Source organism: Macadamia integrifolia, unplaced genomic scaffold, assembly GCF_013358625.1.
Source record: "Macadamia integrifolia cultivar HAES 741 unplaced genomic scaffold, SCU_Mint_v3 scaffold_143A, whole genome shotgun sequence".
Classification (NCBI taxonomy): domain Eukaryota; kingdom Viridiplantae; phylum Streptophyta; class Magnoliopsida; order Proteales; family Proteaceae; genus Macadamia; species Macadamia integrifolia.
Window position 1 is genome coordinate 10,847 of NW_024870623.1, and position 72,089 is coordinate 82,935.

Genomic DNA, 72,089 nt, shown 5'->3' on the forward strand with positions numbered 1-72,089 from the left:
CTGTCGTACCACGATCTGTGAATCACTATGCACCACCAACTCCTGTACCATCAAAGCCCGTGCCAGATTAATTTTGACTATTAACGCTTTGTACTCCGCTTCATTGTTGGAGGCATCGAAGTCGAACTGTAGGGCGTACTCGATCTTGAAACCTCCGGGGCTAACCAATATGATCCCTGTGCCGCTTCCTGCGCTGTTGGAAGCACCATCCACGTACAATGCCCAAGCCTTTTCCTCTCGGTCCTCGAAGATTCCTGGGGATCATCAGGGAGCATCGTCTCGGCTATGAAGTCTGCGAGGGCCTGTGGTTTTATTGCGGTTCTCGATTTGTACTGGATGTCAAATTCTCCATAAGAAGGTCATGGGCACCCACTCTCTTTGGTACTCTAAAAGAGGTAACTTCCCTTATAGTACTGAACAAGCTCCCACACTGCTAATCAGATTTCCTAAAACCATAAATATATACATACATGGTATTAAAATCAAATTGAACTCATTCATCTCAAATAAGGTCACCTCTAACTCCCTTTATATGTTCTACAGGTCCTCTTTAGGTCCAATTGATCTTAGTTTACTTCCGGAAACAATCTGGTCTCTGGAAGCCTAACCAGCTGGAGAGGTTGGAACCAATCGACCGGCCTGTGGTCTTCCACCGATTGTCCTATTTTGTAGAAATTTGATTATGCCAGTGTCCAACAGAAATTTAACTTTGTAATTGGTCTTCACTTCCATGTTTTGAAGTCCGAATCCCTTCATAGCAATGTGTTGGGTCTTCATTTAGTCCATTCATCATTTCCATTTTCAAATTCTTAAATTATACATGTGGTTTAGTAGAAATTCCAGATTTCTCCGAATTTGAACCAATTTCTCATATGAACTTATGAATTAAAGGTGGGATATCAGTATTTAACTTCCAATTTGATGATCAATCCTCAATTTCACATGTTCTTCTTGCATGTGTCTCTAAACTTACAAAACAGTGAAATTAAGATGGGATTTCACCTCATTTTCAAATAAATTCTCTGTTTTGAGAGCTAAGTAAGGATCCTAGTTTTCCAGTCCCATTCGGCCTTAATTAACAAATATATCATTACAAATTTAAACTTTCTTTCCACTTTCATCAAATAAACAAAATATCATGTACTTGAAGTCCTTATTCCTTGCTGGATGTTTCAGATTTTAACTTAACCCTCAATTTTAGTCAAATTGGCTAACTCAAACCACCTATTTCAGCAACATTCTTGTCATTATAGGTTCACACCAAGTTAGATCTCTTACCTGGGTGCAAAAATCTCCAATTACTGCCTTAACAAACTTAATTCTCTCTTGATTTCTTCTTCCTCTTTTTTCTCCTTCTCTTCTCTTCTTCTCCTTTCTCTTTTCTCTCTCTTGCTGTAGATGAGAGAATATGAGAGTGATAACTACAAGGTCAGTGGAGCACTATTTATAGTCCTATCTCCCTTACTGGATATATATATATATATATATATTATTTTATTTATTTTATCATACAAGACTCAAAGAAAGTAGGCCCTTATGTTAAATTATGAATGTGGGACCCATGACAACCAAAATGTCTACTCTATCCAGCCAACTGATCAGCCTGTCATGTCCAGGGCTCTCTGGCTGGTTGAGCTAGATTTAGTCCCCTTTGGGTTTGCTTCACTCCCTATCATTTCTATCCCCTATTAGAGGTCAATAACTACCTATTGGCCCACTTTTCTTGTTGACTCTTCCAACACTGTTGGCATAATGCACAGATACATGTTGGGTTATTCATTCTTTTTTGGCATTCCAGTGCTGCCAACCAAGTTAGTGTTGACCTTTCCTGCATTAACCTTGCACAATATTGTCCTATTTGGTCCATGGGCCTTAAGGCTTTAAAACGCGTTGTGTCATGTTAAGGAGGTTAGAGGTTATTAACTAGTCCAGGAATCTCTTCTTAGGCGATGTGAAACTAAAGTTTATACACCCTCACGATCTCCCAAAACCTCCTAGTACTTGCTGTATTCTTGGTGGGGACACCTCATCGAACTCCCGGGGCTAGTCTAGTACTTACCATATTTTTGGGTCGTCACACTTCCTCCCTTTCGGCACAACGTCTCCGATGTGGCCCCACATGCTGTCGGGATCTGCTCTAATATCATTTGTAATGTCTAGGGCCCCATTAACCTTACACAATATTGTCCTCTTTGACTCATGGGCCTTAAGTTTTAAAATGCGTTGTGCCATGTTAAAGATGTTATAGGTTATTAATTAGTCCATGAATCTCTCTCTAGGCGATGTGGAACTAAAGTTTGCACACCCTCATCGATCTCCCAAAACCCTCTGGTACTTGTCGTATTCTTGGTGGAGACACCACACCGATCTCCCAAGCGGGTCTGGTACTTACCATATTCTTGGGTCGTCACATAGAGGGTGCACCTAGCCGTCTAGTTTTATTCAGGTATAGAGCGAGTACCAATTAAACTCTATTAGCATCTACTAGGTATTCAAATCTTCTGCGGCTGGTAGTGAGTGGCAGTGAGGATCCAACGATTGGAAGGGCCCTTGACATGCATCCCAACCGTCCGATGCTCATAGTCTCCCTACAGAGGATTTTTGTGCCATCTACTAAGGCCATCCTTAGTTGTGATGGATGTTTAGATTCATCTACATTTTATAGCGGGTTGGGCTTCTGCTTTTTTTGTCCATTCCTAGTTTCACTTTGTTTCCTTTAGCTGCAGTGTTTTAGGGTTGTGGTTGTGTTAATAGCAAAAACTACACTTCAGTCCAGGAGCTCTACAACCAGAGAACTTTCCTTCACCCAAATTAAAATTAAGGAAAAAAAAAAAACTATCTGATCAAGTAGTTCTTGCACATAGATACATGAGTGCAAATTTACTATCCCATCTTTGTGAACTAAAAAATCCCATGATCGTTGATGCTTCTATGCATGCTTTCAATTAAGGGTGTTAATGTGTATCAAATACCGAATACTGAATTTTAAAACCACTACTGTACCGATATCGGATAGAACCGAATTGAGTTAAATTTGGTATAATATCAGTATGGAATATACGCATCAAGCCAGTATTCGATACGGTATTGATATGGAGTAAATGACATAAAAAGCACACCATACCACTGAATACCAAACTGAATAGATTCAGTACAGCATCAGTATGACAATCCTGTAATGAATCTGTATTTGGTACGGTATCGTTATGGGGTATATATACAAGTGTACAGAACCGATACCGTGTACTGAACCGAATTGACACAATTGTCACTCAATGGCCCCCCACTAGTGCAGATGCTACGCCACCAGGTAGCAACATTTCCCCCAATTAATTATTTCAGTCGTCTCCTCCAACCAGTCTTACCACAACTAAACAATGGATGTGACGCAGAAGGATGCCTTTGCAATCAGTGATGAGCTACCATCTCTCTCGCTGTCTCCTTCACTCTTTCTCCCCCCAACCCCCAAACTTATCAAGAGAATGAGGAGTGGATATTCGTTGAGTGATTCTCATGTCATTTGGACATTATATATACGGGACATGTTGGGTTTTAATTCTCTCTGAGTTGATGGAGGCTCGGAACTCTGGCTGCAAAAAGGCTATGGCTAAGATGGGAAATTGGGGAACTCGGGTAATGGTTATAATGGGGTTTTTCTTGAGTTCAGCTCTGTTATGCAATGGAGGAGTCACCAGTAGCTTTGTAAGGGGTACTTACCCATCCATTGATATGCCGCTTGACAGCGATGTTTTTCGTGTGCCCTCAGGCTATAATGCACCACAGCAGGTTCTCTCTCCCTTGTCTTCTCTTTTGTGTGTGGCAGTGTGTTGAATTAGACCATCAGTATATTGTGATGGTTCAAATAATTTTACAGTTATTGGGGTTTTGTTAATCTATTTGATTAGTCCTTTCTTAATCCAATTACTGTTATTTGATGCTTTTCTTATTTCCTCTGCATGAGTTTTCATTGAGGTATGGATGGTTCTGGGTCATTGTTCCTCTAACTGGGGTTTCAGTTTCTGTTAGGCGATTGTAGCTCATGTCTTTTCTTTTAATCTCAGTTTTTTCCCTCCTTTTTCTTTAATCTGCTCTACGGAATGAATGATCAAATTGGGTCCTGAAATCTATGTTAACTTCGTTAGAAATGCCTTTTATCGAGATGGTGAATGCAGTCTTGAGCATTTTCCGTATATGCTTTTGCATTGGGGTGTAATTTTTGAGTGTTTTGGTATTATTGAACATTATAGGAAATATGAACTGATAATCAACTCATGACCTGAAGTTCCATGGATTTGTCATCATTCTTCTCTATGGTTTTCATTGATTTGAATAGTCTATATATGTAATGCAATGATCTTAAACATTCTTCTATTCAATGGCTCTTATCCTCGAGGCTTGAACTACTGTGGCTGCGAGGAAGCCTTTTTCTGATGTTGATGCTTTGGTCTTGTAGCTTTGTTTCAAGACTGTTGTTTCTGGTATTAATTATTTTATTCTTCAACCAGGAATTAGCCAAGTCTTTGTTGGACTACGGCTGACCCGGGGGGGGGGGGGGTTGAATCAGTGTAATTAATTTCTTTCCTTTTTTTGGCTCTTCTGCCTCTACTGCACTATTGGTGATTCCTAGCACAGACACACACAATCACAAGCGCAGTCGTGTAACACACCTAGCCTCTTAACCACAAGCAGTCATTCAACCATGTGGTAAGGTTGACTCGGGTGTGAACAACCATCATGCAAATGTGACACTCCAATTGCACATGCAATCCATGACACAGAATGTACATGGTTAAAGAATTTGCCTATGTGGCACTATATCCATGGAGCAGTGCCAAGTTGGGCTTCATATATTGTCCGATATGCTACTCTTAGTAAGCTACAACTGACAAGGGCACCTACCCCAATTTGCCCAGCATATACCTAGAGGGCTTTACAATGTTGGAAATGGTAGCTACAGCTACCGAGGAGATGCAACTCCCTTGTCCAGCACCCATTGAACACCCCAAAAAAATATAGAGTCAATGGGCTTATAAATTTGACGTACAATGCAATCCAAAATAGACTCGGATATCCACAAATTGCAACCTGACTAGCACTTGTATTGAATACAAGACATGGAAATAAAACAAGGTGAGGGATGGAGATCCTTACAACCTTTGCAAAATGCAAAATCTTGATTTAGGGTGGAGTCTAGTCACCACCAACAATTCCCGACTCACTGGAATCTTCAATCTTCACAAAAGGGTATTTGAATCTTCAAGTAGGCCTTGCTTTGTGGGGACTCCATCCTTTTCTTTCTTGCAAAGATTCTTTAATGGAGCTTCAATACATAACAAACACTTTCAAGGGGCTTTAATGGAGCATTTGGAAGTGACCTTAAGGTTGGTGAGGGTATTCAATACAAGCAACCACCTTCACCCCCTTGTTTCCACCCCTTTTTTTTTTTTCCTCTATCTCCTTTGTTCTCTCTTGTTGCAGGTGTATATAGCATAAAAAAAATGGAGAAAGTAGCCTTTTGAATCAACCTAATGTGAGCTGGGATGAGGGAGATACAAGACTTTGTGGATCGGCCAATAATAAAGTTTGGAATGGAATCTCAGGGACAAAAAAAGTGCACCTGTGATGCATGGGAAAGGCGCCTGACACCATGGCTATCTGATACAGATTAAGGTTCGCGAATAAAACAAGAGGTGTTCAATTTGTCATATGCAGTCAGCGAGATTCACGCAGCTGAAAGTCAATCTGAGATGACGGATTGGAATCCGCATGAAGTGGGGAACATCACCAATAAAGTGTCCATGCCACATTTCGAGCTCTAATTGGCTCATCCTGATGAAAAGGGTGTCAGATCTGAGCAGAGGTGAGCGGCCAGGATTCATTAATCCAGAATCTTAAAGACCCCTTATATGCATTTGCTTATAAGCGAATGGATATAATAGCATGCTTCACGGCACTCTTCTCTCAATGCGTGCAGCGAATCATGAGAGACGAAGAAGCACGCTCCTATACTCGCGCCTTGTGCGCTTTAATGACAACGGTCAGATGAGGATCGTGATTCTAGTCCCAACTGTGAGGTTGTGGAGATTCTAGAACTCAAAGCTTTTCATTTAATTGGACTAAGGTTTTCCAACTTCTCAAGGTGTCATTACTATGACCGTTCTTAGAGGTAATAAAGTGAACATTTGATATGCATTGAACCACTTAGCCATTTTGAGCCTTGCTGGGGCCTTTGCCAACAAGCCATTATGTGTGTGGGCTGGGGCATGTGATGGGCTTGTGGCCTCGGCTGTCTGCGTGGGGCTTCTGCTGTGTGTGGCTATGGGTTGCTATGTGCTGCAGCTATGTGCCGTGGCTGCCATGCGTGTGTGGCCAGCCTTGCTGGCTACCACTTCACCATCCACGTGGTACTCTGCACATCACCAACCTGTAAATCCACATTGCTATTTCTGCCACCTCGCCATATGGGGCCCGTTGGACCTCAAAATGCACGTGACTCACTTGGACATTTCATCTAACACTTTCGCCTTTTTGGAGCAACTGTAAGAAAACGATCATAAATTTCTCATCTGGAGTCAGATTGAGGCGGTTCCAGTTGCGTTGGAATGCAAATCGATACTCTACAACTCTCCAGAACAACCCTTTTGCCAAAACTACCATTTGAAATGATCGAAATGCCCCTGAAGCTGAACCTTGTTGAAACAGACAGATCTGGCACAACTTGCCACTTGTACTCTGTAGTCTGTACACGGCCACATTTGACAGTGTTGACAACAAGGACAACCCAAATACACCTGTTTTTGCCCGTATAATTCTATTTGTTTTGCTAATTTACAATCACTATGGTCGCAGTACTGCTGTAAGTTTTTCTTGCATTTGGTTCTATCCTAGTTTTGCTGCCCTGTGTTGGGTTCTGCTTGGTCTGGATGGTTTGATTATTCCTGCGCAATTGAAATTCAATTCCTATGAGTTAATTTCTTTCAAGCCATGATTTTGTTATCCATGAAACTTAAAACAGAGAAGTGAATGATAGAGGCGTTTATTCAAAGAAGAAATCAGTAATAAGGCTGTGTTTAGCAATGGAGTGACCTTTAACTTGACTCAGTTATGGTTCGAGGCTTCTTCATGTTGGCTTGAACAGAGGGCAGGGAATTGGGGACAGGGGGTGGGGCTGGGCGGGGTTGCAGGGGCAGGGGCAGGGTCAGGGGGTGAGTGAGTGTGGGTGGGGGGTTCTAATGGGTAGGGGCCTGATGTAAGATCAAACCACAAGTGATCCAATCACATGTAGGATCTTTAGTACATTCAATAAATTTCAGATTAAAAAACAAATCAGAAAAATAAAACATAAAATAGAGGAGAGAAAGAAGGGAAGAATGGGGCAATCACATGTAGGATCTTTAGTACATTCAATAAATTTCAGATTCAAGAACAAATAAGAAAAATAAAACAGAAATTAGAGGAGTGAAAGAAGGAAGGGAAGAATGGGGTAGGAGAATGGCTATCTCATCCAGTGTCTCTCACCCCCAGTTCTCACAGCTGATGAACACAACCTATCTCAGGCAAATCTTTGCAAACAGCAAGAGAAAATTTCATTCAATAATATTTGTCTTGAGTTTAAGCAATGCCTCATTATATAGAGGTTAAGGACTCCAACATATACTAGGACTCAAAATAGGAAACAACTGAAATTAGAAGCCTACTTATCATAGGACATGAACTTTGTTCACTAACAAAAGACATAGTTGGACTCCTCAAAGACAACTTAAGACTCCAACATGGAGTTGGACTCTAGCAAAGAAAACAAATCATATCAAGACTAGGACTCTAACTAATGAAATAAATCTCATTTTCCTACTTTCTACCATATTTGAGGCCCATTAAAGTGGCCTATTATAAAGAAAACCCATGGGATTCCTACATAACCCAACTTAAGGCTTATTTTCAATAAAATAAGCCCTTTAAGTGACTTATCTGCATAAATTCTCCACTTAAAAAACACTGACCTCGAGTTTTGAACATTAGAACGACCACCTTGGTGTGATGAAGGCTAAGCTACAGTCTATAGTAAAACGCAGGCAATTCTTTGAATACATGAACATAGTCTAGAGGATGAGATGCTCGTTCTTTAATGTACTTTGAAGGAATAACAAATTCCTCATGCTCAATTGCAGGCTTGCAACATCTTCAGACATGACCATAGGGTCGTCCACGAATATATCTTTGACCTCTTCAAACTCTGGTGCAACGTAGGACTCTTTTGATTCATCTAATAGGTGGTTTTTGATTGGTTCCATTGATGGTTCAACCACATCTTGAATCTTGAGCCCCATAGGATCTTCCTTATGGCTTTTCACAATCATCACTGTTGTTGTAGTGCGAATTTCCTCAGTCTTGACCTTATTGTCTATAGCGACAACATTGTTGTATTCAAATTCATTGATATAAGTCTTAGTGATGGGAACATCAAGGACTAACTGTTCCTTGCGGACATGAATTATTGGGACTTCTTCAACATTAACCTCAATTTCAGGTTCTTGTTCTTTGGTTGGAGGTGTCTTCTCTTGATGCTCCTTTGCATATTGTTGCACACGAGCAGTCAAGTGGTAAACTAATTGTTTCAGGCTCTCATCAATTGTAGATGTCTTCTGGTGGGAATCTTACAGAGGGAAGAACCTTCTTTGGATGTGTTCAGGTAGGTATTGGTTCACCAATTCATGTTTCATCTCTTCCTAGCTCACGTCCTTGAACTCAGAGTTGCTTTTTATGGATTCTCCATGATTCTCTAACATAACTTATTGTAGAACTAGAATCTCAAGTGATCCTAATCCCAGGCAGGATCTAAAAAATCTGGCTGAATAGGGGGAAATTCGAGAACTCACAAACCGTAGCTTAGATGGACTTGAAACTTGGAGTGGATGAAGGTCCTAGATGGGTCAACAAGCCCTCAAAAGATGTGCCAATGCCGATGGTTAAATTGAGAGTTACGTTGTTGACATGAATTAGGAAACTTTGTGGAAGTTCTGCAGGACAGCCGCTATAGGCCTTCAACTGGTTTTTTGATGGAACTTCTGAACTTTAACAATCTTGCAATAGTCACTCAAACACTCTCTACAACAAACAAATTCAAAGAAAAGAAAGAAATTTGATGGAGGGTTGAGAATGGTGGAAGAAGAGTTGGTGAATGGGCATCTCACTCCTCAGGTTTTGGGTATCTCAGCCCTCAAGGTAATAGCTATCTCAGCCATGAATAAACACTGAATTTTCATAAACTTTAATCTTTCTTTTCATTACGATCAATGGGCTTTAAATAGCCTTACAAAACTTGGACACACAAATAACAAAACGGAAACTAATGGACTAAAATAAGACTTTCTAATTTGTGTAACTTGCTAACCAAGCTTAACTAAATTAGAAACTAACAACTGAACTTAAAAGGAAGCTAATCTAATTACAAATAGGTAACTAATTGCTTAACCAAAAAAGAAACTAACTTGGACACAAAAATAGAAACTAAATATTATGCTAGCTAGACCAAATCAATGGCTATTGGAGATCTTTTCTTGGAGCTGAATAAGGGACAGTTGTATAGCTTCTAGAAGATCCTTTTGAAGATCAAAATTTTCTAAGAAAAATACTGTTCATGTGAGCAATAACACTAGTTATGGAAGCTGCTGGACGGGCTGGATTGATGGCTGCTTCGGCTCTTCTAGAAGACCACTTAGGGAAGTAAAATATACACTATTCAAGGGGCTGCTATGCTAGTTCAATGGCTGTAGGAGTGGACCAGGATAGGTGCATAATTGGGGCCAACAAGGCTGGCTTGATGGGACTAAACGAGGTCCAGACTTGGGACAGAACTGAACCATGGTTTGATCAGTTTGAGTCCTCCTTTTGACAACCCTATCTACATCATAACTACTCATCCGGGAGCAAGCAAGAAAAGCTTTCGCATCTTTGTCAAGTTGTAATAGTCAAAGTAGTCTTCCAGGTCATCTATCCAATCAAGGAATTATCATTATCCGATCAAGGAATTTTTATGGATTCCTCCCACCAGAAAAATAGCTAACTTTCAGCTCCATCTTCGGTTGACCTCTGATTCCAATTGATGTAATATTGAATCACAAGTGATCCAATCCCTAGTAGGATCTTTAGTATGTTTAGTAAATTTCAGATTCAGTAACAAATTGGAAAAATAAAATAGAAAAATAGAGGAGAGAAACAAGGGAAGAATGAGGGTAGGGGAATGGCTATCTCAGCATGAGTCTCTCACCCTCTGCTCTCATAGCTGATGAACACAACCTATCTTAGGCAAATCTTTGCAAACGACAAGAGAAAATTTTATTCAATAATAATTGTCTTGAGTTACAACAATGCCTCTTTATATAGAGGTTAAATGCTCCAACATATACTAAGACTCAAAATAAGAAACAACTTAAATTAGAAACCTACTTAACATAGGACATTAACTTACTTAACATAGGACATTAACTTTGTTCACTAACTAACAAAAGACATAATTGGACTCTTATTTGGACTCCTAAACGACAACTTAAGACTCCAACATAGAATTGAAATCAAACAAAATAAACAATTCATATCAATACTAGGACTCCAACTAAACTTTCTACCCATATTTTAGGCTCATTAAAGTGGCCTATTATAAAGAAAACTTGTGGGATCAAGGGCCTAACTCTTACATAATCCAACCCAAGGCTTATTTTCAATAATATAAGCCCTTTAGGTGACTTATTTGCATCAGAGCCGTGGGGCGGGATTACAGTTTTGTGTTTAAAGGAAAACTGAAACAAATTTGAGGATTGAATAAAGATGCAATAAATAATGGAGAGAAAATTGTAAGAAAAATAATTTAAAATTGATATGGAAGGGGAAGAGAGATGGTGAGAATTGGTAACATGTGAAAATTGGGGTAATTTTTCCATTTAAAAACATCAGGGGAGAAGGAGAGGTAAAAGTTCACTATTTTGGGAGAATCGGAAACAAAGTTTAAAGTTGGAGAGTATCAGTAATTATAGGCTTAGGGGAGTGATAGTACTTGCCCCAATAAATATAACTAAAAGGAAGAAGACAAAACGAAAATTAAAGTGATGAGGCATTTTAAAACTTAAATATTAAAGATGTCTGTCTTTCACTACCTGTCGTACCTCAAGTCTGTCACATATAAAACATTTTCAAATTTTAAAAGCAAAGTGACGATGTGATGGGGAATTTTAAAACTCAAACATTATATAGTACCATGATGTAGTGGATTAATGCGGCAGTAAGTGGGGCAAGAACAATTAGTGGTTAAGAAAATGACTCCCTTGAATTGAATTGGTTCGTGCTGAGTCAACAAATTTTTGAGACAAGTCGAGTCAGAAAACCTGATTTTCCAACAATGTTCCAAACAAGTTTGAAACCACTATAACTCCATTTAGAGAGGGATTGAGTTCTTTGCCTGGCTGTGTAGACATAAGAAGGTGCTTGTGTACACTACGCAACCTGGCTGTGTTCTTTTCCCCTTAGAGAAATTATATTAAGTTTTGAAATTTAAACATGACTAGTGAGACTAGTGAAGATGTGAAAACATGTCTACTGTATTGGGGCACTCTTGAAACTGACCCCTTTTATTATTTTGCCATTATTCTTTTCAAGGTTTGGGAATTTATATATGGGAGGGGGATCGCTGCCAGGTTGCACGGCCCTTGCACCAGTAGGAAGGGGCATCCCATAGGGGTGGGATTTTTTATTTCACGGGGGGGGGGTCATTTTGCATTTCTCCCTTCCTGTTTCTGGGTGCAGGCTGCACCCAGCCTGAGTCCTGACAGCCTTCTTTTTCCCTTTATATATTGTTTGGTTGATGCAGTTGGGCGTGGGAAGATTTGGGATTAATTTAGTACTTTGATTATTTATTTTTTTATTTTATTGGTAGTGTGGGGTGTCGGTCAAGTTAGTTGGGAGTTCAATTTAGATTTTAGTTTCTAATTTAGGTTAGTTGCCATTCCAATTTGTTTCCATCAATCGATTTTTCTTTTATGACTGTATTTAAAGCCTCACCCCAAAAGGTTCTTGGCAGCCTTGCCTATGAAAGCAGACATCTGACTTTCTCCACTAGTGTTCTGTTCATTCTGTCAACCAAACCATTCAATTGAGGAGTCTCTGGAGGTGTCTTTTGATGTCGAATACCCATTTCTTTGCAGTAATTATCAAATGATCCTAAATACTCTTCCTCATTATCTGTGCGGATGCATTTCAACTTCTTTCCACTTTGTCTCTCAATTGAGGCCAGAAACTGCTTGAATACATCTAGCACTTGATCATTTGTCTTCAAGGTGTTAACCCATAACTTCCTTGAGTGATCATTAATGAAAGTGACAAAAATAAAGGGACCCACTAAGTGTCCTTGTCTTCATAGGATCACACACATTGGAGTGTGCCAAGTCAAGTACATTTGACTTCCTTAAAGGATGAGAACTCTTAAAGGAGGCTTTGTTCTACTTCCCTGCCAAGCAACGAATACACTTTTTCAAATGAGTATTGTTCATTCAGGTAGAATCTTCTTCTTTGATAATATCATCATTCCTTTTTCACTCATGTGCCTAAGCCTTTTGTGCCATAGCTCAATTGTACCCTCATTCTCCACTGCATTTACAATGTCTTTGGAGAGCTTTGTCTGCAATAAGTACAATGTCGAACACTTTTTTCCTCTTGCCACAATTATAACACCTTTGGTGAGCTTCCATTGTCTATTATTGAAAGATTACAAAATCCCTCATCATCAAGTCCACCTACAAAAATTAAATTCAAGCGGATGTCAGGAACATGTTTCATATCCTTAAGAACTAACCTTATGCCAATATTGATTTTCAAACAAACATCTCCTATGCCAACAGCTTTTGCCCAGTTATCATTCCCCATCTTTACAATCCCGAAGTCACTGGGTGTATAAGATATCAAAAAGTCCTTTGGAACTTTTGAGACATGACATGAATAGAAGCAATACTGTCAATCACCCAATTAGTCTCATGGCATACAAAGTTAACAATATCATTATCATAGACAATGAGAAAGTCGTCTGAAATATCTCTGCCCTTCGTGGTGTGAACTCCTCTGCCCTTTGTGGCGTGTTTTTTTTTTTGTCCACCAGCTAAGTGGTGTGTTAACCTTTTCGCCCTTTCTCCTCTTTGTGGCTTCTGAGTTTCCTCCATGATCCTTGGTCCCTTAGGTGGTAATAGCGAAGACGACGATGGTGACAATGATAACGACGACAACGACGACGACGTGCTGGATGCATACCCTCCCACCTCTCACCGTCACAAAACCCCATAGTTTATTGCACTCCCAGGCTTGGCCGGACGGTTTGGCACTGCTTTCTTAAGAGTGTGTCTGAGGTTTGGTAAGTGGATCAAATGCTCACAAACGTGCACCTATGCGTGGCTTGCACCATCCCCACCCACTTGGGCCTCCAGTTCCATCTTCTGGCCCCACTGGTGTGTTTTGTGGCACCCTTCCCAATAAAAAAAAGCAGAAAACAGGGGAGTTCCTCTCTCCAGCTCTCCTCCACCTCCCTTTATTGGCTCTCCCTCTCCCTCTCTCTCCAACTTTCCCTCTACTTATCTGGCTCTGGTTCTTGCTCCCCTTCCCCTCTCCCTCAGTTCTTCTAGATTTCGGAAGGTTCTATTGACTCTTTGTTTTTTTTTTTTCAAAGAAAAAATTGGAAGGAGAGAGGATTCCCAAACGGCGCAATATTGTTTGAGAGCTTGAATTCTCAATATCGCATCGTTTAGGAATCCTCTATCCTTCTGAATTTTCTCCCTTGGTTTTTGTTTTACTCAACAGACCTATTGAGCAAAGTTCCCTTGGTTCTTGAAGTAATTTTCAAAGAACTATGAAAGACATGGACAAATCATATTGGTTAAATTTTATGCATGATTTTGGACATAACAACCACTTAATTGGGTGGCTAGCCAAAATGTCACATGGTAGATATATATGACAGGAACACTTGCATCAATGGTTCTAAGAATTGGAACTAGATCTCTGATTCGACCAGTATCGGAATTTGTTGGATCTAATTCCTAATTCGGGCTGAGGTTGGATCTGGTGGAGAATCAGATCGGGTCTGGACTAGGCTGATCTGATCCGTTGCCATCATGTGCATGCTGGATACATGCTAGCCTAAGATATAAAACAAAAGGGGGGGGATTTTGAAGGATAGAGGACATGATATTTGGGACCTTTTAGATAATATTTCCTATGTTAAGGTTTTTTTTCTAACTTGTGATGCTTGCTTTTCTAGGTTCATATAACTCAAGGAGACCATGAAGGGCAGGGTGTGATTGTGTCTTGGGTCACCCAAGATGAACCAGGCTCCAGCACTGTGCTTTATTGGCCTGAGGGCAGTGGGGAGAAATACAGTGCAGAGGGAATCTACTTGACCTACAAGTACTACAACTATTCTTCAGGCTTTATCCATCACTGCACCATCACTAACTTGGAGGTGGGTTATTTAGCATTGATCAAATGAAGATATATCATCCCTGTGCCTATCAATTATCCTTTAATTGATTTCAATGTGACCTGACAGGACATATGCATTTCATCACAAGTTGGCAAGCGAATAGTTAGCTTCTAAACAAGTGAGAAATTAGGGTGAACCTAGTAAGAAGAACTAAACTCTTCTTTGCTCTTGCTTTCTTCTGCAGTTGGACACGAAATACTACTACGAGGTTGGGGTTGGAAACACCACACGGGAATTTTGGTTTATAACTCCTCCCGCAGTTGGGCCTGATGTTTCTTATACATTTGGTCTCATAGGTAACTCTGTGATTATCACTTGCTTGAACAATTCCGGTGGTCTTCGTAAATGTTATGATTTCTCCAAGCTCACTAACCAATTTGGTTATGTTGTTTGAATTCTAAAACCTGAATTGTATGCATGATAATATTACAGAAGTAGACTTATTTGATGTGGCAGTCTGAAAGAAAAATGATCTGTCTAATCTTTTCCCTCTATTAGTCGTCTTGGGCCTTCCTGTGTTCCTCTCCTTGCTCCTCTCTGATTTCATTCGTTTCAAACCCAAGATTGCATTGATTCTATAGAGATTAGCTACTCTACCCTCTTTAAACCTTAACGGACTTATTCACTCCCCTGTCCTCATTGTCAACATTTCTGACACAGCCCCATTCTCAGCCTGTTCTCTCCGAGATTTGCAGATCTCCATTTCTTCCAAGCTGTTTTTTGGACGCCACTCATGTCCAAGAAGCAGCATCTCGACCCCATATTGATGTAGATACACATGCTGGGTTTCATTATAGAAGAAGGAAGAAAGCAGCCAGCACCAGCCCAGCTTTAGGCTGATCGAGCCAGCCCAAGCTGGCCCCAATTTTGTCCAGCTCTGGCCTCTATAGTAGGCCCATTGAACCAGCTATCTTATGGTTATTTCCTGCAGTATTTTAGTCTCGAGTTGGTGCCTTGTAGAAGCCATCCATGCTGCCATCAATCCAGACAGCAGCAGCAGCATCCAAAGTTTCCTTTTTTTTTTTTTCTCTCTTGCGAGCTCCCTTATTGCTGCCTTCTTGTCTCTTGTCTTTTGACTAGTCAAAGTACAAGTTGGAGTGTGGAGTTAGTCTTCTAGAAGCGTCTTCAACAACGACAACAACAACTCAGCCTTATGGCCCTTATTCCAACTAAATGGGGTCGGCTACATAGATCCGCTAAAGTATAAGAAAATAAGAAAAACAAAGAAAAGGGGAAAATACAAAAAAGAAACAAAGCAACGCAACAGCTCCAGGACATCCCACCTAAACACGGTCGGCAACATGGATCTTCTATTGTCCTATGTTATTTTCTTAGCAAACAAGTTATTCTCTTATTGCTCAAGTCTAGTAGTTTCTATTTTGTGTTAGTTTCCATTTTGGGATTCTTTCTAAATTGTAAGGCTGTACCTTCTCCTTTATAAGAGGAGCTGCTGTGACCAATTGAGAATTAAATGTCGGTTTGAGAGTGTTTTGATATTTGTTTGAAGACCCGAAGGCCATGCAGCAGTTCAGATTGAAGACCAACCAAGAACAGGGATTGAACTCATCTTTTTGCAATAGTTTCCTTTTCTTGGTCGATCACTAGAACTCCCAGATCTGTGAGCCAACTAGCCAGGCATTTTGAGGGCTTATTCTATTCCATTAAAGGGGCACTCGACCACGCTTGGAGGGCCTTTGGAGGCCAAGTGTGACTTAAGCATGATTTCTCCCATTTGACTCCTCTAAACCCTAATTCTGCCTGGGTTTGTTTGCTGTGTTTCTATTCTTCTGCAGACCTTCTTTGGACCATATTTGGAGGACATCCTAGACTAATTCTAAATCATACTCAACCAGGTGTTTTGGTCCATTAGACCCTTCTCTCGGTTCAGCCCTATTTTTCCAGATTGTTGTTTTTTTTTTGGGATATCAGATCTGTAAATCCGATCTGGTTCTGGTTTGGAGTTCGTTATTATTTGGGGTTGCTTACTTAGGTGAACTACCTTACATCACATGTCCAGTCTTCACTGCCATAAGGGGAAAACCAGGTCTTAAAGCCACTTTGATTCCCCCTTTTCTGCTGTATCTTCTTCTGGAGACAAGGTCTCGTGCATTGAATCTGGTAATGTCAAACCCTTAACCACCACTCAAGTCTCTCCCAGTTGGTCTTGTGCCCCCTCAAGCGACGTCAGAATCACTTTTGTCATTCTCATTCCACTGATTGCCACGGAAGACAAAAGAACCATTTGGTGAAAGCAACTCCTTGCTCTCCTAAAATGGACAGGTTCCAAGTTTCCCAACAGAAACCACTATCTGAAGGCACAGAAAAGCTCATTGAACAGGTTAATGAAAGTAAATGTAAAAGTGATTGTGAAAGTGAAAATGTTGCTGAATTTCAAATATCAAACAAAGAAAGAATTTGGAAAGACAAAATCCTTAGACCCAGTCCCTGTCTTCTTCCAAAGATAATTCCATCTTTGGTTACGTTCTTGGATGCACCAATCCTGCCCAAAAACCAATGGGTGACCACCTTGTGTCCATATGTTGCCCTTTTAGAGCCAAGCTAGTCCTTGTTCTTGACAGAGGACTTCTATCGGTGGAATTTTGTAGCAAATCAGATCGTGATGCTGTTCTTGAAGCCTCTTTGTTGTGTGGTTTAAGAACTATTTGCTTCATTTGTTTTCTGCACCTTCTTCATCTTCCAAGTATCTTAAAGAAAATGAAGCTTTCCCACTCTGAATCCAAATTCTATCCATTCCAGAAGACTGGCTTGATGAGCTCTACACCAGAAAAGCAGCTTCAACCTTTGGTTCCCCTCTCATTATCCATCTGAACCGGGGAGCATATGACTTACCTCCATCCTCAACAAGAATCAAAGTCTTTTTTGTCCCAAGTGCAGACCTGTTACACAGCTTAACAAGATTATTAACTCCAGTGAATATCACTATGTATCACTATAGTGTGCTGGTCCAATATGAAGCTTACCTCCATTGTCTCAGATGTGGCTGGCTCTCCCACCGTCTTTTTGACTGCCCCGGTCATGAAGCTGCTCTATCAAATAGAATTTCTGAAGAGAATTTTTCAAATTATGGAGCTTCTCCCACACAACCCTGAAGCAAAGAATCACGGTATTCTTGTCAAATCCATTCCCAAGCTCATTCCCCTTTCTGTACAACCTGAAACCATACCTATCTCTACTAAGCCTGAATCAACTGAGAAACTCTCAATACCCACCAGAACAACACCCATTTCACAATTAACAACTTTTTTTTTTTGAAATGGCTCTGTTCTCTCTCCTCCCCAACCCCTCCGGTGGATTCCACCATTGGCAACCCTCCCTCCCTCCCTCCTCCTACTATTACTGCCCGTATCTTTGATCCCAGCCCCCCCTCGACCCTCATCCTACTTCTGGTCCCTCCCTTCCTCCTAAATCTTAGGTTTCTATTACCTTCTCATCCACCCACCTGTATCGTGTTGGCCTTCCCGTCTCATACATTCCCCCCACTACCTATAGGGATTCTCTGGTTGGCTTCTGTCCGGTGGGCTCTCTTGACTCAGAGATAGCCAAATGGAAGAACTGCATCATTGGTCATTTCTTGGGTAGTCGCCACCTTTCCCTATCGTCAAGGCTTCGCTCACTTGGCAATGGAAGGTCTCTGGCATGCTGTCTATTTTTCTCCTTGATAATTGGATTTTCATCTTCAACTTCTCAAATGAAGAAGAAAAGAATTTTGCCCTTAAAAGGCCCCTGACTGGTTGGTAAGAAAGCTATTTTTCTTAGGCAATGGGATCAACATCTCTCCCTCTGCAAGGTAGACTTCAAATCCATTCTGGGCTAGACCTCCCTCCAAATTTTCTGCTCCACTATTGGTGTGCTCAAGGGCTCAGCATTATAGGCTCTGTGATTGGCAAACCTCTTTATTTTGATCATAGAACAAGGCTCCAAGACCGGCTGGCCTTCGCCAGAATTTGCGCTAAAATTAATGCTGATGTTGACCCTCCAAACTCTGTTGCCATCCATGATGAAGAATGGTTCTCCTTCTTCCAAGTGATACACTTCGACTGGCTGCCCCATCTGTGCACCTTTTGTAAGACTTTTGGGAATGCTACATGTGCCCTAAAAAGCTCACCAATTGAAGAAATTCATGCTCATACTGAAGCTCCTGGCAACTCAGACCTTGTCTCATCCCTTGAGTCCCTTGGTCGTGGAAGGAAATACCATCGTAAGCCTCGCTGGGATGGAAGCCGCATGGCGGTGCCTCATTGCTTCGAGAACCCTAACTCCCCTGCTTCCAGGCTTAAATCCCTTGATCCACTGGACTCTCCCATTTTGCCTGCTGGTTTTAATTGATTTGATCTCGTCTAACCACTCCTCTGCTCTGATTATGACAGTATGTCCCCTCGCACCTGCTGTTTGACTGAAGTAGTCGCTTCTCCTGCCATCTCTGATGTTGATGCTTGCTCCTCTCCTTCTCCCTCTCCTGTCGCCCCTCACTGCTCCCTCGCTACCTCTCTCTGACGAAGCTTTTTTTTCGAACCTTCCTCCCCTTTTAATTCTTAACGCCTCTCTGTCCTCTTCTATCTGTTTTGACTTTTTTACCCCCCACCGAATCTCTTCCCTCTCCTCCTCCCCTCTCTGGCCCTCTCTCTTCGTGGCCCGGTCCATCTTTAGACCAGACCCTTTCTAGCCTTCCTTTATTGAACCATCTTCCTGACCCACTCATGTCTCTTGACCCGCCCGATAACCCAACTTCCTACAATCCTCTTAATCGTTCCTCCTCTATCCTCCCATCCATCATCTCATCCATCTCAACCCACTCGACCATCCCTCTTGACCCGACAACCCTCCTCAATGCCTTGACTCGCAATCTTCCTTGCCCAATAGCCTTTCATCCTGTTTAATCGTCTCTCGCTTGAGGGCCCCTGCACCTCTTCCCTTGACCATCTCTGTTACCCTCCACCTGCTGTTTTCTCTTCTCACGCCTTGGAAGGCATCAAATCCAATACTTTAGCCCCTGCCACCGTAGCTTACATTGTTGTCTCCTCACCTGGTCTTCCGCTAGGTCTTACCATTGTCGGAGATACCCCTTCTACTTTCGAAGAAGTTCATGCATCCTCGGTTATTTCTATTGGCCTTCCGCTAGACTCTGCCGTTGGCCATTTGCCAGGGTATGTTGCTCCTCTCTTTCCTGCCCTTTGCCAGGCTCTGTCGCTGCTCTGACTATTGCCAACAATCCATTTCCTGGCCTCTTGCCGGGGCCTGATGTAGCCTCCTCCTTGGGCTTCTGATGGGGTAATCTGCTGCCCATATCCCTGGCCTCCAGCTAAGGAACTTAGATGCTCCCCCCATTAGGCTTCCGATAGGCTCTACTGGTAATCATCCTCCCTTGAAGACCAGAACTTCTCAGGCTCCTCTTGAGACCACTGCGACTGCTCCTCTCAGGTCTGGGCAGGCCCCTCTTGCCCCAGTTGCATCCTCCACTCGCAGACCTGCTAGAAAAGCCATTGGCCATACCAATGCCTCCCCTGTCACTACCATTGGCTCCTTTGACTCCCCCGACAGCTGCCATTGCAACTGAAGCAGCCACCCAGCCTGAAGATTCCCAGATCCATTAGGACCTTAGCTTTCTCCAATGGAACTTTAACCCCGGTTGCGATCCCCTCTTACTTGGCCTCCCCCTTTAAAGAGTACCACCGAAGAAATAAAATCCTTTTGCCCGCCTCCGCTCCTCGGAGCATTCTTTGCCCAACCATCCCTCTTTGAAATCATTACTTGGACCATTTGGAATGTGGGTGGCCTCAATTGCCCCACCAAGCATGCCTGCATCCTCTCCTCTCTGTTCATCTCATGTGTCCCTTTGCTGTCTTCTTGAAACCCGTGTCCTTGAGTCTAATGCCCCCTTATTGCTTCCTCTATAGCTTCCTCTTGGTCCTTCCTCTCTAATTATGCTCATTACCCTAATGGGCATATTTGGATTCTCTGGAATCCCCTTCTCCTTAGCATCTATATCATCTCCTCTTCTTTAGCCATCCATCTCTCTATCTCCTCCCCTTTTGGCCCCTCTCCTTTCTTTTTCACTTTCATCTATGCTCACAACAGTGCGCATGATAGGCTTTCCCTTTGGTCTGCTCTTTGATGGTTCCACTGCCCCCTCCCTTGGGGTCTTGCGGGCGATTTTAATGTTATCAGAGCTAGTCATGAGAGGGTAGGGGGAATCCCCATCTGTCTTCCTTTGGTCAAGTCTTTCAATGACTGCATTGATGACATTTGCTATGAATGACCTAAGATGGTCTGCAAAACAGTAGGAGTTGTTCGACTAGAGTTGCCTGCAAGTTGGATAGGGTCCTTGTCAACGAGGCTTTGCTCGACTCCTTTCCCTCCTCCCATGCCTGTTTTAACTTCCCTGGCATCTTTGATTACTCCCCCATCTCTCTTCTTATCCACCCCACTCCTTTTTTTGGTCCCAAGCCCTTTAAATTCTTTGACATGTGGACCCTCCACGATGATTTCCTCCCTGTTGTCAGCGAAGCTTGGGCAACACCCTCGTCCAAGCTTTCTCCACTCCCCTTATCGCCTTTACGAGAAAGCTCAAGAATGTCAAATCTGCTCTCAAGATATGGAACTCCAATTCCTTTGGAAATATCTTTTCCAGAGTCTCTTCTTGTAGAGAAAAGCTTAATGCTATCCAATCTCGCCTTCAACTGGACCTCCTCAATGTCTCCCTGGTAGAAGAGGAAAAACTCATTTCAGCTGAGCTTTCCTCCCTCCTCGCTTAGGAAGAAAGCTTCCTCAGGAAAAAAATCCCGTATTAAATGGCTGGAGCTTAGAGACTCCAACTCCTTTTACTTTCACGGATCTCTCAAAGCCAGGACTAATGCTAATTCCATCGCCAAGCTCATCTCCAGAGATGGCTCCCCACTTCTCTACCATGAAGATATCAAAGATGAGACTACCTCATTCTTTTCCGATCTACTACACCCCCACCTTGGCCCCAGCTCCCCCCATCCCCCCCAACTTTCTCAACAAATCTATCCCCCACCTTCCCCCCTCTGTCCAGGCCATTCCTTCGGATGATGAAATCTTAGCTGCTGTCCTCTCCCACAAATCCAACAAAGCCCTTGGCCAGATAGGTTCAAAATGGGCTTCTCCTCCTGTTGGCACATCATCCATTCTGACCTCATCCTTGCCATATGAAGCTTCTTCCTCAACCCCTACCAGATTAAGAGGATCAATCATACCTTCCTTTGCCTTATCCTCAAGAAAGAGGGGGCTGACTACCTGGTTGACTTTAGGCCATCTCTTTTTGCAACCTCTTGTATATTGCTAAAATTCTGGCCAACAGAATTTAGGGGGCTGTCGACTCCTTTGTCAGCCCTAATCAATCGGCCATATTGCAGATAATATCATTCTTTGCCATGAGATTGTCATAGGTTTTGACTGTAAATCCCACTCCTCTATTGCCCTGCTTAAGATTGACATCCACAAACCTTTTGACTCCATCCGCTGGGACTACATCTCCTGTCTTAATTCAGATGTCTTTTCCACCCTCTTTTGTCCATTGGGTCCTTTCTTGCATCTCCTCCCCCTCCTTCGTCCTCATCAATGGTAGCCTGCCGACTAGTTTCCCTCTCGATTGGTATCGGGCAAGGCTGTCCCCTCTCCCCTTTCCTTTTCTCGTTGCCCTTGAGGTGCTTTTCTGCTCTATCCAATCCTCCACTACCTTCATCTTAGCTCCCTCATTCCCAAATGCAAACCCCTCCTTCTTATCCCTCTTCTGTCTCTTCCATCATGCTCTCCCTTCGCCTCGTTGAATCCCTTCTTGGCCTCCACATCAACCTCCTTAAATCCTGTCTTTTTCTCTTTGGAGTCTTGGATCCCATCCAATCCCTTCTTCTCCAAATCACGGGGTTCTCCCTTGGCTCCTTCCTTGTCAAGTATCTTGGCCTCCCTCCCATCATTGCCAGGCTCTTTGCCCATCATTGCTCTCCTATCCTTGACCTTCTTAGGAAGAGGCTTCAGCCCTGGAAGGGAAAACTCCTCTCTTACGTGGGCCCACCTTGTCCTTATTCAATTCATTCTCCAATCCATGCACCTTTACTGGAGTGGTATCTTTGTGCTCCCTGCTTTTTCCATCAAATCCATTGAGAGTCTTCTCTGCTCTTTCCTTGGAAAGGTTCAGACTCCTCCAAATTTCTCCACCTTATGAGCTAGGATCAAATTTTCCTTCCCAACTCCGAAGGTGGGGTTGGCCTTAGGAGAATCAAGGAGGTCAACTGTGTTGGCATTCTCAGCCCATCTGGAAGATTGCCTCCAAGAAGAACAATATATGGGTCTCTTGGGTTTACTCGTCCCTCCTCAAGAACAACTCTCTCTAGTCTCTCGCGCCCTCCTCTAATGCCTCTTGGATCTGGCGTAAAATTCTCTCCTCCAGACCTATAGCCTTGTGAGCCATTTCTGGCTCCATTGGCAATGGTTCCAAGACCTATCTTTGGCTGGACCCTTGGCACCCTTCAGGTATCCTCCTTCCCCTGGTATCTCCTAGGATTATCTATTCCTCTGGTCTGAGCCGAACTGCCAAAGTCTCCTTTATATTACCTCTTGGTATTTAGCCCCTCCCCCCTCCTCTCCTCCTCTTGTTGACCTTTGGGCCTCCCTTCATCCCATTCCCCTGGGCCACAGAGGTAGGGAAGACCTAGTTGTCTGGATCCATTCCAACTTGGGGCAGTTCTCTTCGGCCTCTGCCTTGGAGAAACATTATCTAGTTAAAGGCCACATTCCTCGCCACAGTTTCACTGCCTGACGAGCTCTATCCAACTACCTCCCTACGTAGTCATTCCTCATCCACTGGCAAATCCAGGTCTCCCGTTCCTGTTGCCTTTGTTAGAATGGCATCGAATATGTTGATCATCTTTTCTTCTCCTACCCCTTCTCTTCCACCATCTAGAAGAGAGTCCTTAGTAATTGCTGACCTTTTTGCGGACTAGTCCTTCCATTTGTGATACAGTTGGAAGCTCGCCTTTTGTGCTACGATTAGTCATATCTAGATGGAGCGCAATCTTCATAGATGGACTTCCAACTCTGGCTCTTTTGATAAGATTTGGAAAGCCATCTACTTTGATGTTAGCCACAAACTTGGCTGTCTTCCCATCGTTCAGTCGCTGACACCCCAAGGAAAAAGCTCACTGTTGTGTCCTGGGGTCTTCCTGTTTCTATTATCTCCCCCCTCCTGATGTATCCTTTTTCTGTGCCTTTGGGCCCCTGCCCTGTGTCTAGGTGCTTTTGATCCCCTCTCTCTTTCCTCTCCTGTATATTCTTTTCCTCCTTGGTAATAAATTTCTTTATTCACCCAAAAAAAAAAAAAAAAAAAACATTTCATAAACCAATCAAGTATAAGAAGGTGAAATTCAGGCCTCTCCCTCTCAGATTGACCTAGGATAACTATTTTCTTGTCCCGATGATACTTGTGAATATGTTTTACCTCCACTTGAGCACCTGTAGTTTGCTCCCCCCCTAAGAGAAAATTTCATATACCTTACACCAACACCGGTTTTGAGTACAGATGTCATGTATACCACTAGACCAATTCTACCGTTAACCTTCCACCCACTGCCCCTTTTCAGATGAACAGTAGTAATGTTGGAGGTAGCAAGCCTTTTATTGGCCGACCCCTAAACCAATTGAATCAGGGATAGACCAGGGCTGAGTCCACAGAAGAGCGAGGGTATTAAACGAGCAGTCCAAGAAAAGCTCCATCACTTCCACTGAACTCCCAGGGTTTGTATTTAACAACCCTAAATCAATTGTCATCAATTACCATCAATCCTCTTCTCTAGAGAAGTCTCTCAGACCAGTGAAAACCAGAACTCAAACTTGGAGAGGCAGGGTTTCCATCATTCATCATGCCTTGGCTGCAAAGAAGAAGAAGCAAGGCCCCGCCTTAGTACCAGATATTAATAGGACTCCAACCTATGACTTCGCGAATGAACTCCTCTGAAGCTAGACAGCTTTCTATTCCACCAGTGAAGCCGGATGTTTCTGTGGACTCTAGTGATTGGGCAAGATGAAAAGAAAGAGGGATTCCTCAGCTGATGATGGTTAAGATCTTGAGGAGCTTGAGATCTTCCGAAGATTCTCCACCGACCTTCTCAAACTCTCAAAATCTCCCAGTGTTCTCTCAGACCAGATGAAATCTTGGGTTTGTGAATTGAAATCAGAGGTGGAGTTACATCGTTCTTCACATAAGAAGCGATCTATACGAATCAGTGAAGATGATGTCGAGGAAAAGGGGAGTAGGGATACCCGGTATTCTCCAAATGTGGCGACTTCTTACAATAAGCTATTTACTCTTAATTTCTTTTTAGTCTCTATTACCATTTTCCTCAGTATTTCTTTCTTCTTGTTAGATTCAACAACCGTGCTCTTCCACGTGAGAAGCTCTTGAATACCAACCATGCATTTAATTAGTTGGAATGTAACAAGGCTTGGCTCTAAAACCACCAGACAAGCCCTCAACTCACACTTTCGGCGATACCAGCCCGATTTCATTTTTATCTGTGAGACCAAATTGTGTTCTCTTGACTATGGTGTCCCCCCTCGTAGTCTTAAATATTTTCTCAGCACTGGTTTTGTTGAAGGAAAAGTTAAGAAAGGATTTGGTGGTGGTTTATGGTTGCTTGGCGTAGTATCAATGCTATCTCTTAAGTGGAGCTTGGAGACCACTTTATTGCAGCCTTTCTGAATGATTCTGTGCTCGTGTGCCTTTGCTGCCTAATCTTTATTTATGCTCCCCCCCCCCCCCCCCCCCCTCCAAACACACACACACATTGGCAATGCAAGATTAGTCTTGTGGGGAACACAACCAATTCCTATCATCCCTTTCAATCCTATTTATAGTCATTGGAGATTTCAATGAACTCCTCGATGAAAAAAGACACATTTAGAGGTAAGCCAACGCCAATCAACCTCTCTCACCCTGCACCTCATAGTCTCCAACTCCTAATGTCTAATTTTTACTTGAAGAAATCAAGCCCTGTGGGTTGTGGTTTACCTGGAATAGTAAGCAAAAACCACCCAACACCATAATGGAACACCGTTGTTTAGGATTCCCTGATTGGTTTTCTATTTGTCCCGATTCAACTCTCCATACCCTCCTTTCATGTGGAATCTGATCACACGCACCTCTCCTCCTCCTTGATAGTTCTCTGTATAGGAAATCCTATAGAAATTCTTTCATTTCCAGGCCGGCTGGCTTGAACACCCGATTTTGGATTTTTTTTTCTCCTCTGAATGACGCTCCTTGAGTTGTGAGAAACTGAGAATTTTTTTAATTAAACTTGATGGAATTGCTGTTCTCCTTAAACAATGGATACCTCTTTGATCAATTCCATGGTCTTGAATCACTTGAACCCTCCGATGACATCTTGGCCAAACTCTCTGATTTAGAATCCAAAATCAAAATGCTTCTTGAGGCTGAGGAAAATATTCTAGATGCAACTCTAGACATTTGTACATTTTGGAGGGGTGATAGAAACACCAAATCTATTACTCAATGGCCAAGTGCAAACCTTAGATCTCAATGAATTCTCCATTTGGTTGTTGAGGATGGAACTAGGATCTATGATACTCCCGAAATTGCAATTTGCTAATATTTTCATGTCATTTTCACTACAACCCAATCCTCTTAGTTCCTAATTTTGTGGAAAGCGTGTGTTGAACCCGTTTTATCATCCTTGGATAACACAGCCTTGTCTAGTATCCATTTTGAGGATGAGATTAAAAGTGCTGTATTTAGTCTTGGTGCTTAAAAAGCACAGGGAATTGATGGTTTACTGGCAAGCTTCCATCATCAATGCTGGAACACTATCAAATCTGATCTCATCCAGGTTTGTTTGCAATTTTTTTGCCACCACCACATACTTTACTTTTGGGTGTAGACCACACCCACCCTCCTCACCCTCATTCCCAAAAAGGACAATGCTTCTTCTGTGGAAGATTTCAGACCTATCAGTCTGTGCAACACAGACTGCTATCTAAAATAGTAGTTAACAGGCTGAAACCTCACCTCAATAATAATATCTCACCTTATCAGGCCTCCTTTGTTAAAGGGTGTCGTATTTCTGATAATGTCATCATTGCGCATATGTCTTCATTGTTTGCACAGAAAGTAAAAATGGTAAGGTGGGCTTTCTTGCCCTTAAACTTGACATGTCTAAAGCCTATGATAGGCTTGAGTGGTTTTTATCAGGGAAATCTGCGACTTTCTTGGCTATAATCATCATTGGTGTGACATTATATGTAAACTTTTCACCTGTTCCTTCTCTATCAAATTAGAGGGGAGCATCTTCAAATAGATTGAACCATCTTAAGGATGCCGACTGAGCCCTTACATATTTATTACTGCGATGGAATGCCTATCTCGTCTCCTCCAAGTTTGTCGTGACCTAAATATTTTTAAGGGTATTAAATCACTCGAAATGCTCCTGAAATCATTCATCTTCTATTCGCTGATGATACCCTCCTTTTTTTGTTGAGCTACTATTGAAGATGTCACCACCCTCAAATCCATTTTCTCTCTTTTTCAGGTCTCTCAGGGCAACAAATCAATCTAGCAAAATATGGTATATTTTTCAGAGCAATAACCCTGAGAACCCTAAAAATTCCATTAGTCGCTTGCTAGGGGTTAAAGAGTGGACAATAATTCCAAATATTTTGGCACCTCTTGTTTCCCTCCTAGATCCAAAGCACTTGCCTCAATCATTTGTCTGAGTTTGCAGTCAGATTATCTGATTGGAAGTGCAATCTCCTCACCCAAACAGATGGAACGATCCTGATTAAGTCTGTTTTAAGTTCCATTCCCACATACCTTATGTCTTGCTTTCTTTTCCCTAAAATGGTATGTAAACAATTCGACTCTACACATGCCACTTTTTGGAAAGGAGAGAACATATCTGAGAAGGCCCTTATCCTTATCTCTTGGACCTCTATTTGCAAATCCAAACATGCAGGTGGTTTGAGAATCAGGGAGTGCTTTGTCCACAACAAAGCACTCCTTAAAACTTTCTTGGTGATTACTCATTCAACCTAATTGTTTGTGGATATGGATCCTGATAGCCAAATATTTCCGTTCTCACTCTATCCTTGGTATGGATGTTGTCTGGGCTAAAGGGTCTTGATTTTGGAACGGCTTAGAGGCAAGTTTTCCTGATCTATATAACCTTATTTTATGGAGGGTGGCAATGGCCAAACCATCAACATTTGTAAAGACCCTTGGTTATCTAACCTTGAAGGTTTTCGTATTCGTCAATCGGTTACTGCACACCCCTTATATTGTAAAGTTGAAGACCTTTTAATTAATAGGAATTGGAACTGAAATCTGATTTTCAATATCTTTCCCGAATCAAATTGCTGAAGCTATTACTGGTCTTCCACACTATACTCCCCATCATGACCAAGTTTTCTCACCTTCAACTAAATCCGGTATTCTCATCTAAAGCTGCAGCTTCCTTTTTGAATTGCCAGTCCGTGCCTCAATCTGGCACTGATAACTTGGTTTGGAAAACCATTTGGAATTTTTTGTCTCACCCCAAGCTTTAACTCTTCCAATAGAAGATTCTGAAGGGTGGAATCCCTTATCTGTCAAGGCTAAAGAATTTCATGAATATGGATGACAAATGTAAGCTTTGCTATTTAGGGGAGGAAACTGGTAGGCACATCTTCCTCTCTTGTATTTTGTCAAAAGGAATTTGGGCTGTGGGACACTTTTGGCTTCCATATGAAACACCTTCATGGCCCCAATTTATTGGGTAAATTAAAAACTTAATTACCAACCCAAGGATTACCAAAACTGATAAATTTCACATTCTCATTGTTGGATCGTTCACATCTTACTTCCTCTGGAATTTGAGAAATAATTTTATTTTCAGGAATGCTAATCCCAACCCTCACCATTTGCTCAATCTGGTTAGCCAGTGCGAATGTGATCTCCATCTGTCCTTTTGTCCCAATGACTTCAATAATCCTCAACCCCAACCACTTCCCTCCCTCCCTAATTTTACCTAAACTCTCAACTATGGACCACCCCATCATCATTAATGATGGCAGCTTTGACCCAAACTCAGAAGAGGCCGGATGGGCAGCAATTGTTATATCTAATAACCATTTTTTTGCAGCCCATATAAATTTTGGGTTTGCAGGAACGGTCCAAGAAACAGAGGCACGAGGGATCCAACAGGGAATCAATGGAGCTTATCGTTGGGATGCAAAAGCATAGAGATATGGACGGACTCAACAGAAATGGTGAAGTGGCTAATGCAACCGGAAGAAGATCCTTGGCCTTGGGAACTATTCTCATTACTTTTTGACTAGCTTAAGAAGATGGACAGATCGGTTATTAGCATAGCTCACAATTTAGCTATTAAAGCTAGTAGTGGGAAAAAGTATGGATAATATTGTAGGCCTTATGCTTCCTTAGTTCAATGCATGTTTTTATTTCATGGAAAAAAAAAAAAAGACTCTTAAGACTTATTAGTGAACTTATCCTTGTGAGTTGTGACAAAATATTGATTTTATGTGTTAGTGCTCAAACTTGCTTTCATGTGGATCTCACAGTCTAGTACGTCATTTGCAGGGGACCTTGGTCAGACTTTGAATTCAAATAGCACACTCACTCATTACGAAATGAACCCGATCAAGGGGCAAACAGTGCTGTATGTTGGTGACTTCTCTTATGCAGATGACTATCCATTTCATGACAACGTTAGGTGGGATACATGGGGCAGGTTCATTGAAAGAAGTGCTGCTTATCAACCTTGGATATGGACAGTGGGAAATCATGAGATCGACTTGGATCCTCAAATTGTAAGCACTCAAAAACCTATCCAAACCCTAACATACTACTACAAAGTCAACATTTTCTATCAGAATGTTTATCAGGTTTTCATCACTTGTCTAAGGAAACAAGTTTGTTTAATTTCATAGGGATGTTCTTTTAACTTCTTGAGCATGTAAATTGGGAACTCATACACCATGCAAATATTCAGAGCATACCAATGAAAGAGAGTTCCTATATAGGGCAGTGCAGTGGAAAATTAAATTTAATTCTCTTATCATATTACCCCTATGATCAAGTTTCACGTGAGTATAGGATATTAAAAATTCCTTCACATGAAAAGGGGAGAATAGTTACCTTGAACACCACAAGTGGAACGCCTCCTAGGGAACTTAGCTCTTCCACTACCAAGCAACGCAAGAAACTCTTGAGGTGAACTCATCGGCAAACACATGGAGAACCCTCCCTAACCTCTAGGACTCTATACCCTAGACACACTGCTACTCAAGGAAGAAGGAGGAAGACTTCAAAATTGGGATAAACAATCCCTAATACAAAACAATCCTTGAGAGAGAGAGAGACCCCATTCCTCTCCCTTCTTTATTGATTTGAAACCCCAAGACAAGTTTCCAAATAAAACTGTCTTATCTCTCTTATCTCATTCTTATATTAAATGATAGGGATATCTCTACCTTTGATAAAATATTGAATAATATCTTTAATAAAATATATTTACCAATGAAACATATTTTCTATAAAATACTTCCGAAGAACCAGACTGAATCATATTTTGTGGAGGAGTTCTTCTCCACATCCCTGGCCATCTACCAGAATTTCACTGAGTTTCTGATTTGAAGTTGATACAAATCCCCTGAAATGTGGTTCTGTTGATTAACTGTTATTCTGGTTATTTTGTGGGCAACTGAAACCTCTCACTTAAGGCTTCTAGGAATCCATCACCTCCCTACTTAATGTGGCTTTTCAGCTATCTATGTGCTGACATAGTATTTAGTGTCTATATTCATTTCCCCTACCTTAAATATTTCTAAGTTCTTGGCAAAAGGACCAAATCAAGTGTTTCTAGCTGATCTGTACTTTTATCTCAATTAAGTATCCATATAAAATTTTTTAAGGGGAATTTAATTAGGAGGGAAAAGACCAACACCTTTTCGTACTTAGTGGGCTGTCAAGAATCCATTTGCTCATTCCTCCTTTCATAAAAGTAGGTTGGGTGATGGATTGTCTTGGTGGTGGACATAATGCATGTAGGACGCTTTGTCTTGGTCGATCTATATTGGTACGTTAGGTAGACAGCCGGTACCTTATTATAGTCTGTCGTAATAAGCCTGTGTTTGATCTATAGTTGTGCGTCAGGTAGACAACTGGCACTTTATTATAATCAACCATAACTAGTCAATCATTTTGCATGGATCCTTGCGTTCATCCTTACTTGGAACCTCCATGTAGCCGAACCCATTAGGTTGGGATAAAGCTTTGGTTGTTGTTGTTGTTGTTGTACCAATATATATATATATATATATATATTTAACTCTTATATCTCACAAAGTGGTAGTTGATTACACCTGGGTCTCTCCACTTAACAATATTGTGTAACAAAACTTAGGTCATGTGAATAATTACTGTCAAAACACTAATCATTTCATGTACAGAGAATCTGAACCATTGATTGGATAACCCAAATATTTTCAAACCATTTATATAATAAATATTAATACTAATTCATATTTTAATTTTTTTTAAACAATTTACAAAACGTCCACCAGATCTGGATTCCATCCAATTATTTTTAGATATATCTCTCTTTGATATTCTCCTTAATGGAAGTGGATTCCTTTTCGAACATCTCTTTCATTCATAGAGAAATTCAACGCACCAATATATAGTTAGGATACATCAACTTTTGGTAAACCAAAATCCATAATGTCTTAATGCAACGATAGGGAACTCTCAAGTCTAGGGACCAATCATAATCTATCAATGAAATCTTGTTCTTCAAACAATTGCGATGAATCCATTCGAGATTCTTGTCTGATCCATTTCAATGTGCACATGTATGTACAATCACATTTGTCTCTTGAATCAACATTTTATAGATCACAAGATGACCACATTAACAAAACGCCAATTATATCCCTAAACATGAACAATTCTAGGTAAAGACCTAGGTACAACTGTCAAGATATGTACCATGATAGGGGAAGTTGTAACCAACAAGGATCTGTAACCAATAACTATAATAGAGAGAGAGAGAGAGAGAGAGAGAGAGAGAGAGAGAGAGAGAGAGAGAGTCCTTGCAGTCCCCCTATCACCAGTATTTATTAACACCCAAAGTAGTACAATCAAACTAGGAAACAAAGTCCTTATGCCACAAGCAAGATAAAATAAGAAGTCTATCCTAATTAGTAAGTAGAGATCTATCCTAACTAGGGAAAGAAATAAACTAAAGCAAGGAAGTAAAACTCCATCACAATAAGGACACTCCCCCTATCGTGGTTTATATATCTTAGCACTCCCCCTCAAGCTGAAGTATATATTTATCAAAAGGAAACCTCCAGCTTGGACCAACAAGAATAGAAAATTAAACGTAAAACTGGTCTTGAGTAGTAGTGGTAGACTTCAGAGAGCATAAAGAATACTCCAATCATACACATCATAAAGCCAATAGCATCAAAGGCTTTTCCCGAGGAAGGTAGATAGTAGGTAAGCAAGTAGCAACATCAGGTTGCCGGGGTAAGCATGTAGCAGCATCAGGTTTTCGGGGACCAAGTAGCAACATCAGGTTGCTAAGTATCAAGTAGCATCAAGGTGCCGAGTATTTAGTAGCGGCATCAGGGTGCCCGAGTATCAAGTAGCAGCATTAAGGTGCCAAGTATTAAGTAGCAGCATCAAGGTGTCGAGTATCAAGTAACAATATCAGGGTACCAAGTGTTAAGTAGCAACATCAAGGTGCCGGCTATCAAGTAGCATCGTCAAGGTACCGACTATCAAGTAGATAATAACTCCAATCTCCCCCTCACGAGTAGCATGACACATGGACAGACAATGCCCAATAATCAGCATCTCGAAGGATGAGCAGCACAAATAATCTCATAAGCAAGATCATCACAAGAAAATAATTTCCAATCTCCCCTTCATTGGAGGAAATTATCTCTGGCATTGCTATCTGTTGCTGCAAATCTGGGATGGAATCTCCAACAACCGGATGTCAAGAATGCATTCTTGAATGGAGATCTTGAAGAGGAAATTTATATGGATGTTCCTTTTGGCTTTGCCACTCCTTCCAGTGCCGGACGTGTTTGCAAGTTGAAGAAGATGTTGTACGGTCTCAAACAGTCTCCTATGGCATGGTTTGGCCGGTTTATGAAAGCTATGATAAGCTTTGGATATAGATAGAGTCAAGCTGATCACACCTTGTTCACAAAAGCGAAAGGTTATCAGGTCATTGCTCTGATTGTGTACGTTGACGATATTGTGAATACTAGTAATAATGATGAGGAGATCCTTAAGGCCTTACTAGCGGTAGAGTTCGAGACTAAGGACCTTGGACCCCTTCGGTATTTCCTTGGGATTGAAGTGGCTAGATCTAATAGAGGTATCTTCCGAAAGGAAGTATGTTTTGGATCTCCTTAGTGAGACAGGTATGCTTGGGTGCAAGCTTGTGGATGCTCCTATGGAGGTTAATCATCAGCTGAGTAGTGAAATGGGTGACTCTGTTGATAAAGAGCAGTACCAGAGACTTATTGGCCGTCTGATCTACTTGTCTTACACCAGGCCTGATATTGCTTATGCTATGTGTATTACTGTTTTTTTCATGATCCCAGGATACCTCACCTTGATGCTGTGTACCGGATCCTACGGTACTTGAGCTCCGCTCCTGGAAAAGGTATTTTGTATTCTAATCAGGGGCACTTGAAGATTTAGGCCTTTACTAATGCTGACTGGGCTGGATCTATTGACAATTGGCGATATACCTCTGGGTGTTGTACTTTCCTTGGAGGGAACCTTGTTACTTGGCGTAGCAAGAAACAATTCGTAGTATCTCGGTATACTGCTGAAGTTGAGTATCGCGTAATGGCCCAAGGGATTTGTGAGCTGGTTTGGCTTAAGAGCCTACTGAGTGATCTCCGAGTTAATGTTGAAGGTCCTATGCGTCTGTATTGTGATAACAAGGCAGCCATCAGCATCACTCACAACCACGTTCAACATGATAGGACCAAGCATATTGAGATTGATAGACATTTCATCAAAGAGAAGCTTGACTAAGGGACTGTTTGCATTCCCTTTGTTAGTATTGCAAATTAGTTAGTTGTTGTGTTTACCAAGGCTGTTCACTGTAAGGCATTTCATCCTCTCGTCTCCAAGTTGGGCATGTATGATATATTTGCACCAACTTGAGGTGGAGTGTTGAGAGGACAGTAGTTAATTTTATTCTTACCTTGGTTAAGTTTTATTATTTACCATTTACTGTAGTAAATCTTTTAGATAGGGACGCTTAGTCAGCGTATCTTGTAGATAGGGATGCTTAGTCAGCGGTATCTTACTTCCCTTATTTGATTTATTGTAATTTTCTTATAAATAAGAAAGACCTCTGTCATTACTGAGTACTGATAAGTCAAATCATTCTCTAAATCTCTGATTCTCAACTAATTGTTTTCATCCATGTTGGAATATGTCTAAGAAATCTATGTGAAAAGGAAAACAATGGAACTTTGAATGATGAACACTACTTCAATGTTACCGTTGATTCTATTTGATACTATTCATATATTGGTTTTTATTTTTGCAATTATAAACAATAACTAGAACATATGTATAAGCTAACAATGCTGATTTTATTTATTGTAGGGTGAATTTGTGGCTTATAAGCCCTATACAAATCGATTTCATGTGCCATATCATTCTTCATATAGTATTTCACAATTTTGGTACTCAATCAAACGAGCTTCAGCATATATCATTGTCCTTGCTTCATATTCAGCATTTGGTAAGGTTGAACAATCTGCTAAATTGCTTAACTAAAATGTATAATATTCTGCATTGTAAAGGGCCAGTCACAATTTTTGAGCATCATAGAAGTTATAAGGTTGACTCTTTTTGTTCTAATTTATGAATATAGCTTGATCTTATGCATATTAAATGCTCTTAATAAAAAAATCATGTTAGATGTAACAATTGGGTTAGATTAATTTAAATAGGCTAGATTATTTCGTGATAAATCTAGTTATCTTCTACTTTCAGGACCGTACAGTTCTCAATACTCTTGGCTTCAACAAGAGCTACCTAAAGTGAATAGAAGTGAGACACCATGGTTGATCATCCTTATGCATTCACCATTGTATAACAGCTACTACGGTGCCTATATGGAAGGAGAAGCTATGAGAGTAGTATTTGAACCATGGTTTGTAAAATACAAAGTTGATGTCGTATTTGCTGGCCATGTTCATGCATATGAAAGATCTGTAAGTTACTGTCCTTTCTCATTATGTTACTTCGTTTGAACATGTCTATTTTGTAGTGTTGGTAAGATTTAAAATTTTAGCCGGGGAAAATTAGCATTTGCTAAGGATTTCCAAAGTGTTGGGGATGGGAGAATGCCAAATCAAAATTTGGCCACAGGACTTGATCATTGGATGCATTAGGGTATTCGAAATAAACAAAAAAGGGTTTGACTTATCAGTGTCACAAGCACAACACCTCTAAGGATTTCAGCAATTTGTGTAGGTGTCTCCACTTGGTAGTCTAGGTCTCCCTTCTTCAACAATAGAGGTTAGGGTTCACAATCATGGTCTTAGGAGAAGTTGAGAAAGAGATAAGTTCAAAACTCAAAATTTCTTTCAATCGATATCTTTTCTCCTTCACCTTAGCATCATAGATGAGGGACCCTAATCATGAGTGAGACCCTTAAGCCAAGTGGAGGGATCCTATTGGGTGATCCTGCTAGGCTTTTTTCATTTTTTCTTTTATTTATCAAAAGTATTGGAACTTAAGTGATAAATAAACTTAGTTTACTTATGTAATAGTACCTTAGAGTAACAACCAACGATCACCATGGAACTGTGACTGCTGGTTCACAGAATCGTAACTAGCAGTCTCCCTTGCCTTTATTATTTATAACTAAGCAAATATAACAAAATAGGAAACTAGAATATAAAGATCTACCCCAATTGGAAACAAGACAAAATAGGTAGGAAAACAAGTAAAAGGAATAAAATCCTATACTGATAGGCAAAGGAAAATCGTGGGAGCCAAGGCACCCCACCGACCCACACGCATATGTGTCCTTTGTACCCCCACCGTACAAAGAGTCCATGTAGCTACTTTAGCACTCCCCCTCAAGCTGGAGCATATAGATCACCCATGCCTAGCTTGGAACATCCTTTTTTGAACATAGGACCAAACAAGGTTTGATAAACATATCTCAAAGTTTGTTAGCGGAAGCAACAAATGGAGTGATGATCAACTTCTTCATAACAACATTACGCACAAAATGGTAATCCACTTCAATGTGCTTAGTTCTCTCGTAAAACGCAGGATTATTTGTAATATAAATAGCCATATGATTATCACAAAACATCTTCATGGGTTGAGTGATTGGAAACCCCAACTCATTAAGCAATGACTTTAACCACATCTACTTAGCTGCAGTATGAGCCATGGCTTGATACTTAGCTTCTGGACTAGACCTGCAACAATAGATTGCTTCTTACTTCACCAAGTTCAAACAAATGTGTAATAACTGGTGGTTGATCTCCTGTTACCATCAGCACTAGCCCAATCAACATCAAAGAAGCCAACCAAATTAACACTATGATGGGGATGATAAACGAGGCCCTTTCCTAGAGCTCCTTTCAAAAACTTCAAGATACGATAGATTGTGTCCCAATGTATCTTCTTTAGAGATTGCATGTACTGACTAACCACTAACAATAAATGATATGTCCGATCTAGTTACAGTGAGGTAAATAAGTTTTCCCACTAATTTCCTATATCGGTGTTTGTCTTCAAAGTCCTTACCATCAGTAGCCCCAAACTTTTGATGGGGATTCATAGGGGTATCGACTGGTTTGGAAGACAGTAGCCCCGTAATTAAACAAAAGATCAAAAACATATTTCGTTCGGGATAAGCTAATCCCTTTATCACTTTGAAGAACTTCAATGCCAAGAAAATATAGGAGGGAACCCAAATCCTTCATCTAGAAATGCTAATGAAGGTAATATAAGTCCAAAGGTTGCTTTTTGGGATACCATAATCCGACATCAGATGTGCTTTTCAAATATTTAAACATTCTTTTAACAGCTGTGAGGTGCGATTTCTTAGGATTAGCTTGAAATCGAGTACATGTACATACACTGAACGTAATGTCCGGTCCACTAGCTGTTAGATATAGTGTATGAAATAACCTAGAGGGGGGTGTATGAAATTTTAAATCCTTTTCGATTACTTTGAATCCCAAGTGTGATTGCAAGAAAGAAATGCGGAATAAAGGTAATTACAATCACACAACACCAAGATTTATATGAAATTTTAAATCCTTTTCAATTACTTTGAATCCCAAGAGTGATTGCAAGAAAGAAATGCGGAATAAAGGTAATTACAATAAACAACAAGAACAATAATCTTCGACTTTTGATGTTGAACAAACATTGAGTGATCTAAGTAGCACTGTGATAACCCATAACGAAGAACAATATAACTAAATTTGTCAGAACACGCACATGGTGACTGCTTCAACTCATAGATGGCCGTATGAAGTTTGTATACTCTATCAGAATTCTCCCCCTAAGCGACATATCTTGGAGGTTGCTCTATATAAACCTCTTCTTGAAGATCCTTATAGAAAAGCATTTTTTATTTTTATTTGATAAAGAGGCCAATCAAGTTGACAATGAGATAGATAAGAACTCGAACAGAGTTTAACCGTGCCACCGGAGAGAAGGTTTCAAAGTAGTCCACACTATAGGTTTGAGTATCTCCTTTGGCTACCAACGCACTTTAAGACACTCAACAGGACCATCAAGATTATATTTAGTAGTGTATGCCCATCGACAATACATAAGATCCTTACCTGGAGGTAAATCCGGAAGAGTCCATGTATGACAAGATAACAATGCATCCATTTCCGTTTCCATAAACACTTTCCACCTAGGGTGTGACAAGGCCTCATGATGAGACTTAGGAACAAAATTAGTGGACAAGGAAAAATAAAAAAATTGGGTTAGTCAGAAGGACCCACAGTACCAAGATCAGGCTGGTTGGTGGGCAGAGCAGAATCAGTGGTGGAGGATGGCAACACAGTTTGCCGACGCTGCTGATTCCCTTGTAGAGGAGGAGCAGGACCCAAAAGAGTAGGCTCATTGATAGGAACCGGGAGAGGTGGTTTAGGAGTAGGAGCTGCAGGCACAGTTAGAGAGGGAAAAGAAGTCGAATAATAAGTAGTACTTTCAAAGAAAGTAACATCAACATTGACAAATCACCGATGAGAAATAGGGTCATAACATTTATACCCTTTTTGAGTTTGAGAATAACCAAGAAATAAACATTTAATAGCCCGAGGAGATAATTTATCAACTTGGGGTTGTAAAATATGAACAAAGCACACACAACAAAAAATGCGAGGATGAAGACTAAACAAAGATTCATGGGGTAAAAAACCGAAAATGGGGTATGATTATCCAATACAGACGAGGGCATGCGATTAATGAGATCATAGGCAGTAAGAATTGCATCACACTAAAATTGTTTACGAACATGCATGTGAATCATAATGGACCGTGCAACTTCCAACAAGTGTCTATTTTTCCGCTCAATGACTCCATTTTGTTGAGGAGTATATGAGCAACTGGTTTGATGAATCATGCCATGAGATAAACAAAACTTAGAGATTTCTTGCCAAGTATATTCAAGTGCATTGTCCGAAAAATTTTAATGGAAACATCAAACTGAGTTTTTATTTCATGATAAAAGTTTTTGAACATAGAGAGAAAATTGTGACCATTCCTTTAACAAATAGATCCAAGTCAAGCGAGAATGATCATCAACAAAACTAGCTAAATAAGAAAAATAAAATCTATTACTAGCCTGACAGGGACTCCAAATATCTGAATGAACTAACGAAAAAAAAAGAGGAACTACGAGTCACACTACGAGCAGGAAATGTAGTGTGATGATGTTTCCTGAGTTCACATCCTCACTCAAGACGAGAAGGAGACTGACAACTTGAGACCATCAACTTAAGTTTAGATGATGAGGGATGACCAAGACGAAAGTGCCAATGAAGAGGAGATCCACTAGTAGTTGTAGCAGCAGCAGTAGACGGACTAGTGCCATCCAAATAATATAAGCCAGTCCTCTCAAGCCCTCCACCAATTGTCCTTCTGGTCTAAAGATCCTGAAAGACATAAGATGGGAAAAAGGTCATAGAAAAATTAAGAGATTTAGTAAGTCGACTAACAAATAGAAGGCTTAAGGGCAACTTGGGAACATAAAGAGCAAGAGACAGATTCATAGATGAGGTGGGAGAGACCACACCATGACCTGTCACTTAAGTAGAGGCACCATCAGCAAGAATAACAGGAGAAGTTAGAAACTTTAGAAATGGAAGAAAACAAGTTGAACTTACCCGTCATATGGCAGGAGCGCCAGAATCAATGATCCATGGCGTGGGAGAAGTAGAGGTAAGAAGAGCAGAGATACTTGTGTGGGCTAAAATGGCAGTGGAAGTGGAGGCTAATGCAGACTCAAGCTGTAGGAGACGCTTAAGTAGTTGATTAGAGTCATCACGAGACTCAAGTCCAGTGGAAGAAGCTCCTGGTCCAAATGCAAAGGTGGTGTCTCCAGAGGTACCATGCTCACTAGGAGGATCAGTAGCAGCAGTATTGGCTAATTCATTAGCCCACTCCGGCCGGCCATGTTTTGTCCAACATGTTTCAACAGTGTGATTTGCTTTACCACAATAGTTGTATTGACGAGATGACTTGTCAACTGGCTGTTCTCCTGTACCACGTCCATAAGAGCCATGACCACAGTCCTTTCCAGAACCACGACCAGCAACAAAGGAAGAGTCATCTTTAGTAGAAGTGTCAAGCTTGGATGGAGTGACCAAACGATGAAGATGGGAGAAGACCTCATTGAGCGAGGGCACCTTCTTGCCAGTAAGAAGTTGACCTTTAACAGATAATAATTAGAATGAAGTCCAACCAAGAATTTTTCCATGTGGAACTCAGCATGTTGTTGCTTCAATTGATTCCGATTAGTGGTAAAAGGCTGATGTATATGAAGTTCTTCAAGAATGCCTTTATACTCACTAAAATTCTAAGAGTTTTGTCACCCTGCTTGAAGTTGAACATCTGTTCTTACAAGTATGAGAACTATTTTTCTCCTATGAGAAACTCTCCTGCAAATCTTTCCGAACCCGCTTGGCAAGAGCGTGGAACAGGACATTGGAAGTAATAGAAGTTTCAACACTGTTCCACAACCACATTTTAACAATGGAGTTCTCACGCATCCAATCGTTATAAGCAGTTTTAGTGGTAGGATACTAGGATCCTTAGGATCAATTTTGGGAGGATCATCAATAATGTATTGAAGCTTTCCCTTAGCATGAATATAAGCTTATACAGTCTGGGCCCACAGTAGATAGTTAGAGACTCCGGAAAGCTTGATAGTAGTTACCTGGATTTAAACATTATCAGTGGGGGATTTTGGTTTAGCCATTACCGCAGCAAGAGCAGTAGAAACTCAACCAAATAAGTTGAGAGTAAGATAACAATAAGGAAGTAACTCAAGAGGAGCAAGAGACACTGATCTGTAGAAGTCACAATAGCTGGCAGCAGAAAAACTCACAAATATGGCCCTTGCGGCAGCAACAAGCTGGGGATTTTAGGTTAAAAAGAAAAAAACAGAAATAGGCTCAAAGTAGGATCGAGGGAAGCACCTGATGAGGGGAATGAAACCCCAAAACTCGAGTCTGATTAGAGAACATGGGCAGAAGTTATTGGAGAAACTTTGGAGCAGAAAAAATCCCAGAAAACAGAGCAGCCGCAAGTACAGGAGAGAAAGCAGCAGCACAAAATCAGGCCATCTGAAGATGCTGAAAGAAGGATCAAGCCTTCCTCTAGGTGGGTGCAATCAAACCTCAAAAACTCATAAACATCAGCTGGCAGAATAGGAGGTAATAGCAACCTCAATAACTTGTAGGAAAAATTCCAGAATTTGGAATCACAACCATCATATGAAGAAACCTGATTTTCAGATGCAGAAAACTTCATCAAGGCAAAAGTAGCAGTAGATGAGCGCCCTAGTTGTCCATATCATCATTAACCAGGGAAAAATCTTGTAGATAGGCAGCATAGGTAGCTGCAACCATGATTGACTACAGTCCTGTAATGGACTATCAAAACAGAGATCGAATGAAGAGGAGATGACAAGTAATTTAGTGCTCTAATACCATGTAACAATACCTTAGACTAACAACCAGCAATCACCAATGGTGAAGAAGAAGAAGAGAACTGCGACTGCTAGTTCACAGAATCATAACTAGCAGTCTCCCTTGACTTTATTATTTATAACTAAAGCAAATACAACCAAAAGGAACCTAGAATATAGATATCTACTCCAATTAGAAACAAGACAAATTAGGTAGGAAAAACGAGTAATGGGAATAAAATCCTATACTAATAGGCAATGGAAAATCGTGGTAGCCAAGGCGCCCTACCGAGCCACACACACATGTGCCCTCTGTACCCCCACGGTACAAAGGGTCCATGTAGATACTTTAACAGCTTATTACACAACCTAGACCTAAAAGGATGGTAAACTAGTAATAGAGAGCCCACAAATTGGTAAAGTATATACCTCCTAGTCTGACTTCACAATATCATTCTACAGGTCAATGAGCATGGAATACTACACCGTCTATAATCCTAATCTGTTGGAAACATACTATTAGGGGATCTTGTTAGAATAAGTGTGCCGCAGGGGCACAATGGGGATTTCCCCCCTCCATTGACCCTATTTAGAGTGGTGCTGCTAGATGGGGGAGGGTATAGTTGTAATTGAGTTATGACCTGTACTCCTGTTTGCGTTAGGACTTGTACTCCTCATATGGTTAGGACTTGTACTCCTGTTATGACTCTACTTTGCTTATTATAAATAAAGGGCTTGGGCGATCAATTAGATCACTCCTGCATTCTCCCCAATTTTGCTCTCAACAGATCTTGACTGTGAATTGGATATAATACTTTCATAAATTTTATTAAATATAATTATTTAAATGATAATAATATTTAAGACTACTTATAAACACTTTAAAAAATTGCCACCGAACTCAGAATTTAGTTCAATCACAATCAAGGATTTTCCACTTGATATTCTCCCTATACGGTAAGTGGATTCTATATTGAGAGTCTCTATTCACAAATGAACGATGTGAATCTAATGCACCTATAATTAGCCAGTATTGGAATCAACCTTTTCTGCACCAAAATGCACAAGGTCCAACTGCAATGGTGAAGACCTCTCAGGTATGGAGACCCGAGTACCAATGATGAGAATCTTATCACTAAATAACATCATATGACATTCCATGCAAAACTCTGAAAATGTTCAAGGTTGTTACACATAATAAATGAGTACTTACAATTATATTTCTGGAATATCATTCACTAGAAATATACAATGTAACAATCATATGAACTGAATAACTGGTTCAGTCACTTGTTGTAAACAATTTAAAGCCCTAACCTTAGGGAATATACAATTACACAAAATATGGTAAGAACTAATTGAATTTAAACTATCTATGTTTGATGAACACACACAAATCCAACACAAATTTTTGTAAAATTAAAAATATAACTTCATATTGTTTCTTGCTGCTACATATATAGAAGCTCCAAAATTGAAGTATCAAATTCCGTAACATACTTCCTGCGTCTACAATGTCTTTTCTAATGTTTTTATTCTTTAGGTTCCTGTGAGTAGTTATAGTCCAAGATTGTATTAAGAAGGAAATAAAAAGGAAAAAAAGACTCCAATTGTGAAATCTAACAAAATGTATTGAGAAAATTATTGGTTGTTAGAATAAGCTCTTGTACAATACTTCAACTACGCTATATCCTTTTTCTTTTGTAAGAGGAAGAGATTGTCATGGAATTAGAGTTCTTTTTTGAACATTGGTTAATATTCATTACAGGAACGTGTATCAAACATTGCATACAACATTACAAATGGTCTATGCACACCTATAAGTGATCCAAATGCACCTGTATACATAACAATTGGTGATGGAGGGAATATTGAAGGCCTAACGACCATGTAAGAATGTAGTTCAACTTGTTTAAAATAGGTGTGATGGTTTACGTTTGCTTTGTTCTTTTTATCCCAGAGCTTCATTTTATTCATGGTATATAAATCATCAATATTGTTCTAATTTTATTCCTTAAAACTCTGCAGCATGACAGAGCCACAGCCTCAGTATTCCGCATTTCGTGAAGCCAGTTATGGTCATGGTATTTTTTCTATTAAGAACCGGACCCATGCTTACTTTGGCTGGCATCGAAATCAAGATGGATATGCTATAGAAGCCGATTCATTATGGTTATACAATAGATACTTTCATCCTGTGAATGAAACCGTTAGTTCAATGTGATTGTGATGAGGACATCATCCAAGGAATTAGGACATATCAGAGGAGACATTGACGAACACAACAACATATCACTACATTGTGGCTAGATGTCTCTTGTGTGGATGCATATTTCTATTTACTTATGTGTAGCTTGTTTAATTTTGTTGTATTTTTATTTTAGTTAGTGTACAATCTGTTGTGTATTAACGTTGTAAGAGAGTTATTAAGGAGTTATTAATAGAGAAGCAGTTATTAGGGAGTAGTTATTACTGGAAAAGTAGTTTTTAGGGAGTTATTTCTCCTTTTTCATTTTGGATTTTAAAAGGTTGTATTTGGACAATCAATGGAATAAAGAATTAATGAATAGAAATAGGAATTGCTCCCCGCTTGCATTGTGACTCTCTCTCGCTCTCCCCACAATTTTTCTTCTCATCTTTCTTGGTTTCTCTTGTCCCTACTCCCTTTTCCTCTTCTACTTTTCTTTCTCCCTACTCGATCCTCTCTCTTTCCCCTCCTCACCCCCGCCCCCTAAAATCCTACCTCCCTCATTTTTTATTGTCTTTTTCTCCCCCAATTCCTTTAGAGAGTTTCAATTTCGCACTTTTATTTTAAAGGAATTATCCCATGCCCTGTACTATCACAGTTTTCCTCGAATGGAAAAGGTAAATTTGATCATTGTCAAATGGCTTGGATGTTCTGTGAACAGCTATGCCGGAGAATGAATGAATTGTGATATGGCGCCTAATAAGCCATTTCCCAATTGAGACTTAAGTGAGAGGAAATAGGAGGCCCTATACCATACATCCTGCTGCCTGGGGGGTGACTGGACATTATATAGCCTCAAACACAATGAAGACTTGTATTAGATTTTCCAAACATGTCTTGCACTAATTTGGGATCAAAGCAGGTTATAAAGAGTACATAAAAGAGTGGCATGCAAGAAGTGTAAGAAGTGTTGGTTCCTATAAGATTCTAATTTCAGATTGCACATGGATCACCGAGGATGCCTTATGCCTTAATCTAGATTTTCTAAAGAAAAATCAAAGCCAATTTTTCATAGGAGGTTAATTCTCCCACTCAGGGACAATTGATGATGATATCATCGAAGGAATTAGGACATATCAGATGAGACGCTGACAAACACAACAATGTATCAATGTATCACTGCATTGTGGTTAGGTGTCTCTTGTGTGGATGCATATTTCTATATACCTATGTGTAGTTGTTTTATTTTATTGTATTTTTTTTTTTTTTAATTACTGTCCAAACTGTTAGTTATTAATGGTGTATGGGAGTTGGGAAGTTATTGCCCAGGGAGTAGTTATTACTTGAGAAGTAGTTTTTTTTAGGGAATTATTTCTCTCTCTCCTTTTTTTTTTTTTTTTTTTTTAATTTTTATTTATTTATTTATTTATTTTTTATTTTGTTTTTATCATTTTGAGTTTTAAGGAATGTATAAATACAATCAATGGATTGAAGAATTAATGAATGAAAACAGGGACTGCTCCCCACTTGCAGTGTGACTTACTCTCTCTCCCTCTCAATTTCTATTCTTCTTCATCTTCTCTTTCTTGATTTATGTTCTCCCTATTCCCTCTTTATCTAATTCTACTTCTTTTTCCCCTACTTCTCTCTCTGTTCTCTCCTCTCCCCACGAGATTTGTCCCCTACCTTTTATTTTGTCGTCTTTTTGTCCCCTATTCCTTTTCTATTAGTCTCAATTTTCTCACTTTTATTTTAAATTATAGCCTCAAACAATAGAGGGACTCATCAATTAACAATAGGCAACGTGACTGCAATTGAAGACTTGTATTAGAATTTCAAAACTTGTCCTTCATCAGGTTGTGAATAAGTCTTCTAATCATCATATGAATCTATTTGTCCAAAGTATATGATTTATGCAAAGGAAAGTTAAAATGGAGTGGACTTTTCTCCAGAAAATGCTTAATAAATTGGACTTTCTATTGTTTGGGTGTCATGGGTCATACAATGTGTGTCTTTAGTTGCCTATTATATCAAAGTGAATGGTGTGATTATTTGTTGGTTTTCCTCCATTGGAGGCTTCACCATGGGTTGCCCTATGAGCCCCTACCAAATTATTATTTTAGTCAAGAGGCTGTCTTGTTTTCTAGTTCATGCCAAGTTAAATAATCATATTAAAGGGATAAGAAAAAAAACCAGTCATCAGGATCCCTTAATTTCTCACCTTATTTTTTATGATAATTGTATGCTTTTTTCATAGGATGGTGGTCAAACAAGTGGAGTTTTTATGCGTCTTTAAGATGAACATTGTTAATTCATCTTAAAGCAAAGAGACTTATCTTGTATTAGGGACTTGTTCTTCCATTTTGACGCTCTAGCATGTCTAAAATCCTTTTTTGGACTCAAGATCTCAAGGCGTTGTTTTATGAAATTAGTGTTTTTCAGTAAAATTTACATACCAAATTATTTTTGGCTTTAATTGTCATGATCTCGCTCCCTCTTGACTCCATTTGAGCGAAGCTTGATGTCTAAAGCTCTTGCTTAAGATTCAGTTTTGTATATGGTGATGTTCAAACGCCCTTGCAGTTAATGAGCGTTTGATTAGCCGGCATCTCTTCCTATCCTCTTTATGTCCCCTTTGCCATGTTAAGCCGGGGTATACCATTTATATGTTTTTTTCTGGTCTTTTGCTATTACACTCTGACCCCACATCAAGGCACAATATTGTTATGTCCCAACGTCTGAGAAGGGGAGATATAAGATCTGACCCAACGGCAACCATTTTCCCTAAGAGAACAAGCATTCCGTACACTAGGTATCAAGCATGGTAGGGGCGTTTATGAAATTTGAGTAAGGAAAAGATTTCCCTTTAAAAGCACGCACCCAAAAAGAGCATCAAGTTGATGAAGAATACCCTATTGGGGTTACTTAACGGTGTTTGGTATACATTTTGGAATGCATTCTGGACCAAGAACATATTCTGGATTATTACAACATTGTTTGGTAAGCATTCCATTCTCAAAATTCTAGAACACGGTCAAGAATGCAGCCCATTCTGAAAGGGATATTTTCCCTTTCTGCATTCTCCACTCTCCATTCTCTAGCTCTCGGCACAGCCTGATGAAAAGAGCTCCGCCAATAATCTTATGAAAGGCACCTTTCTCTCTGTTAGATTTTATATCTATTTTATAATATTTAAGTTTCAAAATGAGGTCTTTCTTTTATGTGTTTTGATTGTTTTGTTATGGTGTGGGACCCATTAGGGTCAAGGTAGTGGAAAATGGTCAATAACACCCTATGGGAGCCCTAAAGTCCATTCATAATCATTACCATGAGTGGAGAGGTGGGAAAAGAGAATCGATTGAGATTAATTTCATTTATGAAATTAATTCTTAATTCATGCTATAGGTTATTGCCAAATGGAGGTAAATGGTCAATGCCATTATATGGGTGCTCTAAAGTCCATTCATCGTCACTATCATAAGTGGGGATATGGGTTAAGTCCTAAAGTCCATTCATGGTCACTACCATGAGTGGGGAGGTGGGTTAAGCAAATCATGTTTATATGGCATTATTTTCTAATTAACTTGCCATTAGTTGGAGGTTACTCTTAGGGAATCCAAGAGGGTGTAAGGGTTGGTTTTTGGTCTATATAAACCCAACCAAATACCTTGTAGCGATACACATTCACACATTGACATCTGTCCATTTCTACTTATTGCAACCATACAAGTCTTTCTCTTCCTTCTATTTCTTTAAGTCTTGTGTAAGGTTACAGGGGGGCTATGTGCTGTAGCTTTTTGCTCTTAGAAGGGATTAGAAGAACTGCCTCATCTTCTAGTGGGAGGTTGTTTTATCTTGCAGGTAGAAGTGCAGAGCAACTCTTGGCAGTAGAGGGCATCAATTACCTTCAAGGCAGCACTACAAGTGTGACTCAACCTCTATTCTGTTCAAAGTTTCTTCAGTTGTTGTTGTGGTGATTTAACATCTATTTCAAGTTTTTTCTCATCTCATTTCAACTAAGCATCAACACTACAACAACATCTACTGCCAAAGCTTTGTATTGGAATTTGTATTTTGTAAGAAATTGTAATACAATTTTCCAACAAGTTTAAGGTAATTGATCGTTGTAAGATCCCATGGCTGATCTTGGAGATGTAAGCCTCAACAGAGATGATGACTCCAACAACAATGATGGTCATAATCACTATCATAGGTAATACTTCGAATAACAATGTCGTTGATGGAACTATCAACGTAGGAGATCCTTCAAATATAAATGTTGAAGGAACAATCAACAATCAAGGAGGTGGGGTTCATGTTAGCCACAATGGTAAGGGGATTCCTCATTTCTCTACCATTGATTCAAGTCCCACTAATGTTATCCCATCGGTAATTGATCTTATCCCGGATTTGGGTAAGATGAGGATTGTCACTGAATTCGACAAAATTGAGCAGTTTGAAAGTCAAAACTTCAAACGATGGAGGCAAATGATGTTGTTTGCATTAGCCCAAATTGGGATGGTATTTACCTTGACTGAACAAAACAATGATCTTGTAAAGAAGGGCAAAAGGGTGGCTTGGATTCAAGCGGATTACCAATGTAAAAATTGGATCTTTAATGCATTATCCAATGACTTATACCATGTGTATAGTTCATTGGAGTATGCTTATTCGATTTGGAATGCTTTGGTAAATAAATACTCTCTTGAGGATGCTGGCTCAAAGAAGTACTTGGTGACTAACTTTCTAAATTTTACTATGAAAGATAGTGACACCATTTCAAACCAAATTGATCAATTTCAAATCTTGGTTGGAAAGCTAACAAAGGAAAAAATGGTTTTACTAGAAGAATTTGTTACCGGTGCCTTGATTGAAAAGCTTCCATCTTCTTAGGATGCTTTCAAGTTGTCTATAAAACACAAGAAGACAGAGCTGAGCTTAGACCAGTTGGTTGTAAGGATCAAAATTGAGAAAAAGAACCGAAACAAGGACAAGGGTGAAAAAGACCTTGGGGAGAAACACTTAAAAGCAAACTTGATAGAAACCAACAAATAAGACAAGAAAAGAAAGAACCGTCAAAACAATAATGAATCTTCTTTTAAGAAGAAGAAACTCACTTGTTATGAGTGCGGTAAGCCATGGTACTTCAAGAAAGATTGTCGATTCAAGAAAAAAAATCTAAAAATGTGAACCTAGTTGAAGACAACGTCTTTGTAGCTATGGTCACAGAAGCAAATTTAGTTGAAAAACCAAAGGATTGGGTATTGGATACTAGTGCAACAAGACACATTTGTGGTGATCTGAAGATGTTCTCCTACTCATGGAAAATTTCTAAAGTACCTCTATTATAGGGAAAGGAAAAGTAATGTTAAAGTTCACTTCAGGGAAGACTATGGTTCTCACCAATGTCCTCCACGTGTCAGACATTAGGCGTAATTTAATTTCAGTTCCTTTGCTTAATAAAGTATGAATGAAATTAGTTTTTGAGAGTGATAAGGCAGTTATCACTAGGAATAATGTATTTGTGGGGAAGGGATACCTTAATGAGGGGTTATTTGTACTAAGCGTTGAAAATATTGTAATTGAAAAGCTAGTACTTCTTCTGCTTACATTGTTATCTCTACTAATTCTTTTGATTTGTGCTATGGTAGGTTGGGTCATAGTAGTATGAAGTATATCACCAAACTATGCAAGTTAGACATGATCACCAATAAGGTGGAACCCCCTGTGAACAAGTGTACAATTTATATAAAGGCAAAATTAACCAAAAAACCTCATAAAACTATGGATAGAAAGAGTGATCTCTTGGAATTGATTCATAGTGACCTGAGTGACTATAAGTCATATGAGTCTAGGGGAGGAAATAACTAAGTCATAACCTCATGGATGATCACTCCAGGTATACCGTGATTTGTTTACTCAAATCAAAGGATGAGGTCGGAAAGACATTTATATCTTATAAAACGAAAGTTGAAAATCAACTTGACAAGAAGGTTAAAAGACTTAGAACCGATAGAGGGACCGAGTATTTTAACCTTGATAATTTTTGTGACAAAAATGGAGTTATCTATGAAACAACCACTCCGTACCAATCGGAATCCAATGAGGTTGCCGAAAGAAAAAATAAATGTCTTAAAGAGATGATGAACTCTATATTATTGAGTCCAAGTGTACCACTTGATATGTGGGGAGAAGCCATGCTAATGACATATTATCTATCAAATAGAATCGCACATAACAAGACTGATATGATTCCATTTAAGAAATGGTTTGGAAGGAAACCAAGTCCAAAACACTTGTGGATTTGGGGCTGTTTGACTAAGGTATTATTACTGGATACTAAGAAAAGAAATTTAGGACAAAAAACATGTGATTGTGTATTTTTGGGGTATGCTACAAATAGTACAGCATACCGGTTAATGGTGATTAAAGACATGGATGATGTTATTGAAATAAATAGCATCACAAAATTAAAAGATGTTGAGTTCTTTGAAAATATATTTTCCTTTAAGTCCAACTTACCTACAAGTAAGGATAGTCAATTGACTTATGGGGAAATAGAGTTAAATGAAAGGGTTATCAATCAAGAACTGGGTAATGGTGATGAAAGTCAACCAAAGATAAGCAAGTAACTCAAAAGACCCAAATATTCGAATGATGAGTGGCTTGTCTATTTAGTAGACAAGGATCTCCTCACATACAAAGAGGCTATTACATCATCGAATGACATCTTTTGGAAGGAGGCAATCAAGAGTGAACTAGATTCAATCTTGGAGAACAATACTTGGGAATTGGTAAATTTACCAATTGGTTCCAAAACTTTGGAAACTAAGTGGATATTTCAAATGAAACTAAAAAGTGATGGGTCACTTGATCGTTTCAAGGCCAAACTTATAATCAAGGGGTTTAGAAAAAAGCCTAACATTGATTACTTTAACACATTTGCCATAGTCTCTAGAATTGCCACAGTATGAGTTATGTTAGCAATGACGTCAATACATAACCTGGTCATCTATCAAATGGATGTGAAAATGATATTTCAAAATGGGGACTTAGAAGAAAAAATTTACATAAAGCAACCAAAAGGTTGTGTTGTAAATGGACAAGAGCAAAAAGTTTGTAAGCTTTGGAAATCTTTATATGGATTGAAGCAGGCGCCAAAACATTGGCATGAAAAATTAGACAAAGTTCTAATTTCAAATGGTTTCGTTGTGAACGACGCTGAAAGGTGCTTATATAACAGGTTTTATAGTGATAATGGCGTATTCATACTGCTAAATGTAGATGATATGTTAACAATGAGAACAAACTTGAAAATAGTGAATCAAGCTAAAAAACTTTTGACGTCTAATTTTGATACAAAGGACTTAGGAGAGGTTGATATGATCCTTGGGACCAAGATTATCAAGCAAGAGAATAATATTTCACTATCCCAAACCCATTATGTAGAAAATATACTTAAAAAGTATAGGTACCATGAAGTTTCAGCGGTTAAAACACCTTTTGATAGGGAATGTCATTTGAAAAGAAACTTGGGTGAACCAGTGAATCAAAAAGGTATGCTCAAATTATTGGTTCGGTCACATATCTAATGAATTGTACGAGTCCTGATATTGCCCTTGTGGTAGGAAAGTTGAGTCAGTATACTCACAATCCAAGTAAGAAGCATTGGAGCTCAGTTGATAGGTTGCTAGGATACCTAATAAGTACTATAAACTATAGTTTGCACTATAGTGGTAAACCAACGGTGTTGGGAGGGTACTGTGATGCAAATTAGATCTCGAATACAAACGAGTCCTTAACTACTAGTGGATATGTATTTATACTAGCAGGCGGTGCCATATCATGGAAGTCCATAAAATAATCTTATGGGACGGGCTCTACCATGGAAGCTGAGTTTATATCCTTAGAAAAGGCGGGAACGGAAGCTGAATGGCTTGGAAACTTAATGTTGGATATTCTATTGTGAAAAAAATCGACGCCATCGATATCACTACATTGTGAAAATCAAGCGGCTATACATCTAGCCAAGAACCGGATATACAATGGTAAAAGGAGGCACATACACCTAAGACACAATCTTATGAGACAATAATAGATGAAAGAATGATAGCTATCGATTATGTGAAGTCAGAAAGTAACCAAGTTGACATGTTCACAAAGCCTTTGTCTGTCAAGAACTTGTGTAGTGTATCTACAGGAATTTGGTTGATGCCTAATCCTTAGGTCATGTGATGGACACCCTACCTATGTGAAGAGGCTTAATGCCTGAATTAGGTTTAAAGAGTACAAACGAAGTCATGGGATGACCAATTTAGTACTACTATTTATATAAGTATTCATTTCAAGATGTAGATGATGATAGTAGTACCATCACAAGGAGAAGGGTTGAGCGGTAAAGCTCTTAATTAGTCTAATCCCATGAAATAGGGGGTATGTTAATTGTGGTGCACATTAGGGACTAACATAAATGAATGTAGGGGGTGTGGCCACCGCCGATGAGAACTTATAGGCAGGTTCTCTAAACATTCATGAGTCCAAGATAAGGGACATGGCCGGTTCAAAAGTCCAAATGATTATATGATGGGTAGCTCAAAAAGTAGACTTATGGGATGTGGTTGATGGGTTGGTCAGCTACACCAATGAAGAAAGGTTCAAGGAGTTTGACTCTACCCGTACTCTGTAGCGTGGCTCATTAGACCTAGTGTAGGTTCAAGTCTGAAAGACACCTAAAATGATGTGTCCTATAGTGTCTAATATAGTCACAACACATGTGTCCTTCGTGTCGTTTGAAACTTGTGGGGGATTGTTAGATTTTATATCTATTTTATAATATTTAAGTTTCAAAATAAGGTCTTTCTTTTATGTGTTTTGATTGTATTGTTATGGTGTGAGACCTTTGGGGTCAAAGTAGTGAAAAACACCCAATGGGAGCCCTAATGTCCATTCATGGCCATTACCATGAGTGGAGAGGTGGGCAAAGAGAATTGATTGGGATTAATTTCATTTATGAAATTAATTTTTAATTTATGCCATAGGTTATTGCCAAATGGAGGTAAATAGTCAATGTCATTATATGGATGCCCTAAAATCCATTCGTGGTCACTACCATGAGTAGGGAGGTGGGCTAAGGAATTGATTGGGATTAATTCAATTTATTGAATTAATTCTCAATTCATGTTCAAATGATATTATTCTCCAATTAACTTGCCATTAGTTGGAGGTTACTCTTGGGGAATCCAAGAGGGTGCAAGGGTTGGTTTTGGGTCTATATAAATCCAACCAAATACTTTGTAGAGATACATTCACACATTGACATTCCATCCATTTATACTTATTGCAACCATACAAGCCTTTCTCTTCCTTCCATGTTCTCTAAGTCTTGTGTAAGGTTAGAGGGGGGCTGTTATGTTATAGTTTTTTGCTCCTAGAAGGAACTAGAAGAACTGCCTCATCTTCTAGTGGGAGGTTGTTTTATCATGGAGGTAGAGGTGTAGAATAACTCTTGGTAGTAGAAGGCATCAATTACCTTAAAGGTAGCACTACAAGTGTGACTCAACTCTATTCTGTTCGAAGTTTCTTCAGTTGTTGTGGTGGTGATTTAACATCTATTTCAAGTTTTTCTTCATCTCATTTCAGCTAAGGATCAACACTACAACAGTATAGTTTCTACTGCAAAAGCTTTGTGTTGTAATTTGTATTTTGTAAGAAATTGTATTATAATTTTCCAACACTCCCCCAAGGAATAGCGTCTCATTCTCGAGCTCCACTCCAAGCTCAGCAACAAATGTTCTCGCATGACCGCTCAGATATAGAGCATGTTTTTGTATCTCTTCTTCTCATCCCTCATGCTTCTCTTTTCATGTTCTTATCTTCATTGTTCTGCCTTGTCCCAGAACCTGAATTTGATTTGATTTTATCTTATGTATACTTGGCCGACAGAAACAAGATCAAAAACTACTGGAACACTAGAGTCAAGTGCAGTGGGATACCGACCTACCCAGAATTTATACAAAAGCAAGTATCTGATTCCACCTCAATTGGAATAACTAGACCCATTTTTCTCCATCTCCGCTACCCACTCAGAATCTCTCATTGTCGCAAAACCAACACAAACCCAATTTTAGTTCTCCTCTTTCCATGAATTCATTAAAGCATTCCAAAGAGAGTCCAACCAGGAGAAGGTCCTGAGGAAGAAGATGTCGATAGAGGCACAAGAAGAATCACTTGTTTAGGAAGTTAGATTAGATTGCTCCTTCATCAAGCATATTTGAAATGTTTTGATATCAATGAAATCATTTCGTTTTGCTCCAACTACAATAAATACTAGAATTGTTTGAAAATGTTGTGCTAAGTGGTGTTCATCTTCATGTTCTGAGTTTCCAGTGGAGCTTGGGTTTGATTTGATGCCTTTGTAGAAGGCTCTTCGTTTTCACCACCCATTGGGACTTGAGGATCGATTTAAGCAATACTAAGGAACCATTCAAAATTTAATATTTTTATTTATGAGTTGTTGATGTAATGTTGTCTGGGATTTTCACCAAAGAGATTCCACCCACGAGGTGTTTGATAAAATGTTTAAACATTCTAACATCAAGAATGCATTGTAAGCACACATTTTTATTGAAACAATATTCTCATTCTCAGTTAAGAATACATTATTTAATTTCAGAATGAAAATACAAACCAAATACAGCCTTAGGTTGCAAAGACCAACTCAATGTTAAGAGGTCATGAGTTCATCTCCTTGGGCTCACGAAACCCCAGCCCACCGAAAAGCTTACTGTGACAAAGATTTTCCCACTTGATCTAGTACTCACCATTATAAGAATTGTCTTTCCACCAGAAGTGCCTAATGAGTTGATTTAAATTCTGACATAAGCCAATAGGCCAAAATAGAAACATGGTCAGCACTGATTTAATGAGGACTACAAGCTTTCCCCCTATGGAGAGAAGGCTCTCCTACCACCCCCAAGTTTTACACGGAAGCACTCAATGGTATTGGTAAAAACTGCCCTTTTATTCCTAACAAGATAGTGGGGATTCCAAGATACCATGGTTCAAGACAGATGGAACCACAATAGCATCTGACTGATGTAGCAGTTTTCATAGAGTGTGGATCAGGTTCTCACACGAGAATCATTCTCGTACGGGTTGATTCACATAGATAGAATCCATCACAAATTTGGTTATTGGATAGATTCCATCTGTGTAGATCAGTCCCGTACAAGAATGGTTGTCGTAAGAGGACTTGATCCGCTCTCATTTTCATACAAGGGAGAGTGGCAGCATTAAATAAATTAAATACTAGAATTCTATACATGCAAGTTAAACTCTTGGATAGAAACTGAGCAATAGTCAGAGAGGAGCCTAGCAAAATTTGCTCTTCATGATTGCTAGCCATTGAGAATAACATGCAATCATTAGCGAAAAGTAATTGGGAAGCAGACCATTCCTACTTGTTCTAATGCTTGAAATCTGGTTAAGTTGTTCAATCTAGGATAAACAAGAAGTTGATGCTTCATGAAAAATAATAAAGAGATAAGGGCTTAAAGGGTAACCTTGCCGAAGCCCATGATACGGTTTGATTCTATCAACAATAGATCCATTAAATTTGAAAGGAATAAGAAATAACAGATTAGCATTGCATGATCCACTGAATCCATTGATGAGTAAAGCCCAACTGTAAAAGCATGTGCTTTAGGAAGGACCACTCAATTTTATCCTATGCTTTGCTTAGATCTAGTTTGATAGCCATGGTTCCATTTTTATTTTCCTAAAAAAAAAAGTACATTTGGTGCAAAATCTCGTGGACCTATTTATGTTTGTTAGAATGTCCAGTGATTATATATACAAAATGTTAGTTTTATGGTTATAACTGTAACCCAACCTAAAATAAAAAATAGTAATAATAATAGTAATAAAAGAATAAGAAGAAAAGATCCAAGATTGATTGAATAAAAATAAAAGAAGGTAGAAGGATAGAAATTTGAAACAAAAACAATCAGAACTTTTTGTATTTAATTAACATTCACCAATGGAAATACTACAAATCACATACTGGACTTGGACCAGCTATAATTAAAGAATAAATAGAGACAACAAAGACTCCAAAACATCAAGACTCAAACATGTTCTTGGAATGGTGTGTGCTATGCATATGCCCTATTGGGGAAGGTAAAAAAAGAGAGAGAGAAAAAAAAAAGAAGAAGTTCATGGAGAAACAAACTCCCTTGAGTACAAGAATAATCTCTCCTTCTCTATCTCTTCTTTCACCAAGAGTAGCAGAACACAAAATAGGGATGGCAACAGAATAGGGTGGAGTGGATTTTGCCAACTTAACATGTGTGAAACATGCATACACAGGAGTTAGCTACATTACAAATTTTACAAGGCAATTTGAGTTCAAGAGCTTCAAAAGTACTCATAACATATCTTAGTTCATTAAGCATCTATCTGGTTTTGTGTGTGTGTGTGTGTGGGGTAAATATCTTGTTGATTGTTAGAAGTTTTAATGTAATGCAAGGTTTAAAATCTAAATAAATAAATATTCTAGGTTTTTTATAGGGGTATCTCAAAACTGGTAAAAATCTTTACCACTTGATGGGTTGGAAGGAACTGAAATTTTATGGATCAGTAGATCCGAAGGTCACTTATACACCGATCAAGTTTCAACTAAATGGGATAGGCCAAGGAGTAAAATAAAATATTGAAAATACAAAAGAGAACGAAACTAATTGAAAAGAAAAAGAAAGCTAAATATACGTTGGGAATATTCCACAACATGGGAAAGTAAACGATTGAGTCTAAGTCTGAAATTTGACAAGTATGCAATTTTGATCATTTCCTAGATTTAGTCAGAATTGTCAAATTGCTATTTCATGCCGCATAGCTAGGTGGATTGTCTATAGATTCCATTTAGAAAAATTTTGTCGAGAACTTACTCACTAAATTAAGTTTTGGATGTCCTGAAACTTTTAATCAAATAATTTAGGTTCTAAGTAGAATAATATGTCATTACAAATTTCACTCCGCTAAGGGTTGAGGGCAATTGGGTCATCTCCATTGGATCAAAGGTATTTTGGGGTTCAAAGCAATTTTGTACAACATGATTCCTCATTTAATGATTTCTCACTCACTATCAGGGTATAGTTGATAAAATCTACAACTTAGGAGGGAAAAATTTGTAATTATAAACTTCACAGGGGAGGAGAGTGATTTCACTCATATATTAATGTAGCTGTTTTCTATACTACTAGATTTTTATTCTAATAATATACAAAAATCTTCCAGATGCTAACAAATAAAATCTTAGGAAGGACTTCAGAAGCCAAGAGCATCAAAATTAAAATTATTCAATCTCTCCTACCACCATTAAACAATTGATGAGACGCAAATTATTCAATCTCTCCTACCACCATTAAACAATTGATGAGACGCATGAGGGATGGTCTCTTACTGCAACCATCATTCATGACATGAAAGTGAACCAACCCTTGACAATCAGTGAGGAGCATGCTTTCTCTCTCTGTCTCCTTTGATCTTTCTTTTTTTTTCCACTTCTCATGGGATAAAGGAGTGAATATTCTCTGAGTGATTCTCAAGTCAACTGATTTGGAAATTATAAATACGGTACATACTGGATTTAATTCTCTAAGTTGGAAGCTTGGAAAACGTCTGAGTGCAAACAGGGTAGCAAAGATGGGCAACTGGGGAACTCGTGCAGTGGTTCTACTGGGTTTTTTCTTGAGTTCGGCTCTATTGTGCAATGGAGGAGTCACTAGTAGTTATGTAAAAGTAACTTATCCATCTGTTGATATGCCACTTAACAGTGATGTTTTTAGTGTGCCCCCAGGCTATAATGCACCACAGCAGGTTCTCTCTCTCTCTTCTTTCTCTTCATTTCGCTTGTGTATGTGGGTGGCAGGGATACAAACTGATTATTCTTCTAAATTACACAGTGGGTAGTAATTTCTATTTTACTATATTTAATCAAATTTAATATTATCATTTGTTAGAATGATGTTTAAATATTTCAGGAAAAAAAAAAAAAAAAACATTCATGATAGGGGGAAGGTTTCCTTCACCTTAAAGTACGATCAATAATAGGAAAAGGATTCTCTTCAACACCAATCATTTACTTTCCACCCATCCAACAGTTAGGATGATTTGGGCACATATCCCTTGATGTTGGCAAGTGTTGGTGGGATGTGTGTCCAAGTCGTCTTAGCCATTGATTGGATGAGGTAAATGGTTAGGGATCCAAGTCGTTGGAGAGGAGCTGGATCCGTCAATAATACCCTTTACCATAGAAGGATTCCCGATGGATGCCATCCACACTCCTTGGTCAACGGAGAAACCTCGGTTAAGGGTTCTCCTTTGACTGTGGATGTGGGGAAACTCAGTCCGAGTGACAGATCATATAGACTACTGAATGCTCTCAGACAGGAAACTTTCTTCCTTTAAAACAATGTTTCTGGCCTAAGTTAAGGTATACGTTTTTCTTTTTTCTAAATTTGTGATGATGATCCATTTTTTTCTATAACAGGTTCATATAACTCAAGGAGACTCAGTAGGACAGAGTGTGATTGTGTCTTGGGTCACCCAACAAGAACCAGGCTCAAGCACTGTTCTTTACTGGGCTGAGAATAGCACCACAATATATAGTGCAGAAGGCATCTACTTGACCTACAAGTACTACAACTATTCTTCAGGCTTTATCCATCATTGCACCATTGGTAACCTAGAGGTGGGTTGTTTAGCATTGATCAAATGAAGATACATAGTGAAAAATAAGGGTTAACCTAATAAGAACTAAGCTTTTATTTGCTCTTTCTTTCAATGATTTCTGCAGTTTGATACGAAATACTACTACGAGGTCGGCGTCGGAAACACCACACGGGAATTTTGGTTTATAACTCCTCCCCCAGTTGGTCCTGATGTTCCTTATACATTTGGTCTCATAGGTATGAAATTTGTGATCATCATTTATTACTTGAACAACTCCAGTAGTAATCTACTTAAATGCTATGATTTCTCTAAGCTGATCACTAATTAATCTGAATTTACAGCGGATCTTGGTCAGACTTTGAATTCAAATAGCACACTCACTCATTACCAAATGAACCCATTGAATGGGCAAACAGTATTGTATGTTGGTGACTTCTCTTATGCAGATAACTATCCATTTCATGACAACACTAGGTGGGATACATGGAGCAGATTCATAGAAAGAAGTGCTGCTTATCAACCTTGGATATGGACAGTGGGAAATCATGAGATCGATTTGGATATTCAATATGTAAGCACTCAAAACCTAAATATCCAAACAAATTCGACTTGAAATTATCAAGTCTTAACATTTTCCATCAGCATGTTTATCAGGTATTCATCACTTTTCTAGGAAAACCAAGGTTGTTTAATTTCACAGGAATATTATTTCACCTTCTTGAGTATGTAAAATAGGAACTTGCACACCATGCAAATATTCATAGCTAAGTAATGACAGAGAGTTCATATATAGGGTAGTGCAATAGAAAAATAAATTTAACTTCTAATCCTATTAAACATATGATCAAGCTTCAGATTGGTAAAGGATATTAAAATTTTTTATCATACGGAAAAGGGAGAATAGTTACATTGAACATCACAAGTACAATAGCTCATAGAAAAGTTAGCTCTTCCACTACGAAGGAATGCAGAGTATTCTCATGGTGAACTCATTGGCAATGATTGCACATATTGATGCATCCCAAGTGGAAATTACGAATCAAGATTAAAGCATACACTCTTCAAGGTGTATACTGGGAAGACTAGAGCACAAGGGAAAGTCACAGAAAGGGAAAACTACAACTCTTCAAGGTCTCAAGGGATACAATACTTCTACGTTCAAAACCAAACTGAGTTAAAATTCATTCACAAGATTATGTCCCTCCCAGTGAAAATCGATACACATAACTAGATTAAATTCCTAAATCTTAGACGTCTACCTCGGACAATCCTACAGCCGAGATTTCGTAGTGACAATTGAAACAAATCTCTCTAATCAAGGGAACCTTTATTTAGAAAGGTCCTTTGTTACTATTTAGCTCTAATTTATTTACTTAGTAGTAGGGTTGAAAGTTTGGCACTGTCAATTAGGGACGGGTTGGGTTGGTATGAACCTGACAAGGTTGGGCCTGAACATGAACACCAGCAGGTTGGCTTGGGCCTAGGTTGAATTTTGAGGACTTAGGGTTGGGTTAGGGTTTTAAGAAATTAGGCCCAACCCGACCCTGTTTCACCCCTACTTAGTAGATATTGGCAAAATAAAATCTCGTAATTTAAATTGGTAGGATGCAAGAGCTCCTTCCTTGTTTTCTATTGAGAGGCTTCAAGACTCTTTCCAAAGTTGTTGTTGCCCAAATCTTTCAAATCTTCTCTACTTGTTGCTCAATACATACCAAAAACAACCTTACAAGGTTTTAGGAATAAGGTGCTATCCTCTTTATGCTCATCTGGACTATTTGGATCACCCATGCGTAGGAGGAGCAAGCTTGGACTGAACTGGGCTAGGACTGGTGGTCTTGGGTTGGTCTGGTGTTTCTCCTTATGGGCCTTGACACATTCGGAATTCCTTAGGACCTTAGGACCTTAGGAGCCAGGCCTCGAACACCTAAGCCATCTAGGCCTTCATCACAAACACATAGAGAACCCTCCATACTAACTCACCTCTAGGATTCAATACTACCCTAGCTTCACTGCTTCTGAAGGAAAAAAAAAAATGGAAGACTGCAAAATAGGGATAAACAAACCCTAATACAGAACAACAAGGGGGGGGGGGGGAGGGAGGGGGGGGGGGAGAGAGAGAGAGAGAGGCTTGACTTGCTTGCTTGTCCGGGTCTCCTCCAGTCCCTTCTTTATTGATTTAAAACTCTAAGACGAGTTTCCAAATAAAACAATATCTCTGTATTATCTCATTCTTATATTGTAGCTATTATAATATCTTTGTTGAAAGATGAGAATATCTACCTTTGATAATATATGCTAGATAATACATTTATTAATGACATTTAACAATATATACATCTAATGTAAAAATAGCCCTCATATCTCCCAAAGTGATAGTTAATAAACTTAGATCTCTTCACTTAACAATATCATATAACATACTTTAGGGTATGAAAATAATTATTAACAAAATCCCAGTCCGTCATTATTCCATATATACAGAATCTGAATTTTTTGTTGATTGGATCACCAGAATATTTCCAAATCATTTATAAAATAAATATAATATTAATCAATATTTTATATTTTAATATACTGACAATTTTCATCCATAGAATATTATGTCTAAGCAACCCATATGAAAAGGAAAACAATAGAACTTTGGTAATGAGCACTACTCAAATGTTAATGTTTTTTTGATTTGATACTTTAGGTTCATTTCATTCATCCATTGTTTTTTATTTTTGCGGATACAAATAATAACTAGAATATATTTATTAGCTAACAATGAGGATTTTAATTGTTGTAGGGTGAAACTGTACCTTATAAGCCCTTTACAAATCGATTCTATACGCCATATAATTCTTCAGCTAGTATTTCACCATTTTGGTACTCAATCAAGCGGGCTTCAGCATATATCATCGTCCTTGCTTCATATTCAGCATTTGGTAAGCTTGGATAGTCTATAAATTGTTTAACTCAAATATATACCATTATGCATTCTAAATGGTCGTTTACAATTTCTGAGCATTATAGCAGTTATAGGGTTGACTATAATTATTCTGATTTATGAATATAGCTTGATCGTGTATATCTAAATGTATTCTCGATAAAAAAAAATCATATTAAAAGTAATAATTGGATTAGTTTGATTTAAATAGAAAATATTTCTTTTTATGATAAAATCTATTTATTTTTGCTTCCAGGAAAGTATAGTCCGCAATACACTTGGCTTCAACAAGAACTACCTAAAGTGAACAGGACTGAAACACCATGGTTAATCATCCTTGTGCATTCACCATTGTATAATAGCTACCTCAATGCCTATATGGAAGGAGAAGCTATGAGAGTAGTATTTGAACCATGGTTTGTACAATATAAAGTTGATGTCGTATTTGCTGGCCATGTTCATGCATATGAAAGATTTGTAAGTTATTGTCCTTTTTATGTTACATGTTTCAACATTTCTATTTTCTAATGTAGGTAAGATCTTAAAATTTTTAGTGGGGTCTAATAAGGTTTGAAAAGGATAGTGCATATTTTTGTATGTCCAAAGTATTGGGGATGGGAGAATGCCAAATCAAAATTCGATTAGGGGACCCAATTATCGGATTCATTAGGGTATTCGAAATAAATAAAGAAGGGGTTAGAGTTACTCCTTAGTGTCATTTGTGCGACTGCACTTAAGTTATCAGTGATTCCCACTTAATATTCTCATTATATGAAAAATGATTTCTATATTGAGAATCTTACCAATTTACAGATGAACGATGTAAATCTAATGCATGGATACTTCTATTGTGAAAATCTAGTAATATATATTAAGAAAATTAACGGTTGTTAGAATAAGCTCTTATGCATACTTCTATTTTGCTTTATCTTCATCTTTTACCAAAAAAAAGAATATCATGGAATCAGACTTATTTTTTTTAATACTGACGAATATTCATTACAGGAACGAATATCAAACATTGCATACAATATTACAAATGGACTATGCACACCTATAAGTAATCCAAATGCACCTGTATACATAACAATTGGCGATGGAGGAAATATTGAAGGCCTAGCGGCTTAAGAATAACAAATTTAAAATAGACGTGATGTTTACATTTATTCTGTTCTTTTTATATTATATAAAATATTAATATTTGTTTCTAATTTTATTCTTTCAAATTCTGCAGCTTACAATACCCACAACCACCTTATTCTGCATTTCGTGAAGCCAGTTATGGTCATGGTATTTTTTCTATTAAGAACAGGACCCATGCTTACTTTGGCTGGAATCGAAATCAAGACACATATGCTGTAGAAGCTGATTCATTATGGTTCCACAACAGATATTGGTATCCTATGAATGAAACAACCACATTAGTGTGATTGTAAACTAGTCTTCTTCCACTTTGTTTTTATAGAATCAGTATCAATCACTTTAAGGTCGGTGATATGTTTGTAGGGCAAAGATCCTAGTAGCCAACCCCTTTTAGGTGGAAGGTTTCTGAGGTGGTGTTATGTCTTTTTCTTTTTTACTTCTATTACTATTTTATAACTATACGAATCTATGTAGCCGACCCCATTTAATTAAAATAAGGCTAAGGTTTGTTGTTCTTTGTTGTTGCTATAGAACAAGTATCAGTCACTAGTTATATGTTATCGATCTTTTTTCTTTTTGTTATCCCATGTGCTCTTTAAATATAATTGAACATTCTCTTTTATCATCATATAAAACTTTTTGTCCAAAGTATATTGTTTATGAAATAAAATCTTGGCTTTGACATTCTCAAAAAATATTATATTTCAACATCATAACCTTGCTAAGTTGATGATCCCAATGCGTCACTGAGAGGGGCGAATTGGTGACCTGGAAAAACTTTATTCAACTTGTTCTTCTCTCAACTCACTCATTTGTGTCAATTACTCAACTCTACAACCTATGACATCAATCAAGAATGAAATTGTTAGTGTTAGCCCTTTTACTAATCTCACAAGTTCGTATGCACATCCACCTTGCAACCACAATATGGTCAGGCCTACTAATTAGTACACACCCACTTTGTAAAACAAATACTCCAATATCCAAATAATAATAAAGCACAACCATTACACAAAGTTATTACGTGGTTTGGTAAACGTGCCTACATCCATGAAACAATGCCTAAATTGGGGCTTTATATATTGCTCAATACATTACCACCCAATTTAGTCGCTACAGAGACCTAGGAACACCATTCCTGCTGCAATGGTCCTTGCACCCATATAGAACCCTAAAAGCACCCACCCATACAAATTATCAAGCACCCACTTGATAATGAATACACCCAGAGAACAACTTCTGCAACATCGATTCTTACACCCACCAAAGAACCCAAAAGGCACCCCAAACAAACTATCAAGTACCCATTTGATAGCCCCTTTAATGATACTTATAAATAAAATCAAGTCTCAACCCTTGCACACAAAATACTCGATTTGCTCAACAAGATTCTAAACCTAGAATCATAAGAACAGAGATTTGCTTAAAGAGTTACCTCAACCTCAGTAACTCTCATTGGAAGAACTGCAGACGATGTTAACCCTTTCAATCTCACCTTTTAGTGAGTATAGATGTTGAAGATGTTCATTTCCCAAACTTTTTAGAGATCCATTGTCAAGGATGAATCACAGCCTTTGCTTGAAATGGTCTCTCCTTCTTCTTTCGCTTTACCAACCTTAAGGAAGCTCTCTCACTTTTCTTTCTTCTTCTACAAACCTTTGGTTTGTTCCTCTTCTTCTCCTTCACTTCTCTTATTCATATCTCAAACCAAAACCCTTTGATGGAGTGCGATGAACCTGAAGAATCTTTCCCATAGAGCACAATCGATGTCTGGTTGAAGGTAGTCTTTTAGTGTTTCTTCTCTTGGAGAATTTTCTCTTTTGAGGATGCTCTTACCTTTCTTTTTCTTGTAGGAAAAACTTAAAAAAAAAAAAAAAGTCCTATAATTTTCCTAAACTAGGCCACCAAATACCCTAATCCCGTGTACGGTCCAACCACCTGGTTTAACTTAGATGCGGCTCTAGTAGAATGACCTTTGATCAGTCTAGATGGAATTAATTTCTTCTTAGTACTCCATTGGACTTATTCTTTTCACATCTAAAAAAAAACTCAATCTCTGATAACTTTTTTAAATAGCCTTCCTCAAATTCTGCTTTGAGATACTTAAAACTCGATCCAAAGTCGAGTGAACTGAATAAATCACATTGAAATTGTCACAAAAGAGCCTCATCATGATCGACCTTCCCACACCACATATGACTATGATAACATCCTACACATATGTGAGTTAGGTTTTATTTGAAGGGACAATGGCCATGGTCGATCGTCCTACTTTCACGGTATTCTATTTTGGACAAATTTACATGATTTCCATGAAAATGACTATAACTCTCTTGTTTGAACTTTGATTGATTTGATCCCATAGGCATTGGAAGAAGACATGAAGAGCTACACTTCTAATCAAGATAACTTCAACTCAAGTTTTAACCGGATTGATGTGCAGACACCGCACTTTCAGCATACAAGCTATACCTGAAGATCATGCTATAACTTCCAACTCGGACGTCGCATTAATGTGAAGCAAATTCTCGTGGAAAGTTTACACGAAGATCTTCACTTCTGATGCTTCTCATATTCTGTATTGGATATTGTTGGTCAAAGAAGTCAGACTGCTAGTGTTATACCCAAGCCTTAACCGACTTGTGAATTACTGTAGATGAACCACCAGGGGATACCAATACCAGTGATTACTAGTACCAGAAATTTTCTATCGAAGGGCGAAGAATGATCCTACATGTCAGTGCTATGCATGTCTTAAGAATTGGAAGGGTTTCAAACCACCAAAGAAGTCGTTGTAAGTCTTCTGCCTTTAAGGGGATTTGCATGAAGCCGAGTAATGAATTACACTAAGGTCAGGCCCACACACTTTTACAGGCCCTAAAAACCCTTAGTGCGGAAAAATGAAGTTGCCCCACATAGTGGGGCATAATTGACCCATACTGGTAGGAATATTGTGATAAAATAGGTTATTTGGCCGTGGGGCCCAGGCCCATGCACCTGTGCACCTCAGACCACCTCCAATGGATGGTAAACTTACTAGTGGGTGGATTGATAAGTTACATCACCCCAAGGTCGTCCTACTAGTGCCAATTGAGGAATTATCCCAATAATAAGAGAAAACCCATTTATTTCCCAAACAAGCCTCTGTGAACTTAAGTTACCATAAAAAAAATTATAAGCTAAACCCATTTATTTCCCAAACAAGCCTCTGTAAACTTAAGTTACCATATAAATAGTTATTAGCAAAACCCATTATTCCTCCAGATAAGCCTTAGTGAACTTAAGTTTCTATATAAGGAGCTATTAACTCGTTTGTTTCACAAACATCATTTATAAAAGCAGGAGAAGAAGAGAAGGGAGAAAAACGAAGGAGAGGAGAAGGAAGGAAGCAAAGGAGAGGAAGGAGGTTAGAGCAAGGGAGGAGATCACCTCCACTCACCTACACATTAAGGTGACTTAAACTCTCTCCCACTACCTCTATTTTATACTTGCTCTCTCTCTCTCTCTCTCTCTCTCTCTCTCTCTCTCTCTCTCTCTCTCTCTCTCTCTCTCTCTCTTTCTCTCTTACCCCATTTTCCACCCAAGTTAATTGGGAACCCTAACCGAAATCCCCATCTCCCACTTAATTGATTTACAAATTAAGTTGGGGATTTGGTGTAGGTGACCTAATCTAACTAATTGAACTACTCACATATGAGTATGAAGACCTCCCATATAAAAACTCCAACTTTATTCCCTAAATTAGACAACCCAAACCCTAGATTAGGGAATTTAATGAAATCCTCTATGATCTACCACCCTAACCTAACTATGAGTTAGGGAAATAATGTAATACACCTAGAATAGGGGATTGAGAAGATCATAAGTAAAATTGGAGATCACGACATGGAACCTCAATCGAAATTCTCAAACATTTGGGTAACTTAAACCTAAAGTGGGGAAAATAACCAAAACCCTATGATCTACCACCCTAACTCAACTATAAATTTGGGGAATTGATGAAAGATACCTATATTAGTGGACATAAGTGAATACATTTGGGTTTAGAGACCCAATACATTCAAAACCTAACTAATTTTCCCCAAATTGAGTAAACAAAATCCTAAATTGGAGAAATGACCAAACCTCAAAAGTCTATGTAACCTATGTGACTAACTACACAATTCCTAAAATGATTAGCATGTGCATGTGTTGCATGTATAAAATCTAACCCTAGGATACTAATCCTAACATGTACAACCTACTTAAAACGGGCAAACCATATGATAGGGTGTAATCAACACCATAAAAGGGAATTAGGAGCATCTATACCTTTGACTTAAAATCCCTTTTTTTCTAATGAATAGAACTGTCAAGCAGTGACGCTACGTGACACGAGGTCATTGATAGTACATGGCTCGTAGAGACGAGAGATGCAGACACCAAATTTTGTCCCCCCTCGGCAATGATGAATTACGGGTAGTGATGAAACATGTATTCTCTCTTTTAAAAAGAAATCCAATTTTCGGCACAAGTCCAGACTATCCTAGCTATCCTAACCTAAAGCTGCTATGCAAGAACATGTGGAATACAATCGAGTGTAAGACCGGTTAGGAGTTCAGCCCGATATTTTTTGATGGGGAAGGGTGATCGAAAGTGGTCATTGATACCTTTTTTCCAGAATACGAAAATCGAGCCTAGCATGTGCTCGATTCCCATATCAATGGATAGTATTAGGAAATATGGTCCCATTGATATCTTGTACAAAAAAAAAAGGGATACCCAGATGTGCCGTATTGCCTACCTGAACTTTGAACTGGTTAAACCGAACCAAACCCTAAACTAGACCAAACCTTAAACCAAACCAAACACTAAACTAGACCAAACCCAAAACCAAACCAAATCCTAAACCAAACCAAATCAGACCAAACCCTAATCCAAACCAAACCTTAAACTAGACCAAACCCTAAACCAAACCAAACCTAAACCAAACCAAACCTAAACCAAACCAGACCAAACCCTAAACCAAACCAAACCCTAAACCAAACAAAACAAACCAAACCCTAAACCTAATAAAAACCCTAACCTAAACCAAACCTTAAACCCAAACCAAAACCCTAACCTAAACCAAACACTAAACCTGAACCAAAAACCTAACCTAAACCAAACCCTAAACCCGAACCAAAACCCTAACCTAAGCCAAATCTTAAACCAAACCAAATCAGACCACCTTAAACCAAACCCTATCCAAAACTTTTCGCCTAGCCTACAGCTACTGTCATTATAAGAATTCCACCGAGGGCTACTACCGCCCAGTCTACGGGGTATCTGCCCATCATGGGCATATCTAGAAGCGTAACAGTGTGCCACAGGATTTTTTAATGCATAACAACGTGACACGGGGTTTTTTCAATGTATAATGGGGTGCCACGGGTAGGGATCCATGTAAGGCTTACATGGATGTGGAAGCCCTTACATGCCCCTAAACCCCTTTACACGCTCCGCTACAAGCTCTTGCGTGGTGGCTTTACATGGCTCCCTCCTCCCGTCTATAAATAGAGACCTCAGGTCACTGTTAAAACCCCCCCCCAAAAAAAAAAGAGAAGAACCCTTGAAGAAAAAACCCTATTCCAGAGGCCTTACAAAAAAGAGAGAGAGAAAAAAAAAAAGAAGAGACGAGAGTTTGTAGAAATTCCAAGCGTAGCTTACTGAAGTTGACGGAGTCCTACCCTATTTTTGGAAGCCCACGTCGTCCATATCAGGTTATTACGAAACTTCTATTTAAGTTCTTTTGTATTTGATTTCAACATTTTCATTACGGCGCAGAAGCCCTGCCCAAATTTTCACAACTAATTACGACCCTAGGAATATAGCACAAAAGCCCTGCCCAAATTCCCAAAGTTGATTCTAACCCTAAGAATACGGCATGGAAGCCCAGCCCAAATTTTCACAGCTGATTCCAACCCTAGGAATATGATATGGAACCTAGGGGTGTCAACCGGTCGGGCCGGTCCGGTTTCGGTCGGGCTTAATCGGTCTTGAAGACTTTCAAAGGTTACACCGTGTTCGCTCGTTTAACTAATCGGGCTTAGTTATTAAGGGCATGGTACACTTTATATTCGGTCGGTCGGCCTCGGGTTATAATCGAGCTACCTTAATCGGGTTTTAGTCGGGCCTTAACCGGGCTACGGATATGTTTAATGTTAAACGGGCTTTAATCGGTTTTTAAACGGGTCCTCTTTAAAATGTGCTCTTATATTCCGGCCCACTCATGCAAGCCCAAAAAAATGAAAATAAATCAATAAATGATACCAAATATAATCATTATTTAAAATGTGAACATGTCTTTACTTTTTAGTTTTTATTCTTTAATTTGGGGGGTAAAATAGGTATTTTACAATCATTAAAGGGTCGGGCCAAGTCGGTGCACAATAGGCCGGTCTCTGTCGGGCGTTGTTCGGTCGGTCTCGATCGGGCGCCCGACGGTCCAATTAGCAAAACCGAGACCGACCATTTATAAACGGGCCAGGCTCAAGCCCGACACGTTTAATAAACGGTCCGGGCCGGGCCGGTCTATAAACGGTCGGTCCCGGTCGGTTTAGTTGGGTCGGGCCAAAAATTGACACCCCTAATGGAACCCCTGCCGAATTCTCAAAGTTGATTCCAACCCAAGGAATACGGCATGAAAGCCCTACCGAAATTTCTGAAGCTGATTCCAAACCTAGGAATACGACGCGGAAGCCTTACCCAAATTTCCGAATCTGATTCCAACCTTAGGAATATGGCATGGAAGCCCTGCCCAAATTTTCAAAGCTGATTTCAACCCTAGGAATACGACGTGGAAACCTTGCCCAAATTACCACAGTTGATTCTGATTCTAGGAATATAGTGTGGAAGCCCTGCTCAAATTCCCAAAAACCAGAACCCATGTTCACACCCTAGCATATAAGCCCTGTCAACTTTCTTACCCAGGTGCCGGAAGTTTTTAATTTCTCCACGAAAGAGAAAATTAAATTAAATTGTTACCCCTGAGTGGTGGAAAATTATCAGAAATTTCACCATTTTCATCGTCATTATCATGTAAATATTACATCGTAATTTCATTTATATGTATAATATGTACCTCATCTCCACATGTGTTATTTTATGTGTCTATTGCATAAAATAATGATTTATTGTTATCATTTCATGTATTAATTTTAGCATCTGTATATTAAATGTAATCTGTTTTATCATTTTATGTGTTATCGCATGTGTTCCTCACATGAAATAACGATCATAATTATCATGTCATGGGGCATTATACGTGTACGTGGATAAGGTAATTGTATTTTCTATTATTTTATATAAATTTTATTATTTCTTGTGATTTTAATATAGAGCTATATTTCATGTGATATTTCAATAATTTCCTATAATTATTTTATGCAAGTTTATGTATATGTGTTGGCGTTATTTCATGTAATAAGACTTCTATGCTAGCTTAGGCTGTTAAAATTCTCGGGGGAGAATATTCAAAATCCAAGCCTCTGGTAGAAAGATCGGAAATTCTGGGCGAGGTGGGTGCCTAACACCTTCCCACACTCGTAACCTGACACGGACCCTTATCTCTAGAATAGACCAAAATATGAAGTCAAATTTGGGGGTTCCTTCCTTTCACATGAATCCAACCTCCTACTTGAGCTCGATCCCTCGATCGAAATTAGGATCCACCATAGGGTTCCAGGACCTGAATCCTAAATGGCAACTCTAAAAATCATGCTTTCCCCATCTCCCTATAGTCGCCAGACCATGTTTGGGGACCATTCAATTCATTCACCCTTGCAAGGCAGACCAAGTGAGAAGGCCAAAGGTGAGGGGAGGAAAACAGCGGAAAAAGAAGAGAAAAAAATGTATTTTCCTTTACAAGAGGTGACTTGGGTGTTATGTTTTATTTTATGGAGTGTTTACTTTTAAATTATTTTTGCATGATCATTTTGTTGTTTAAATCTATGTTACATATAAATTCTTTGAGTTGAAGTATATGTTGTGTGTGTTTGTGTGTGTGTGTGTGTGTTAATGGTTCGACATTATTATCTCATTGAGAGTAGAATGTTGGTGTTGGTGAATTGTGAGAGATTGTGGTTGGTGTTGTTAGATGGGATGCTGTGTGGCCGAGGTACTTTCCTGTATTGCATGTGGTTATGGTTGTGGGTACAGTGTGGCCGAAGTAGTTTTTAGTACTACGTTTCCAATAATGTTCACCTTGTTATTGTGATGTGATTGATTCATGTTAGCTTGCATCGAACTAGAAAAATAACTCGGGTGCTATAAACTCTTGACAATAGAGGAGAGGTATTAACTAATCCCACCCATCCAACATGCCGAGGTTGTTTCCAGTGTTGTGACAAACCATTCATGGTCGAGGTAGTTTTTGGTGTTGTGGTTGATAGGGATTATTAATACGGGCTTACCGAGTACCGAAGTGCACTTATAAGGATCTGTATGCTCCTAACTCGCAATTAGCTTGTATCATTAGGGTACAAATGGTGCATCCCATCCCGGGGCCAGGGATACCACCTATGTTGCAGTAGCACTAAGACCCCATTTGGACTTAGCTTTGATGTTAGATTTGTGTAATAATAATCTTGCACTCCAACCATGACCACTTTACTATTGTAAAGTGATGTACTTTATACTAGATTGCATTGGGTTAGGCTAATAGACCCTGGTGCTACAACCCATTGCCAGTAGGGGAAAGGTATTGGTTAATCCCACTTGTGGTATGTCTGATGATCCACTTCTGGAATACCACGTCCACGTTGCGAGGTGATTGTTGCTAGAGGCGGGCATGCTTGACGTGGCCGATGGTGATTCCAAAGCCGTGGCAACTAGGGGTTATTAATAGGGGATTACTGGGCAACCGAAGTGCACATGTAGGGACCTATATGCTCCTGACTCGCACCTAACTCGTATCGTTTGTGACCATTGGGATTTCTGGGATTAGGGATACCACATATGTTGTAGTACTACTAAGAAATCATATTATATTTTGCATTCATTTAATCTTGTGATACATATTATTGCATCATACTTGATTGTGCTTGCTTACATGTCCTACCCCTCACTGGGCTTCGTGGAAGCTCACCCCATTTGTTGTATTTTTTTTTTTTAGATGTTAATTCAGGTATTTCTTCTGTTGCCATTTTGGAGACTCCAACACTGTTTGGAGATGAGCTGTGGGCAGAGAAGTTGGCAGAGCACGAGCAAGGCTATGTTTGTGATGACTGTGCATACGGGGCATATTGAGCATGATAGATGGCATTCTTACCTTTTTTTTATTCTTTTGTGTAGATATTTGATGTAATATTGTGGTTAGTACATGTAATTACGTACGTCTCGACAATAATCGCATCTTTTTTGTGTAAAAACAATTCATATCATTAGAAGTTCACTAGTTGTATTATCTTATTGTTTATCAAATACTTATGAATTTTAGTTCATTTCATATATTTGTGATCTTAAAGTATTGCATCGGGGATCCTGGTTGGTTTATTTGATATGAGAGCATGTCCAAGTCACTAGCTTTGATGTAAGTGAAGGTGGGGTGTGACAGCTAGGCTTAGCAAGGCAAAGCACATAGTTGGACAAGGTGGTGCTAGTTATAGAGCTGATAATAGTGTTATTGGTGGTAATAGTGCTACTAGTACTGCTACTGTTAATGCAAGGGCTATTGCAACTTTGATTGATAGAAGGTTTATTGGCAGTTTAAGGGATACTAGAACTACAACTACTGCTAAGGCTGTAGAATTTCAATTGGTGTAAGGGCTTCAAGTAGATCTGGTGCCTCTGCATGTTCCAAGGAGAATTCTGGTAATAACACCTATTGTCAAATTGCTATTCTATGTTGCACAACTAGATGGATTGGCGATAGATTCCATTTGGACCAACACATCTACAAATTTTTTGTCTATGTAACTAATTCGAGAACTTATTTACTATATTAAAATTTTAACCAAATAATAAACATTTTAGTAGAATAATATGCCATTAAAAAATTCACTTCGCTTCTCAAATATATATAATATGTAGTTGTTTTCTATAATATTAGATTTTTTCTCTTAAAATATTTTATATTACCATTCATTTATTTATTTATTTATTTTTGTGCATCATTTACATCTAACTAATAGGAGCCTTAAATGGTTTAAGATTTATGGTTCAAAATTAGTTAGAGTAAAAAGGGAGGGGAAATAATCCTTTGCTTATGGCTCTAAAAAAAATACCTATCAAATGGTTATTAGGCCTGATTTGGTATGATTTCTCTTTCAATTTTGGATTGATTTCATGAAATAG

General features: G+C 39.1%; 2 protein-coding genes across 3 annotated transcripts; both read left to right on the plus strand.

Moving 5' to 3' along the window:
* Window positions 1-3,378: 3,378 nt before the first annotated feature.
* Window positions 3,379-43,360, plus strand: LOC122070904 (purple acid phosphatase-like). Of its 2 annotated transcripts, XM_042635136.1 has the most exons (8): window positions 3,379-3,786; window positions 14,294-14,494; window positions 14,700-14,811; window positions 29,139-29,368; window positions 34,206-34,344; window positions 34,599-34,819; window positions 42,554-42,675; window positions 42,814-43,360. In XM_042635136.1, the coding sequence occupies exons 1-8, from the start codon at window positions 3,514-3,516 to the stop codon at window positions 43,007-43,009; spliced, it is 1,494 nt and encodes a 497-aa protein (XP_042491070.1). In that variant the 5' UTR covers window positions 3,379-3,513; the 3' UTR covers window positions 43,010-43,360. The 2 variants fall into 2 exon arrangements, with proteins under 2 accessions (XP_042491070.1, XP_042491071.1); XM_042635137.1 differs by lacking the exon at window positions 42,554-42,675 and having other exon boundaries at window positions 42,814-42,993.
* A 13,347-nt stretch (window positions 43,361-56,707) lies between these two features.
* On the plus strand, window positions 56,708-62,062 carry LOC122070907 (purple acid phosphatase-like). Its single transcript, XM_042635139.1, has 8 exons — window positions 56,708-56,848; window positions 57,522-57,722; window positions 57,828-57,939; window positions 58,045-58,274; window positions 60,492-60,630; window positions 60,889-61,109; window positions 61,638-61,756; window positions 61,864-62,062. Exons 1-8 carry the CDS (start codon window positions 56,792-56,794, stop codon window positions 62,060-62,062), a joined length of 1,278 nt encoding a protein of 425 aa, XP_042491073.1. The 5' UTR covers window positions 56,708-56,791.
* Window positions 62,063-72,089: the final 10,027 nt, after the last annotated feature.

Excerpts from the sequence above, each read along its gene's own strand:
- LOC122070907 (XM_042635139.1), top strand. The coding sequence starts at position 56,792 with ATGCCACTTAACAGTGATGTTTTTAGTGTGCCCCCAGGCTATAATGCA. Across the intron at positions 61,110-61,637 it reads TTCATGCATATGAAAGATTT|GAACGAATATCAAACATTGC; the intron begins GTAAGTTATTGT and ends TATTCATTACAG. Across the intron at positions 61,757-61,863 it reads AATATTGAAGGCCTAGCGGC|CAGCTTACAATACCCACAAC; the intron begins TTAAGAATAACA and ends TTTCAAATTCTG.
- LOC122070904 (XM_042635136.1), top strand. The coding sequence starts at position 3,514 with ATGTCATTTGGACATTATATATACGGGACATGTTGGGTTTTAATTCTC. Across the intron at positions 3,787-14,293 it reads GCTATAATGCACCACAGCAG|GTTCATATAACTCAAGGAGA; the intron begins GTTCTCTCTCCC and ends TTGCTTTTCTAG. Across the intron at positions 42,676-42,813 it reads ATTGAAGGCCTAACGACCAT|CATGACAGAGCCACAGCCTC; the intron begins GTAAGAATGTAG and ends AAAACTCTGCAG.